At 44.8% G+C, this 72,089-nt stretch overlaps 1 protein-coding gene across 1 annotated transcript; it reads left to right on the top strand.

Moving 5' to 3' along the window:
• Positions 1–8,033: 8,033 nt before the first annotated feature.
• LOC144598641 (NXPE family member 3-like) lies at positions 8,034–33,504 on the top strand. Its single transcript, XM_078408851.1, has 6 exons — positions 8,034–8,152; positions 16,325–16,520; positions 24,299–25,074; positions 29,005–29,078; positions 29,899–30,108; positions 32,928–33,504. Exons 1-6 carry the CDS (start codon positions 8,034–8,036, stop codon positions 33,479–33,481), a joined length of 1,929 nt encoding a protein of 642 aa, XP_078264977.1. The 3' UTR covers positions 33,482–33,504.
• The last annotated feature ends 38,585 nt before the right edge of the window (positions 33,505–72,089 follow it).

Raw genomic sequence — 72,089 nt, forward strand, 5'->3', positions numbered from 1 at the left:
GTGTTCTCCGTTCTCGACGCCAAGACCTCGTTCTGGCAAATTCCCCTGGACCAGAAATCATCTCTGCTCACTACTTTCAGCACATCCGTCGGACGGTACAGATTCTTGCGGATGCCGTTCGGGATTAACGCGGCCAGTGAAGTGTTTCAACGCTCTATGGAGCAGCTCTTCGACAGATACCCCTGTGCGATTGTTGTCGATTACATTATTGTGGCAGGTAAGGACATGCAGGAGCACAATGTTAACTTAAGGAAGGTACTCAATCGTGCCAGGGAGGTACATTTAAAACTCAACCCCAACAAGTGCAGGTTCCGTGTCAACAAGGTGACCGATGTGGGACATGTTTTCACCAGTGAGGGCCTCAAGGCTGATCCTGAGAAGACAGCAGCCATCAGTGAGATGGCAGTACCGACTGGCGACACCAGCCTGCAGAGGTTCCTGGGCATGGTGAACTATCTTGGCAAGTTTATTCCTTACTTTAGCGAACTCTCCGCTCCACTGCGACAGTTTACTCACAAAGACATTGCATGGACATGACATGAGCAACAACAGCGAGCTTTTGACACTCTCAGACACCTGATGTCGTGTCCTCCCACCCTGGCATATTTCAACGTCAATCGACCAGTTACGCTGACCTGCAACGCATCCCAGCACGGCCTTGGCGCTGCATGCCTGCAGGATGGCCAGCCCATTGCTTATGCCTCAAGGACCATGACAGACGTGGAGACACGCTATGCACAAATCGAGAAAGAACTGCTGGCAGTTGTCTTCGCTTGCGAAAAGTTCAATTACTACATTTTCGGCAAGACTGCCATTGTGGAGACTGATCACCAACCACTGATTTCCATACTGAACAAAACACTCCATGCTGCCCTGTGGATGCTGCTGCCTCTCCAAAAATACCACATGACACTCATTTACAAACCCGGCCAGGACTTGCACCTGGCTGACCCCAGGACATGCACCTGGCTGACCCCAGGACATGCACCTGGCTGACCCCAGGGCATGCACCTGGCTGACACCAGGACATGCACCTGGCGCCCAAGAAGACCTAGAACCAGCATGCTGCTGAGAAGGATTGTTTTGACGTAATGATGGTCGATCATCTCCCCTCGCCTTTAAAAAAATATATATTTTTAAAATCAAAAATATTTATTCAAATATTAAAATAATATATACAATACAATAAAACCAAAACAGAACCCACCACCAGAATATTATACAAACAATATACCAATTGAAACTATTATACAATTATATTACAATCCCCATCCAGGATACATGTCCCGCGGTGCCCAACGGTCCCGGAAATCCTCCAGGGTGCCCGTGGACAGCGCATAGTCCCTCTCCAACACCACCCGGGCACGGATGTAACCCCGGAAAAGGGGTAGGCAGCTGGCTCGGGCAGAGCCGTCTCCCCTGGTCTTGTCTGGACGTGTTAGTGGCGCACACGGCGGAGGGCGACATTTCGCAGTCGCTCGCGTCCAACGTCTGATGTCCAGACAAACTCGTACCACCCTTCCCGTTACAAGGCAACTACTGCAGCCCCGTGTTTACGAGCCCCAATCTGTTCAAGCACAGCTGCAACACAAACGGCAGATCCAGAAGGCGTACTACGACAGGTCTAGCCGTCCTCTCCAGCCTCTGTCGGAGGGTCAGACGGTTCGTCTGCAGACCCAGAAGAGTCATGATCGGCTGGGCGTAGTTAGTGGGAGCTGCCAGGAGCCGCGGTCCTATCTTGTCCAATCGGATGGATGAACCTACCGGCGGAACAGAAAACACATTCTACCAGTGAATGAGCCGGAGCCATCTCAGCAGCATCCTCATGGCTACACTGAGGTCACAGATGGCATGTTATGGACCAATGGAGGCCAGGCGTCGGCCAACCGCAAGCTGGTCTTACACCAACAAAGGAGCCTCTGGTGCCGGTGGTGAAATCACCCATAAAATCACCTATAAAGTCACCCGTGATGTCACCGGTGCAGTCTCCTGTGCAAAAGGCTGTTGCGAGACCAGTGCCGTTTGAACCACCACCTACGGTGCTGCCAACTACAACGGGTACAGTGGAGGGCCTGTATCGTACTCGTGCAGGACGGGTCTGTAAGCCCAATCCCAAGTACCAAGACTGTGCCTAGATACTTACAATGGACTCTGATTAATTACAGTCCTTACCGTTCCCTTTCTTACTCAATTTGTATCCTCCTCTGCTTAGTGTTTGTTGTAGTTGCTAAGCTTCACTGGTGGACTACACTGGTACACTACTGCACTGGTGGACTTTAGGAGGAGAGGAGCACCCCTGAAACCTGTCTCCATCAATGGTGTGGATGTGCAGTTTACCAAGGAGTACAAATACCTTGCAATGTACCTGGACAGTAAAATGGTTTGGTCCAGGAACGCTGAGGCCCTGTACAAGAAGGGACAGAGTCGGCTGTGCTTTTTGAGGCTCTGCTCCTTCAACATCTGCAGTAAGATGCTGCAGATGTTTGACCAATCGGTGGTAGCCAGTGCCATCTTCTTTGCTGTCATGTGCTGGGGCAGCAGGGCGAAGGCCGTGGACACCAACAGGATTAACAAACTCATCGGGAAGGCTGGCTCTATCCTGGGGGTGGAGTTGGGGACCATGGGAGGTGGTCATGGAGGGAAAGATGCTCCTCAAACTGCAGAGCATCTTGGACAATACAGCTCACCCCCTCCATGACTCACTGGTCAACCTGAGGAGAACCTTCAGCAACAGATTGGTTCCATCAAGATGCCGCACAGAACACCACAGGAGATCCTTCTTCCCTGTGGCTATCAAACTGTACAACTCCTCCCCCTTCTGTAGTGGGGTAGACTGACTCACCCCCCCCCCCCCCTCCCCCCCCCCCCCCCCCCCAATCTTTGCACCTCCCCAATCCTTTCCACTCACCACTTTAATTTCATGTATCTTGTGTTTTTATGACTGTTGGCAAATCAATTTGAATTTCACTCCTGGGATAAATAAAGTTCCATCGTAACGTATCGTATCGAATCGTATTGTATTAACAGGTGTAAGAAGAGTAATAAATGCCATCCTTGCCTCGATGCTGGAAGCTGAATCAAACTGCTGGAAGAACTGAATGGGTCCAGAAACGTATGAGGCCGAGGGGTGGGATTGCTGACATTTTACATCGAGAACCCTGTATCACGACTGCATGTTTTGTTCAGAACAACAGTGAGAGGAAATCGGTGTCAGGAAATAGTGACAGAAAGGTGGTTGCAAGAACCAAACGACCTTTAGCTGAATGTTTTACAGGGTTTTGATGTTTCAGAGGGAATAGAGAGGAAGGGGAAAGAAACATGGGAGTTACTCTACTAACCGGGGAGAATGTCACAGCGCCACTCAGAGAGGACATGGGTTTTTTTTTTTAATCAAAAATATTTATTCAAATATTAAAATAATATATACAATACAATAAAACCAAAACAGAACCCACCACCAGAATACTATATAAACAAATATACCAATTGAAACTATTATACAATTATATTACAATCCCCATCCAGATACACAGAGAGGACATGTTGGAGGGTTCATCCACAGTGGTGATATGGGTAGAGTTTTGAAAAAAAAAAGCTGTAAGTATTCTCATGACTGTAATATATTGCCTCCAATAGCCAGTGAGAGCTACAGGAGTTGATATAGTATGTAAAAAAAAGACACAAAGTGCGGAGTAACTCAGCGGGTCAGGCAGCATCTTTGGAGAACATGAACAGGTGAAGTTTCAGGTGGGGACCCTTCTTCAGACCGGTATATTGAGTACAGTACAGTATATTTATAGATGCCTAAGCAACTAGTTTGACGTAGTGGGTGACTTTAACCGCCCCAAGGACTGACACACGAGGAACTGCAGATGATGGTTTACAAAAACAGATAACTGAGTGTTTGAGTAACTCAGCAGATCAAGCAGCATCTCTGGATCTCTGCCGAGTTAATCCAGCTCGGGAGGGTGCACTGGGTGCAGTTGTTATTTGGCAAGTCCACATCCGCCCCGACACGGGAGCTTCGACTGCGGGTGGAAGACCAGTGGAGCGAGAGTCAGGACCAGCATGCTCTGGAAATGAACAGGGATAAGGATGGCAAAGTAAGGGATTATAGAGGTCAAAAAGGGAAATGAAGCACATGCTGGGATGAAATCAGACAAGGCATTTGAGGAATATAAAGCAAGGGGGAAAGAAATCAAGAGGGTGATTAGAAGGGCCAGACGGAGCCACACAATAGTTTTGGTGAGTCAGATTAGTTTATTACTGCCATGCGTTCTGAGGTACAATCAGAAGCTTTTTTGTTGCACACTATCCAGTCAACGAAAAGGCTGTTTACAGTCAAGCTGTTCACAGTGTACAGATACAGCATAAAGGGAATAACGTTTAGTGCAACATCAAGTCTGATAATGTCTGATTAAAGATAGTTCAAAGGTCTCCAAAGATAGTTCAAAGGTCTCCAACGCCCTTGAATCTGAAGGCGTGCGTTTTCCAACTTCTGTATCTCTTGCCTTATGTGAGAGGGGAGAAGAGGGGATGTCTGGGGCGAGTTGTGTTCATTCCCAGAGATTCTGTCTGACCCGCTGAGTTACTCCGGATTTTTTGTGTCTATCTCATTCTCAAAAGGTTGAATTTGGCCCACGTTCGTTTTAAATGTTTGCTCTGACTATTTATTTTCAATGACATGCTCGCTGTCCCACATTATTCTGTTTCTGGGATGCAATGTTACGGAAATTACCCCCCTCGGTTGTCTTCAATCGCCCCGACACGGGAGCTTCGACTGCGGGTGGTTCGACTGCCCCGACCGCGGGAGGGAAGGAGGGGAGAAGATGAAACGTTATTGCTTTCTACCACAGTGCGCTGTAGTGGATATTCATGTTAACTTTTATGGATTTGTGTGTGTGTTGTTGCTTTTTGATAATGACTGTATGGCAAATCAAATTCCTTGTATGTTTTTACATACTTGGCTAATAAATTACATTACATTACAATTGCAATACAACGTTTAGTACATCAGACACTAGTCTGCACACAGCGGCAGCGCCAGGCTCTGCTCCAAACGCGCCATACCTTTCCAAAAGGTAGACACAAAATGCTGGAGTAACTCAGCATCTCTGGAGAGAAGGAATGGGTGACGTTTCGGGTCCAGACCATTTTTCAGACACTTTACCAAACTATACCTTCGATTTGTACCAGCACCTGCAGTTATTTTCTTATACCTTTCCAAAAACTTCGACTTGTCAAGTGCACATTTCTTTCTCGACTCCCTTTCTCTTTCAAATGTAAATCCCACCAAACCAAAGCGGGGAACGGTCAAACTCCGGACCGGCGGCTGTTTCATGCTGAGGTTAAGACTTCACCCACACCTCGCCCCCACGACCTGACACAGGGGCGGGTGGATAAGCAACGTCCAAAGCGGAGCTGTTGTGAAAGTGAGCAGATGCACCCCGCTCGGCGACGCACCGGTATCGTGGGCACTGACACTCCTCCCTAGTCCCACTCCATTAGTCCAAACTCGCCTGCTGCTGCAGCCAGTATATTGTAAGGTTAGTTTGTTTGGCCGATCTCCCCGCTCCTCCAGCCCATGCAAGCACCAGTCCAGGGGAGAAGAACCATGCTTTGATCGTTCAGGTATTGTCATTTCTGTGGGGGTTTTTTTTGGTGGTGTATGTTTGTTGTGTTGTCTGCCATTGGCGTGAATTCTCAGGGGGGAGGCGAGGCGAGGCTGCGAGGATGCCGATTGACATTGGGGTTATGTTTAACAAGAGCCCGCTGTGAAATCGTTTACACTTTTCACATTGCCCGCTGCAATTACACTTTCCACCTGCCTTGGGGCAAGTCGTTCCACTTTTGGAGCAAACCAGAACCAGGGTGTATCATCTGAGCGCAGTTTACTGACGATGATTATTCATAATTGTGGCGAAATCATGTCGAACGCGATTGACTGAAAAGGAGCAGTGGCTTTTTGTTTCAGCAATGATATACTTTATTCGTAGAGCACACGGTAATCCAATTGGGACTTTGTATAATCTTCGTTCATGGCAATCTTATAATATTTAGAAATTAAGAACAGGGTGGAACCGTTGGGCCCAAAGTCTCCTGCATTGGTCTAGCACCCTTCCCTTCCCCACTCCCCGTCTCCTCCCCCCCCCCCCCCCACTCACCCACTCCATCCCTCCTCATTCCCCCCCCCTCCTCCCCTCAACCCGGGCATCAGTCAGACCCCTCACAACAACCCCCCTCCCCTGCAAGAGGTTAATGTATATTAATAGATATACAATATAAGGCAAATGTGGGTCTCTTGAAGACAGAAGCGGGGGAATTTATTATGGGGAACAAGGAAATGGCAGACGAGTTGAACCGGTACTTTGGATCTGTCTTCACTAAGGAAGATACAAACAATCTCCCAGATGTTCTAGTGGCCAGAGATCCTAGGGTGACGGAGGAACTGAAGGAATCCACATTAGGCAGGAAATGGTGTTGGGTAGACCGATGGGACTGAAGGCTGATAAATCCCCAGGGCCTGATGGTCTGCATCCCAGGGTACTTAAGGAGGTGGCTCTAGAAATTGTGGATGCATTGGTGATCATTTTCCAATGTTCTATAGATTCAGGATCAGTTCCTGTGGATTGGAGGGTAGCTAATGTTATCCCACTTTTTAAGAAAGGAAGGAGAGAGAAAATGGGAAATTATAGACCAGTTAGTCTGACATCAGTGGTGGGGAAGATGCTGGAGTCAATTATAAAAGACGAAATTGCGGAGCATTTGGATAGCAGTAACAGGATCGTTCCGAGTCAGCATGGATTTACGAAGGGGAAATCATGCTTGACTAATCTTCTGGAATTTTGTGAGGATGTAACTAGGAAAATTGACAGGGGAGAGCCAGTGGATGTGGTGTACCTCGACTTTCAGAAAGCCTTCGACAAGGTCCCACATAGTGGGCAAAATTAGAGCTCATGGTATTGGAGGTAGAGTACTGACATGGATAGAAAATTGGTTGACAGACAGAAAGCAATGGGTCCCTTTCAGAATGGCAGGCAATGACTAGTGGGGTACCGCAAGGCTCGGTGCTGGGATCGCAGCTATTTACAATATACATTAATGACTTGGATGAAGGGATTAAAAGTGACATTAGCAGATTTGCAGATGATACAAAGCTGGGTGGTAGTGTGAACTGTGAGGAAGATGCTATGAGGTTGCAGGGTGACGGACAGGTTGTGTGAGTGGGCGGATGCATGGCAGATGCAGTTTAATGTGGATAAGTGTGAGGTTATCCACTTTGGTGGTAAGAATAGGAAGGCAGATTATTATCTGAATGGTGTCATAGTTAGGAAAAGGGGACGTACAACGAGATCTGGGTGTCCTAGTGCATCAGTCACTGAAAGGAAGCATGCAGATACAGCAGGCAGTGAAGAAAGCCAATGGAATGTTGGCCTTCATAACAAGAGGAGTTGTGTATAGGAGCAAAGAGGTCCTTCTGCAGTTGTACAGGGCCCTAGTGAGACTGAACCTGGAGTACTGTGTGCAGTTTTGGTCTCCAAATTTGAGGAAGGATATTCTTGCTGTTGAGGGCGTGCAGCGTAGGTTTACTAGGTTAATTCCTGGAATGGCAGGACTATCATATGTTGAAAGACTGGAGTGACTAGGCTTGTATACACTGGAATTTAGAAGGATGAAAGGGGATCTTATCGAAACATATAAGATTATTAAGGGGTTGGACACTTTAGACGCAGGAAACATGTTCCCAATGTTGGGGGAGTCCAGAACCAGGGGCCACAGTTTAAGAATAAGGAGTAGGCCATTTAGAACGGAGATGAGGAAAAACTTTTTCAGTCAGAGAGTTGTAAATCTGTGTAATTCTCTGCCTCAGAAGGCAGTGGAGGACAATTCTCTGAATGCATTCAAGAGAGAGCTAGATAGAGCTCTTAAGGATAGCGGAGTCAGAGGGTATGGGGAGAAGGCAGGAACGGGGTACTGATTGAGAATGATCAGCCATGATCACATTTAATGGCGGTGCTGGCTCGAAGGGCCGAATGTCCTACTCCTGCACCTATTGTCTATTGTCTATAACATTTTATATTCTTACATTATTATATTTTAAGTCTTCTTCTTCCTCCTCCTCCTACTCCTCCCCCTCCTCCTCCTCCTCCTCCTCCTCCTCCTCCTCCTCCTCCTCCTCCTCCTCCTCCTCCTCCTCCTCCTCCTCCTCCTCCTCCTCCTCCTCCTCCTCCTCCTCCTCCTCCTCCTCCTCCTCCTCCTCCTCCTCCTCCTCCTCCTCCTCCTCCTCCTCCTCCTCCTCCTCCTCCTCCTCCTCCTCCTCCTCCTCCTCCTCCTCCTCCTCCTCCTCCTGTGTGTGTGAAGGTAGGTGTGTGGAGGTAGGTGTAGGTGTGTGTGGAGGGTAGGTGTGTATGGAGGGTAGGTGTGTGTGGAGGGTAGGTGTGTGTGGAGGGTAGGTGTGTGTGGAAGGTAGGTGTGTGTGGAAGGTAGGTGTGTGTGGAGGGTAGGTGTGTGTGGAGGGTAGGTGTGTATGGAGTGTAGGTGTGTATGGAGGGTAGGTGTGTGGAGGGTAGGTGTGTATGGGGTAGGTGTATGTGGAGGGTAGGTGTGTGTGGAGGGTAGGTGTGTGTGGAGAGTAGGTGTGTGTGGAGGGTAGGTGTGTGTGGAGGGTAGGTGTGTGTGGAGGGTAGGTGTGTATGGGGTAGGTGTGTATGGAGTGTAGGTGTGTATGGAGGGTAGGTGTGTGTGGAGGGTAGGTGTGTATGGAGTGTAGGTGTGTATGGAGGGTAGGTGTGTGTGGAGGGTAGGTGTGTGTGGAGGGTAGGTGTGTGTGGAGGGTAGGTGTGTATGGGGTAGGTGTATGTGGAGGGTAGGTGTGTGTGGAGGGTAGGTGTGTGTGGAGGGTAGGTGTGTGTGGAGGGTAGGTGTGTGTGGAGGGTAGGTGTGTGTGGAGGGTAGGTGTGTATGGGGTGGGTGTGTATGGAGTGTAGGTGTGTATGGAGGGTAGGTGTGTGTGGAGGGTAGGTGTGTATGGAGTGTAGGTGTGTATGGAGGGTAGGTGTGTGTGGAGGGTAGGTGTGTGTGGAGGGTAGGTGTGTGTGGAGGGTAGGTGTGTGTGGAGGGTAGGTGTGTGTGGAAGGTAGGTGTGTGTATGGGGTAGGTGTGTGTGGAGGGTAGGTGTGTGTGGAGGGTAGGTGTGTGTGGAGGGTAGGTGTGTGTGGAGGGTAGGTGTGTGTGGAGGGTAGGTGTGTGTGGAGGGTAGGTGTGTATGGGGTAGGTGTGTATGGAGTGTAGGTGTGTATGGAGGGTAGGTGTGTGTGGAGGGTAGGTGTGTATGGAGTGTAGGTGTGTATGGAGGGTAGGTGTGTGTGGAGGGTAGGTGTGTGTGGAGGGTAGGTGTGTGTGGAGGGTAGGTGTGTATGGGGTAGGTGTATGTGGAGGGTAGGTGTGTGTGGAGGGTAGGTGTGTGTGGAGGGTAGGTGTGTGTGGAGGGTAGGTGTGTGTGGAGGGTAGGTGTGTGTGGAGGGTAGGTGTGTATGGGGTGGGTGTGTATGGAGTGTAGGTGTGTATGGAGGGTAGGTGTGTGTGGAGGGTAGGTGTGTATGGAGTGTAGGTGTGTATGGAGGGTAGGTGTGTGTGGAGGGTAGGTGTGTGTGGAGGGTAGGTGTGTGTGGAGGGTAGGTGTGTGTGGAGGGTAGGTGTGTGTGGAAGGTAGGTGTGTGTATGGGGTAGGTGTGTGTGGAGGGTAGGTGTGTGTGGAGGGTAGGTGTGTGTGGAGGGTAGGTGTGTGTGGAGGGTAGGTGTGTGTGGAAGGTAGTTGTGTGTATGGGGTAGGTGTGTGTGGAGGGTAGGTGTGTGTGGAGGGTAGGTGCTGAGGCTTTGGCGTGACAGGTTTTTTACAACAGTTTTCACTGCAGAGTATAGATGTGACATCTTGGAAATAATTGTAAGTTGTGAACTGACCCCCGTCAGTTCCATTAAATTAGAAAGTTGCGAAATCATTCTCCTTTATTTATCAAAGGTGGGAAATGGAAATGAAGAAACCATGGTTCAGTCAGATTAATATCTCTCCTGCAATAAATGCATGCGATTGTTATCCCAAGACACCTATATATTGGTGCAACCCGACATAGTGAAGCAAAGTCAACAGAGAATTGTAAAAAGTGACATTGTGGTTTATGTATTAGACTTCCTTTAAAAGTTGAATGTACTGAGCATGTAGTCTACAAATAGATTTCCAGAAAACATTTGGTAAGGTTAGGTTCAAAGTGTCAAATGTTTTTTTAATGTTGTTACAAAAAGTATTTTTATGTCAGTATCACAGGAGGAGCTTGTTGGTACAAATGGAGGATTAACTGCTCTCTGGCAGAAACTAATTCACATTAACTGGTCTTTTTAAATCATTGACTTTATTGCACTCATGTAAAGATAACATCAATAGCTGTTGCAAAATTAACTTCTAGGGCATTTCCAGTACAACATGTTACAAATTTGCCTTCTCGGGAGAGTTAGATTTAGCTCCTAGGGCTAAGGGAATCAAAGGATATGGGAAAAAAAGCGGGGTCCTGATTTTGGATGATCACGGTGGCGCAGCGGTAGAGTTGCTGCCTTACAGCGAATGCAGCGCCGGAGACTCAGGTTCGATCCTGATTACGGGCGCCGTCTGTACGGAGTTTGTACGTTCTCCCCGTGACCTGCGTGGGTTTTCTCCGAGATCTTCGGTTTCCTCCCACACTCCAAAGACATAAGGTATGTAGGTTAATTGACTGGGTAAATGTAAAAATTGTCCCTAGTGTGTGTAGATAGTGTTAATGTGCGGGGATCGCTGGGCGGTGCGGACTTGGTGGGCCGAAAAGGCTTGTTTCCGCGCTGTATCTGAAATATGAAATATTGAATGGCGGTGCTGATTTGGCTTGAAGGATGAAATGGCCTACTCCTGCACCCTATTCTCTATGTTTCTATGTTTCTACTAGAGGTCTGGGTTAAAATTGCAAGACATGATTAATAAGCATACATTTTGCTCAGAGTAGTTCCTAAATTTGAAATTCAGAAGTAGAAATTACTGAGAATAATAGCATTGTTAATGCACTCATCCACCCCCATTAATCTAATTTTGGCAGTAAACGGGTGTCCCCTGTTCTATTTCCCTGCTTTATCCTCATTGCGGTTAAAGGACAAAGCCAACGTTTATCAATCCAATCTCAAGGTGCAAGCAGTTTATTTACTTGCACGTGGGAGAAACACCCTTGAAATACTGGACACACCCTGTCATTAAGGCTTTCTGGATGTCAAGGTTTTTGACCATATCTCTGAGTGTGCTATTGCTTATCCAACTGGTCACCTGACTTCCAGGTACTTTCCCCTGCAACCACAGGAGATTGAACACCTGTCCCAATACCTCCCCCTCGGCTCCGTCCAAGGACTCCGACAGTCCTTTCAGGTGAGGTGGATGTTCACTTGCAACTCCTCCATCTACTGTATCCGCTATTCCAGGTGTGGACTCCTATATATCAGCGAGACCAAACATTTTGCTGAACACTTCCGCTCAGTCCACCTAAACCTACATGATCTCCCGGTTGCTAAACATTTTAACCCCCCTCCCCCCATTCCCACACTAACCTGTCTGTCCTGGGCCTCCTCCACTGTCAGAATGAGGCCCAGCGCAAATTGGAGGAACAATACTTCGTATTTCACTTGGGCAGCTTACAACCCAGTGGTATAAATTGTAACTTCTCTAACTTTAAGTAACCCTTGCTTTCCTTCTCTCTCCATATTTCCCCCTTCCTAGTTCTCTGACCAGTCTGACTGTCCTCAAGATTAAATTTTATCTGTGTGGGCTTTGTTGTCACCTTCCCCTAGCTAGCAATGATCTATTCTACATTTTCCTTGAGCTTTGTCCCCTTTGATGTCTCGTTTTAACACCTTTCCCTTCCATACCTCAGTGTCTCCCTCTCCCCTGCCTCTCAGTGTGAAGAAGGGTCTCGACCGGAAACGTCACCAATTCCTTCTCTCCAGAGATGCTGCCTGACATGCTGAGTTACTCCAGCATTTTACGCCTATCAGTGTAAACCAGCATCTGTAGTTCCTTCCAACACATGGACATCTTACAGGGCCTGATGGTTATTTAAGAGGGGAGAAAAAGAGCATGAAAGAAAGCTTGTGGGGAATATAAAAACTGACTGTAAAAGTTTCTTTAACAATGTAAAAAGGAAAAGATTCGTGAAGATGAATGTTGGTCCCTTACAGTCAGAGACAGGTGAATTTACAATGGAAAACAAGGAAATGGCAGAACAGTTAAATGAGTACTTTGGTTATGTCTTCACTAAGGAAGACACAAACAATTTCCCGGAAATACTAGGGGACCGAGGATCTAGTGGGAGGGAGGAACTGAAGGGAATCCACATTAGTCAGAAAATGGTCTTAGGTAAAATGTTGGGACTGAAGGCAGATAAATCCCCAGGGCCTGATGGTCTGCAACCCAGAGTACTCAAGGAGGTGGCTCTAGAAATTGTGGATGCATTGGTGATCATTCTCCAATGTTCTCTTGGCTCTGGATCAGTTCCTGTGGACTGGAGGGTAGCCAATGTAACTCCACTTTTTAAGAAAGGAGGGAGAGAGAAAACAGGGAATTATAGGCCAGTTAGCCTTGCATCGGTAGTGGGGAAGATGCTTGAGTCGATTATTAAAGATGTTATAGCAGCGCATTTGGAAAGCTGTGACGAGGTCGGTCAAAGTCTTCATGGATTTATGAAGGGGAAATCATGCTTGACTAATCTTTTGGAATTTTTTGAGGATGTAACAAGTAGAATGGATAAGAAAGAGCCGGTGGATGTAGTGTATCTGGACTTTCAAAAAGCCTTCGACAAGGTCCCACACAAGAGATTAGTGTGCAAAATTAGAGCACATGTTATTGGGTGCCGCAAGGTTCGGTGCTGTGAGCCCAGTTATTTGCAATATATATTAACGATTTAGACGAGGGAATTAAATGTAACATCTCTAAGTTTTCGGATGACACAAAGCTGGGTGGCAGTGTGAACTGCGAGGAGGATGCGATGAGACTGCAGGGTGACTTGGATAGGTTGGGTGAGTGGGCAGAAGCATGGCAGATGCAGTATAATGTGGATAAATGTGAGGTTATCCACTTTGGTGGCAAGAACAAGAAGGCAGATTATTATCTGAATGATTAGGAAAGAACTGCAGATGCTGGTTTAAATCGAAGGTAGACGCAAAATGCTGGAGTAACTCAGCGGGTCAGGTAGCATCTCTGGAGAGAAGGAATGGGTGACATTTCTGGGAAACGTCACCCATTCCTTCTCTCCAGAGTTACTGCCTGACCCACTGAGTTATTCCAGCATTTTGTGTCTACCATTATCTGAATGGTGATAAGATTAGGAGAAGGGGAGGTGCAACGAGACCTGGGTGTGCTTGTACATCAGTCACTGGAAGTAAGCATGCAGGTACAGCAGGCAGTGAAGAAAGCTAATGACATGATGGCCTTCATTGAGAGAGGATTTGAGTTTAGGAGCAAGGAGGACCTACTTCAGTTGTACAGAGCCCTGATGAGACTGCACCAGGAGTATTGTGTGCAATTTCGGTCTCCTAATTTGAGGAAGGACATTCTTGCTATTGAGGGAGTACAGCATAGGTTCAGCAGGTTAATTCCCGGGATGGGGGGACTGACATATGATGAAAGAATGGGTAGACTGGGCCCATGGGTCGCTGGAATGAGAGGGGATCTTATCGAAACATATACAATTCTTAGAGGATTGGACAGGGTAGATGCAGGAAAAATGTTCCCGATGTTGGGAGAGTCCAGAACCAGGGGCTCATGGTTTAAGAATAAGGGGTAGGCCATTTAAGACTGAGATGAGGAAAAAACGTTTTCACCCAGAGAGTTGTGAATCTGTGGAATTCTCTGCCACTGAATGCAGTGGAGGCCAATTCACTATATGTTTTCATGAGAAAGTTAGATTTAGCTCTTAGGGCTAAGGGAATCAAGGGATATGGGGAAATAGCCGGAACAGGGTACTGATTTTGGATGATCAGCCATGAACATATTGAATGGCTGTGCTGGCTTTCGGTACATTGGCCTTCATCAATCAGGGTATTCAGTATAGAAGTTAGCATGCTAAGTTACACTTGTACAGGACATTGGTGATGCCACATTTGGAGCATTGTGATCAGTTTTGGTCATCATTCTATAGGAATAATGTCGTTAAGCCGGAAAGAATTCAGTGCATATTTACAAGAATGTTGCAAGGGCTGAGCTATAGGGAAAGATTGAACAGGCTGGGACTTTATAACTTGGATTGTAGGAGATTGCGGGGTGATCTTATAGAGGTGTATAAAATCATAGGTAGGATGAATGCACAAGTATTTTATCCAGAGTAGCGGAATTAAGAACCAGAGGACGTAGGTTTAAGGTTCTAGGGGAAATATTTAACAGGAACTTGAGGGGGCTACTTTGTGACACTGAGGATGGAGGGTTATGGAACAAGTTGTCAGGGGAGGTAGTTAAGGCAGGTACTATAACAATAATTAAGGGACAGACACAAAAAAGTTGGAATAGCTCAGTGGGTCAAGCAGCATCTCTGGAGAAAAGGAATAGGTGAAGTTTCGGGTTGAAACCCTTCTTCAGATATCTGAATTAAAGACATTAAAGACATTTGGACAGGTGCATGGATAGGAAAGGTCTAGAAGGATATTGGCCAAACATGGGTAGGAGGGATTCGCGTAGATGGGGCATGTCATAAGTGATAGGAGTAGAATTAGGCCATTCGGCCCATTGAGTCTACTCCACCATTCAATCATGGCTGGTCCATCTTTCCCTCTTAACCCCATTCTCCTGCCTTCTCCCCATAAACCCTGACACCCGTACTAATCAAGAATCTATCTAGCCCTGCACCCTGGTCCACATGGAAAAGTTCAGCCGAAGAGCCTGTTTCCATGCTGTATAACTCTATGACTCTGCAACTAACTTACTTCTGTAATTTTGTTGCAATTAGAGAGTCAAGGAAGGCTTAGAAGGTGTCTAGATGGGTTGTGTGAATATTGGAACACAGGTGAAGTTGGGCATTGAATGGAAGGGGAGAGAGGGATGAGACAAGATGGGTGCATTGCATCAGGAAGGCTGTTTTGTCAAGCATGCCTGTCAACCAGGCTATTCCCTTTCCTACCTTCTGGGATAATTTGCATGACCTTGAAAGCTTGGATGTTCAGATTGAAGGATAACTTCTTCATTTATATCAGCTGCCTTCCACAACCGGAGTCTCTGCTGTTGGTCAGAGAGCAGTCCTGAACTACTACCTACCTCTTTGGTGACCCTCGGACTATCCTTGATTGGACATTGCTGGCTTTACCATGCACTAAACATTATTCCCATATCATAAGGTTATAAGGTCATAAGTGATAGGAGTAGAATTAGGCCATTCGGCCCATCAAGTCTACTCCGCCATTCATCATGGCTGATCATGTATCTGTACATTGTGAATGGCTCGATTGTAATCATGCATTGTCTTTCTGCTGTCTGGATAGCACGTAAGAAAGGCTTTTCACTGTACATACGGTACAGGTGATGATAAACTAAACTATGATGAAAAGTAGACTCCTGAATCAGTCACTTGTTTCACTCCCCTTGCCCAGTCTATCACAGTCTCCTCACTTCTTGGGTATGAAGAATGAGGGGTGAATGCATCTATATGGGATCGGATGATGGTGCAATACAGTATATGTGTGGCACTTGATATTAGATTGCGTTGTTAAATGGGAACTGAGGGAGAACATAATTTGCACAGGTGAGTTATTTGTGAGCATGGGAAGTGAGTAGGATTAGACTGGGCAGAGTATTAAAGAGAATGGGGCGTGAAGGGAGAGCAGGATTAGACTGGGCAGAGTATTTAAGAGAACGGGGCGTGAAGGGAGGAGGATTAGACTGGGCAGAGTATTAAAGAGAATGGGGCATGAAGGGAGAGGAGGATTAGACTGGGCAGAGTATTAAAGAGTGTGGGGCGAGAGGAGACAGTGGAATGAATAGGGATGGGTGGTGCATTCATAAAAATGGTGATTGAGAGCACAGCAGGAGAGCAGAATCAGACCATTTGATTTATGAAAGGGTGCAAGGAATAAATGGAAGTGGAACTCTAAAATAAAAAATAATTGCAGATGCTGGAAATCTAAAATACTAAGAACAGAAAATGCTGGCATTCATCTGGAGGCGGTTGGACTATTCATGTGTAACAAATGTTGTTTGAATGCTTGCTTTTAATGTTGCTGACAATTAAAATGAAAATCTGCAAAAAAATTACAATTAAAATGTTGACAGTCCTGGGTTTCAATATTTGGTTTTGTGCTTTTGCAGATTTATGAAGTTTAAGTTCCTGATGACATTGGGTGCTGTGAATCCAAATATGTTAGAGCAAGGTTCAAAAAAGTTCACCCTTCCCTTTTCCAGCTTCCATTTGGGATTCGTCCTCTTGACGCTAATGGTATTAACAGTGATGGCTTTAAATGTTCGTCAGTTGAAGGTGCGTAAGATAATGAAACACGATGTCTGTGCTGTATAACTATGAGATTTATGAAACAAGATGACATGGTGGGTACAACAATGTAATGTGTGTTATGGTGACGATGCTGAAAGCTGAGAGCAACATAATTGAGTCTTTTTAAACTAGTGGAATTTCCGTTTAATCACACAAATCGGTAACGGAATTTAAAAGGAAGTTGCAGCATATTACCCGCCTCTTCTCCGTAACCTCTTTAAACCTTTACTTCTCAATTCTGTGATTCTCATCTTCCTTAGCAACCTCCCGTGAGGCACCTTATTAAAGGCGTTATGAAAATCTAGGTATACAACATCTACTGACACTGCTTTGTCTGTCCTGCTATTTACTTCTTCAAAGAATTCCAGCACGTTTGTCAGACAAGACCTCACCTTCACAAAGCCATGCTAACTTCAGCCTATTTTATCTTCTACGTACTCCATAACCTCATCCTTTATAATGGACTCTAATATCTTACCAACTACCAAAGTCAGACTAAGCAGCCTATCATTCACACTATTCTGCCTTGCTCCCTTCTTGTGCAGCGGGGTAATATTGGCAATTTTCCGATCATCTGGAACCACTCCTGACTCCAGTGATTCTTGAAATATCACTATCAATGCCTCTAAAGTCACCTCCTACAGAACCCTAGGGTGCAGTTCATCTGGTCCTAGTGACCTATCCACCTTTAGCCCTTTCAGCTTCACAATCACCTTCTCCCGAGTAATAGCCACTCCACTAACTTCCACCCCCTGACTCTCTTGAATTTCAGCCGCGTTGCTGGTGTCTTCCACTGTGAAGACTGATGCAAAAAAGTTATTCAACTCCTCTGCCATTTCTCCTGCATCATTCTCCAGCGGTCCAATGTCCACTCTTGCCTCTTTCTTACTCTTTATATAAGCGAAGAAACTTTTGCTATCCTCTTCTATATTATTAGCTAGCTTACCGTCGTATTTCATCTTTTCTCCCTGTATTGCCTTTTTACTTACCTTCTGTTGTTCTTTAAAAGCCTCCCAATCCTCTAGCTTCCCACTAATCTTTGCAATGTTATATGCCTTCTCTTTCAGTTTTATAACGTCCTTGACTTCCTTTGTCAGCCACAGTCACCCTCATTCTCCCCCGAGAATCTTTCTTCCTCTTTGGAATGTAAAGATCCTGTATCTTCCAAATTATTCCCAGAAATTCCTGCCATTGCTATTCCACTGTCATCCCTGCTAGGATCCCTTTCCAGGCAACTTTGGCCAGCTCCTCCCTCATACCTCTGGGGTTCCCTTTGCTCAGCTGCAATCCCAACACATCCGATTTCACGTTCTCCCTATAATTTCACATTCATTTTGAGAGTAACAAAGTTAGTTCTAAAACTTAAGTTTTAAACATATAAATTCAATTATAAAGGTGTGAGATTCTCGGAATTTATGAGCTTTTGAGCTCACCAACTGTACTATTATTTTGTTTAATATTTGGAATTCAGTTCCTCATTCCTACTAAATCCTTTATTCGCTTATATATTCTGCAGCCTTTATAGGTTTACCTTCATGAAGAAAGGGGAAAAATAATTATTTAAATCTTCTGCCACATTATTCCTTGTTATAAATTCTTCAGTCTCTGTAACAAGTCCAATTTTGTCTTCATTATTCTTTTTCATTTTGCATATGTGTAGAAGCTCTTGCAGTCTGCTTTAGTATTTTGTGCCACTAAATGTTTTTATTCTACTTGGGGTTTTTAAAAAAATCGAATTTCTTGGTCCTCCTTTGAGTTCGAAAATGCTGGCAATCAAGCCGAATGCTATTTCATATCATATCATATCATATATATACAGCCGGAAACAGGCCTTTTCGGCCCTCCAAGTCCGTGCCGCCCAGCGATCCCCGTACATTAACACTATCCTACACCCACTAGGGACAATTTTTACATTTACCCAGCCAATTAACCTACATACCTGTACGTCTTTGGAGTGTGGGAGGAAACTGAAGATCTCGGAGAAAACTCACGCAGGTCACGGGGAGAACGTACAAACTCCTTACAGTACAGCACCCGTAGTCAGGATCGAACCTGAGTCTCCGGCGCTGCATTCGCTGTAAAGCAGCAACTCTACCGCTGCGCTACCGTGCCGCCCTGGGAACTTTCTGGGAACTTTCTGGGAACTTTCTTAGCCTCTTCCTTACACTTACTACGATTTTGAATTACCTGCACCCTACAAGACAAGTGGTCATGGCCTGTCTGATTAGTATAAGTCTCACCTGCCCCACAAATAGTTACAATGCCTCAGAAATCTAAATCATCCATCTGCTGTATTTCTGACCAACCATATTAGGTTTAAGTTTCTTACTGAGGTACAGTGAAAAGCTTTCTTTTGCATGTTATCCAAACGGATCATATATTCTGTATATAGATACAATGTTCACACTCAAGTACGACACCTAGAGCAAAGGGGAAGATACAGAGTGCAGTACATAGTTCTCAGCATTATATCAGCACATGGCACTGGAGTAATCCTGAGATTACCCCCTGTTGATGTCACGCTTTCTTAACCGTTTCCTTGTTGCCCAAACACTGCATGCTGGACCTCGTCCTTATTTCTACCCACCCTGTTGGGACTGACATGGACCGCAACCTCTGGCTGCCCCCCCCCCCCCCCCCCCCCTCTTTCACGATGCTCTGCAGCTATTCAGTGGTATCCTTGCCCGGATCCTCGACTTTCTAACCTACAGATCACAATCAGTGAGGGTAGATGACAACACCTCCTCTACAATAATAACTTTCAACACCCGCAAAGTGCCCTGCAAAGATGTGCCCCCTGTTGCCTAGTATACTGTCTATGCACTCACTACTGTGTGGTCAAATTCTAATCTAACTCTATTGCCACACTGAGGCCACACACAAACTGGAGGAACAGCAACACATAAATTGCTTGGGTAGTTTACTACCCAACAGTATAAACGATTCTCCAATTTTAGGTAATGTCTTACTAACCACCCCCCCACCCAACTCCATTTCTCCCCATCCCCTCTCTTCCCTCCGTTTATTCCCCTGTGCCCCACCTGAACTCTCACCTATTTCTCTCCTCCCCCCCCACTACTTTGCTCCCCCTGACTTCACAATGCACAACTCTTCTAACCTGTCTCACACGTATTGTTCTTATCTCTAACCTTTGTTCCAACCATCTGTTTATCAACCCCTCTCCCCCACCACCCCGCCCTGCCTGTACCGACCTATTACCTGCCACGCTTTGTCCTGTCTCTTCTCTTTTCTAGATTTCTTCCCCCCCACCCTATAAGCAGTCTGTAGAAGGGTCTCAATGCCTATCCATGTTCTCCATGCTCAGCCATGTTGCCTGACTGCTGAATTACTAACGCACTTTGTGGTCTTTTGCATATTAGCTAGCATTTGCATTTCTTTGTTTCTACATAAAAACAGCAGATATTTTCTCAAAGCCATTAATGGATTAGATGTGTTTTTCTGGTCATTTCTTGGCCATTCTTACTGAAACTAGTTTCTTATGCCATACTTAATTTCCTGAATTTAGATTCCCCTTACTGTCAAGATAATTTCCAAACTTCCTTGAACACTGCACTTACATTTCACCATCCACAAAGATTCGGAACAACCTCCTCAGATTGTCTCTCCTGCTGTTGAAGTACGAGGGGAAGCTGGCCAAGAATATAAAGGACAGTAAAAGCTTCTTTAGATATGTTAAGAGAAAAAGAGTAGCAAAGTCAAATGTGGGTCCCTTGAAGGCTGACACGGATGAAATTATAATAGGTAACAAGGAAATGGCAGAAGAGTTGAACAGGTACTTTGGATGTGTCTTCACTAAGGAAGACACAAACAATCTCCCAGATGTACTGGAGGACAGAGGATCCAGGGGGGTAGAGGAACTGAAAGAAATTTTCATTAGGCGAGAAATAGTATTGGGTAGACTAATGGGACTGAAGGATGATAAATCCCTGGGCCTGATGATCTGCATCCCAGGGTCCTCAGGGAGGTGGCTCTAGTAATAGTGGACGCATTAGTGATCATTTTCTAATGTTCAATAGATCCGGAATCAGTTCCTGTGGATTGGAGGATAGCTAATGTTATCCCACTTTTCAAGAAAGGAGCGAGAGAGAAAACGGGGAATTACAGACCAGTTAGCCTGACTTCGGTAGTGGGAAAGATGCTGGAGTCAATTATTAAAGAGGTAATAACGGTGCATTTGGACAGCAGTAAAAGGATAAGTCCAAGTCAGCATGGATTTATGAAAGGGAAATCATGCTTGACTAATCTTCTGGAATTTTTTGAAGATGTGACAAGTGAAATGGATGAAGGGGAGCCAGTGGAAGTAGTGTATCTAGACTTTCAGAAAGCCTTTGATAAGGTCCCGCACGGGAGATTGGTGACTAAAATTAAAGCACATGGTATTGGGGGTAGGGTGTTGACATGGATAGAAAATTGGTTGACAGACAGGAAGCAAAGAGTAGGAGTAAACGGGTCCTTTTCAGAATGGCAGGCAGTGGTGAGTGGAGTGCCACAAGGCTCGGTGTTGTTGTACTTCGTGGTCCGGTACCTGTTGTACCTTTAGTGACTCTGGACGGACCACAAGTACACGTGTATAAAAGGTTCCATTGCTGGAGCTCAACTCCAGGCTGTTTATTCCGTGGCCACCTGCATCCAGAGTGACCGCCTAATCACACCCATCACTTATATACACAGCCATACAAAGTAGTTCTTGGATACACAAAGTAGTCCCAGCAATATCACAACATCCCCCTTGTCTTATATATTACAACATTCCCCTTGTCTAATATAAAATAGTTTTCTTTACCATTCGAGGGCTAAAATATATTTAACAAACAAAACCAAAACACCATTGCTTTTTGCAAACAAAACCAATAACACAACTAAACACAATTAAACACAATTGCTTTTTTTCGCCATCATGGTGGTCACTCCTCTGCGGAATTTCACTCATCGCCAGGTGGTCACTCATCTCCGGGTGGTCACTCACTCCGTGTGGTCACTCACTCCGTGTGGTCACTCACTCCGTGTGGTCACTCCACAGATATATACATTTATACAAAAACATCAAATATAATACATTAAGCTTTCATTACACAGATCACTACACAGGTCATTAAACACAAAATATTCATTTTGTTCCATATCTTCCCCTCAAGAAGACGTGCTGTGTAGATCAAACGTAGTGTAGGCTCTAGATGCTCCACCACCATGATTTGCCTGCCACTGCTGGCCTCCCACTGCTGGGCTGGCACTGCTGGGCTGGCACTGCTGGGCTCCCACTGCTGGGCTCCCACTACTGGGTTGGCACTGCTGGGCTCCCACTGCTGGGCTCCCACTACTGGGTTGGCACTAATGGGCTCCCACTGCTGGGTTGGCACTGCTGGGCTGGCACTGCTGGGCTGGCACTGCTGGGCTGGCACTGCTGTAATCGCGGTGCGATCGCGCCTCCGCTGCAGTGCGCTCTGGCCCCGCCCACAGGTGCTCCCGGCAGCTGCCGCGCAATTCCAGCCCGCTACCGCTGCCTCGGGCCCAGGGCCGTCCCGACTCTATGGTCGACGCGCCTGGATGAATATTTAGTGCCTCGGCCTTACCGGCCGCCGCACCTCCGCGGGTGGTCGGTCCCTCCGGTCGCCGACCCCCTCCGGTCGCCGCACACCTCCGTGGGTGTCGGTCTCCTCCAGGGCTCTCCCGGTCGCCGCACACCTCCGTGGGTGTCAGCCTCCCCCGGTCGCCGCACACCTCCGTGGGTGTCGGTCTTACCGGTCGCCGCACACCTCCGTGGGTGTCGGTCTTCCCCGGTCACCGCACACCTCCGTGGGTGTCGGGTCTCCCGGTCTTTCCGGTCACCGCACACCTCCGTGGGTGTCGGGTCTCCCGGTCGCCGCACACCTCCGTGGGTGTCGGTCTCCTCCGGGGCTTTCCCGGTCGCCGCACACCTCCATGGGTGTCGGTCTTCCCCGGTCACCGCACACCTCCGTGGGTGTCGGGTCACCCGGTCTCCTCCGGTTGCCGCACACCTCCATGGGTGTCGGTCTTCACCGGTCACCGCACATCTCCGTGTGTGTCGGGTCTCCCGGTCTTCCCCGGTCACCGCACATCTCCGTGTGTGTCGGGTCTCCCGGTCTCTCCCCTGCGAAGCAGTCGCAGGCTTCTAATCTCGGGCCTACACAGGTGCTGGGGCGTGACGTGGGCCTACACGCACCGCCCCCAGCAGCTTGCAGCGTCACGTCGGCAACTCGGCGCCGACTACTGAGCAGGTAACTATACCAACTCACACTGACCCTGTCGGGATGCACTCCAAACGTCCCGTAGCTCGGTAGCTGGAAACTTTTCTTTTGTTTTGTTTCCCTTCAGGGTTTTTTCTTCTTTTTTTTTCTCTTTTTAACCTTTTCTGCTCGGGCATGCTTCATTCCCTCCCTAGGCAAAACACCAAGCCGCTGCCACCATGTTGTACTTCGTGGTCCGGTACCTGTTGTACCTTTAGTGACTCTGGACGGACCACAAGTACACGTGTATAAAAGGTTCCATTGCTGGAGCTCAACTCCAGGCTGTTTATTCCGTGGCCACCTGCATCCAGAGTGACTGCCTAATCACACCCATCACTTATATACACAGCCATACAAAGTAGTTCTTGGATACACAAAGTAGTCCCAGCAATATCACAACATCCCCCTTGTCTTATATATTACAACAGGTGTTGGGGCCGCAACTGTTTACCATATATATTAATGATTTGGAAGAGGGAATTAGAAGTGACACTAGCAAGTTTGCAGATGACACAAAGCTGGGTGGCAGTGTAAACTGTGAAGAGGATGTTAGGAGGTTGCAGGGTGACCTGGACAGGTTGAGTGAGTGGGCAGATGTGTGGCAGATGCAGTATAATATAGATAAATGTGAGGTTATCCACTTTGGCGGCAGAAACAAGGAGGCAGATTATTATCTCAATGGAGTTAGGTTAGGTAAGGGGGAGGTCCAGCGAGACCTGGGTGTCCTTGTACACCAGTCACTGAAAGTTGGCATGCAGGTACAGCAGGCAGTGAAGAAAACTAATGGAATGTTGGCCTTCATAACAAGAGGATTTCAGTATAGGAGTAAAGAGGTTCTTCTGCAGTTGTATAGGGCCCTGGTAAGACCACATCTGGAGTATTGTGTACAGTTTTGGTCTCCTAATTTGAGTGTAGTGTAGGTTCACGAGATTGATCCCTGGGATGGCGGGACTGACATATGAGGAAAGATTGAAAAGACTAGGCTTGTATTCACTGGAGTTTAGAAGGATGAGAGGGGATCTTATAGAAACATATAAAATTATAAAAGGACTGGACAAGCTAGATGCAGGAAAAATGTTCCCAATGTTGGACGAGTCCAGAACCAGGGGCCACAGTCTTAGAATAAAGGGGAGGCCATTTAAAACTAAGGTGAGAAAAAACTTTTTCACCCAGAGAGTTGTGAATTTGTGGAATTCTCTGCCACAGAGGGCAGTGGAAGCCAAATCACTGGATGGATTTAAGAGATAGTTAGATAGAGTTCTAGGGGCTAGTGGAATCAAGGGATATGGGGAGAAGGCAGGCATGGGGTATTGATTAGGGACAATCAGCCATGATTACAATGAATGGCGGTGCTGGCTCGAAGGGCCGAATGGCCTCCTCCTGCACCTATTTTCTATGTTCCTATGTTTGTTCCTAGGATTGTAATTGTTGAGATAGGAAGATGAACCTCATGTACAAATATGGTTTTCTTTTTTAATAACTCTTTACTTTTCATAGTCTGGTGGCTATGAAGCAGATGTAAAATGGAAGAGATATCCGGATCCAAAGTTTGAACACGGAGATCAATTGAAGGAGGAGAATCTGACGCTTTGGACTTTGAGGCTTCTGCAGTGTGGCTACCAGAATCACAGAATCACCACCGAGGAGAGGTCAGAGGGTACAGTCCTGATGAAAATGATCGAGTGGCCACATCCGCCCAAACCTGCTGTGCCTTTTCTGAAGAGCAGCAATCCTTCGCGGACTCGCTTTGTTATTTTAAATACCGCAAAGACTTTCTACGTCGGAGATCAGTTGCTGGTGATGCTGCATATGTTTGACTTTGCAGGAAATCCGAAGCAATATGGGGGGGACTATCTCCAGGCACGCATCCACACCCCCGAGTTAAAAGCTGGTGCAGTAGGAACAGTTGTAGATCAGCAAAATGGGTTTTATTACATCAATTTTACCTTATTCTGGCCGGGGAAAGTGCAAGTGTCCGTTTCCCTGGTTCATCCCAGTGAAGGGGTCCAAGCACTTGAGAGGATACGGGACGAATTCCCGGATAGAGTGTTTTTTAGAAGCACTTTCAAGTCAGCAAAAACCTCGGAGACCACAGTGTGCAATCTGTGCCTGCCTCAGACTAAACCACTCTGTAACTTCACTGATCTCAGGACTGGGGAGCCCTGGTTCTGTTATAAACCGAAGAAGCTTCCCTGCCATTCCCGCATCAACCATGCAATGGGAGGTTACAAGCAGAAGCTCTTAACTGGAGAAGAAGTTAATTATTTCCGCAGGTATGACCATCATTCTCATTGAGATACTGATATTTCTTTCCTCACATCCCGAAGCTCATTTCATGAACTCATCACACTCATGCTCATTGTGCCTTAAGGAACAATATGGTTCAATTCTGTAAGCAGACGCCTGATCCAAATTCCCATTGAGCCTAGGGGACACAGTAAACATGTTGTCATCTAGAATAATAAACAAACCACAGGAGGTCCTGGTGCAGGGACTTGATCCAAAAAGTTGGCCATTCCGCTGCCTCCACAGATGCTGCTGAGTTCTGCCACCAGTTATTTTTTGTCCTGTTGAGCTTAGATCCATTTCAAGAATGACAGATGGTTGATCGGGCGGCACAGTGGCGCAGCGGTAGAGTTGCTGCCTTACAGCGCTTGCGGCGCCCGAGACCCCGGTTCGATCGCTGTCTGTACGGAGTTTGTACGTTCTTCCCGTGACCGCGTGGGTTTTCTCCGAGATCTTCGGTTTCCTCCCGCATTCCAAAGACGTACAGGTTTGTAGGTTAATTGGTTTGGTATAAATGTAAAATTGTCCCTAGTGTGTGTAGGGTGGCATTAATGTGCGGGGATCGCTGGTCGGCATGGGCGGTTGGCCGAAGGGCTTGTTTCCACGCCATATCTCTAAACTAGACTTTGATCTGATGTTGGTGAAATGGAAATTGAACCTCTTTAACATGGGAGACTGCAACGCCGTTTATATAGGAGTTTGGTCAAGACCACGCTGGGATGATCACCCAGCCTAGAATTGCCCTTCCATGGGCTGGGCGCTGAGCCGATCACACTGGCCCTTCCCACTCCAGGTTCCAGCTGAACCTTACAAACGAGGACACCCACCCATCTCTGCCACTGACAGCCAGCAAAAGTGGGACAGCATTTCGACAGCATCTAATGCCATCAATGGTTTTTAAATATCACCAACTATGAAAGACACTTGAAAACAATTGGCGTAAATAAAACATGAACATTTACAAAAATAGTTAACTTAAAACAATGTTTTAATTGTTATTTCACATGAATTTTTTTTTTTTTTTAAAAGAAGGAACTTATCTTCCCCTGTGACATAAACCTTAGCCCGACAACCCCTGCTGAATCGAATGATCATTGACTCCGACACCAAATCTGACCTGCTGTGAAATCCAAGTGGTGATCCTTAATCCTTTCCTTGATTAGTACGGGTATCAGAGGTTATGGGGAGAAGACAGGAGAATGGGGTTAGGAAGGGGAGATAGATCAGCCATGATTGAATGGCAGAGTAGACTTGATGGGCCGAATGGCCTAGTTCTACCTATCACATGACTTTATGACCATAAGTAGGAAATCGCAGAAAGACTAGGCTCTGCCACTAGCCTCTGGGCAGCTGTGACCAAGTTATTAGTGACCGGATATGGCTTGCAGCATTATCATTGACTCCTTCCATCACTTTGGCAGAGTTAGGTAGAGTTGCTGTCTTACAGCGCCAGAGACCTGGGTTCGATCCTGACCACGGGTGCAGTCTGTATGAGTTTTACGTTCTTCCTGGGACCACACAAGTTTTCTCCGGGTATTCCGGTTTCACCCAACTTTCCAAAGATGTGCAGGTTGTAGGTTAATTGGCTTTTGTAAATTGTCCTTAATGTGTAGGATGGAACTGGTGTATGGGTGATCGCTGGTTGGTGCAGACTTAGTGGGCAAAATGGCCTGTTTCCAAGCTATATCTCTAAACTTTGTTCATGATTCACAATAAATTGATTGGGTGGTAATTACAGCCAAAACCAGGATTATCAAGACACAAAGTGCTGGAGTAACTCAGCTGATCAGGCAGTATCCCTGAAATATATGGATAGGTTACATTTCGGGTTGGGACCCTTCTTCACACTGAGTTACTCCAGCACTTTCTGTCTTCTTTCTTTTGTAAACCAGCACCTGTAGTTCCTTGTTTCTCCAGGATTATCAAGGTTCTCTCAGACTCAGATTTCTGCATGATAAACATAAAACCTCACCACCAGCATCCACTTCTATACTCATCCTTGAGTTGATTGTAGCAACTCAATCGCAACTGCCAGGTGTTATCCATCTCCACCTCTACGTGCAGTTCCTCCGCAAATATTCTAAACATTTGCTCAGTCCCCTTCTGATTCCGTGCTCGAAACGTCCAAACATTCATGATACCTCCTGTTGCTTCCATTTGTGTACCAGACTGCTCCCAGTAGCACAATTAGTATAAGAAGATAACTGCAGATGCTGGTACAAATTGAAGGTTTTTATTCACAAAATGCTGGAAGGTCTTGACCCGAAACGTCACCCATTCCTTCTCTCCCGAGATGCTGCTGCCTGTCCTGCTGAGTTACTCCAGCATTTTGTGTCGATCTTCGGTGTAAACCAGCATCTGCAGTTCCTTGTTACTCCAGTGTAACCTTTTATCTCACTGGGCAGCAGGAACGAGGCATTCCACAGCTTACTCCCAGACATTCCCGATGCCTTCCTCCTATAAAAAAACATATTCAAATGTTGTCCCAAAACTTTGTAATTTAGGCCTGTGCAGATGCTTTCTTTGCTTTCTTCAAAATTCAAATGAGGTGGGTCCCCACCTAAGAGAACAGTATTATTGATCAGCAGAAGGATGACAAATGAAGGAGAAGTTAATGACTTGGATGAAGGGATTAAAAGTAACATTAGCAAATTTGCAGATGATTCAAAGCTGGGTGGCAGTGTGAACTGTGAGGAAGATGCTATGAGGTTGCAGGGTGACTTGGACGGGTTGTGTGAGTGGGCGGATGCATGGCAGATGCAGTTTAATGTGGATAAGTGTGAGGTTATCCACTTTGGTGGTAAGAATTGGAAGGCAGATTATTATCTGAACGGTGTCAAGTTAGGAAAAGGGAATGTACAACGAGATCTGGGTGTCCTAGTGCATCAGTTACTGAAAGGAAGCATGCAGGTACAGCAGACAGTGAAGAAAGCCAATGGAATGTTGGCCTTCATAACAAGAGTAGTTGAGTATAGGTCCAAAGAGGTCGTTCTGCAGTTGTACAGGGCCCTAGTGAGACCGCACCTGGAGTACTGTGTGCAGTTTTGGTCTCCAAATTTGAGGAAGGATATTCTTGCTATTGAGGGCGTGCAGCGTAGGTTTACTAGGTTAATTCCCGGAATGGCAGGACTGTCGTATGTTGAAAGACTGGAGCGACTAGGTTTGTATACACTGGAATTTGGAAGGATGAGAGGGGATCTTATTGAAACATATAAGATTATTACGGGGTTGGACACGTTAGAGGCAGGAAACATGTTCCCAATGTTGGGGGAGTCCAGAACCAGGGGCCACAGTTTAAGAATAAGGGGTAGGCCATTTAGAACAGAGATGAGGAAAAACTTTTTCAGTCAGAGAGTTGTAAATCTGTGGAATTCTCTGCCTCAGAAGGCGTGGAGGCCAGTTCTCTGAATGCATTCAAGAGGGAGCTAGATAGCGCTCTTAAGGATAGCGGAGTCAGAGGGTATGGGGAGAAGGCAGGAACGGAGTACTGATTGAGAATGATCAGCCATGATCACATGGAATGGTGGTGCTGGCTCGAAGGGCCGAATGGCATACTCCTGCATCAATTGTCTATTGTCTAAGTTTGGTGAAGTGCTTGTGGAATTAAAACCCCTCCTTTTGGAGAGGGATATGGACCTGACTATCATTTGGGAGATCATGGCTGTGGCTCATATGCAGTTATGTGTGGCTCATATGCAAAGTTAATCTACTGCCGAAGTGAGACCAGTGAGAGTGTGGCAGTGAGAGAGAGTTGAGGGGAATAACTCATGGCACATGATAAATAGCAGGCAGGAGGTTAGGGCTGTTGCCCAAGTGATAAACGATCCTCTTTTATCTCTATGCTTCCTACAAAATTAAATGTTTACTTGTTCCATTTCATGGATGCAATGGCTTAAGAAATAATAATATATTTTCAGTGGGAAAAATGTCAAGATGCCAATATTACCCAATGGTCAAGGTTATGTAATTGTAGAGTCTTCACCTCACGCAGGTAAGAGAACAATGATTTACTGACTCATCGATTCGAGATTTGCATATATTCTTGGGGCTGTGTGAGTGAAATGTTGAGAACAGTTATTTTCTACTGCAGATAACCCAAACTGAATTTCATGTTTTGTGTGGATTTTTTAGGTTTAAGTAACAGATCAGAAACAAGTATTTTACTTACTTTAACATGAACTTATCTCTGTGTGCAACAAAAATAGGACTGTGTTGATATGTGTCATGGATTTACCTAGTTATATGCTGGAAACTTTCAACTTATTGAAGCCCATCTACTATTCTAGCGCTAATCCCAAATTTGAGTAGATTACTAGGACGTCAAGACTGATACACTCCAGCAGCATGGGGGAGTGCTGCACTGTAGCAGGTACTCACAGATACAGTTGCTCATGTCATTAAACCAAGGCTGGCTCTACCTGTTCTGTCAGCTCGGACATCCCATGGCACATACGCAAACCAATAACACCGTTCAATATTTGTAAAACTGGCTCCCCAATTTACCCATATTATACAGTGACTACTCTAAGCCCCAACAAGTGGCTGTAGATCGGGACACACTGAAAGGAACATGAAATTGCAATTGAAATCTATGTCATTTTCATTCATTGCACTGACGCATTCAATTTGATTTTTATTGGCTTGTGTCCCTCCTGTGTGGCATTTCATTTCATCTTTCCACAATATCAGTTTGTTTTTCGATCAGATATTCTCTTAGGATTTGTCATTGCCTCAGAAAATATGATTAGATAATGGAAAGAAGATTATAAATCAAAGACGTTGTATTTAAATTTCTTTCTCCTAATTTTTAGACATAGGTCTCAGTGGCTGTCTGCCTGGCACGCCGTTGCATTCACCATCCGGATTTTATTATAAGGATCAATGGGTATCAACAACCTGTAGCATCCAACACTTTGACTCTCCAGCAAGAGTTACCAACTGTCTTCGTAGAAAAAAGATTTATATGTTTGGAGATTCCACCATACGCCAGTGGTTTGAATATTTGACATATTTTGTACCAGGTTAGGTTTACCCATTACTCATTATGCATTGTAGTGTAATCTGTTTGTGGCTTTATATTCATTCCCATTCATAAGCAATTTTGTGTTCTTTTCATGCAAATTATACTTCCTTGTAAGTGAATATTTTTTTTGCTTCTTGAAGATGAATAGGTTTCAATTTCTACACAACACATCTAAATGATAAGAACATGTACGATTATAGAGTCATCGTCATACAGCATGGAAACAGCCCCTTAGGCCCAACTTGCCCATGCCGACCAAGGTGCCCTATCTGCACTGGTCCTACCTACACCCATTTGGGCTTTCTCTCTCAAAACCTTTCCCATCCATGTTCATGTCCCAATGTCTTTTAAATGTTGTTATAGTACACGTCTCAACTATCTTATCTGGCAGTTCCTTCCACATACCCAACTCAAATAGAAACATGCATGCGCTGAACTCTTGTCATCACACTTTTAAAAACATCCCACTCTCTGGTAATTCCTTTTCCTACAAACAGCCAACTCTAATCAACTTGAGCAAGTTCCTGTCTAATACTACTAAAGTTGGCCTTGCCCCAATTAAGAACGTGAACGTGTGGCCGTGACCTGTTTTTATCCCTAACTATTTTAAAGCTATTAGAACAATGGTCATCGGTCCCAAAGGACTCCATCATGGACACTTCAGTCACTTGGCCTTCCCAATTTCCCAATGCAGTTTAATGTGGATAAGTGTGAGGTTATCCACTTTGGTGGTAAGAATAGGAAGGCAGAGTATTATCTGAATGGTAGGAAAAGGGGACGTAAAACGAGATCTGGGTGTCCTTGTGCATCAGTCACTGAAAGGAAGCATGCAGGTACAGCAGGCAGTGAAGAAAGCCAATGGAATGTTGGCCTTCATAACAAGGGGAGTTGAGTATAGGAGCAAAGAGGTCCTTCTGCAGTTGTACAGGGCCCGAGTGAGACCGCACCTGGAGTACTGTGTGCAGTTTTGGTCTCCAAATTTGAGGAAGGATATTCTTGCTATTGAGAGCGTGCAGCGTAGGTTTACTAGGTTAATTCCCGGAATGGCGGCACTGTCATATGTTGAAAGACTGGAGCGACTAGGCTTGAAAACACTGGAATTTAGAAGGATGAGAGGGGATCTTATCGAAACGTATAAGATTATTTAGGGGTTTGACACGTTAGAGGCAGGAAACATGTTCCCAATGTTGGGGGAGTCCAGAACCAGGGGCCACAGTTTAAGAATAAGGGGTAGGCCATTTAGAACTGAGATGAGGAAAAACTTTTTCAGTCAGAGTTGTGAATCTGTGGAATTCTCTGCCTCAGAAGGCAGTGGAGGACAATTCTCTGAATGCATTCAAGAGAGAGCTAGATAGATCTCTTAAGGATAGCTGAGTCAGGGGGTATGGGGAGAAGGCAGGAATGGGGTACTGATTGAGAATGATCAGCCACGATCACATTGAATGGCGGTGCTGGCTCGAAGGGCCGAATGGCCTCCTCCTGCATCTATTGTCACAACCGCTGACACTACCTCATTAAAAATCATTGCCCTAACCACAAACACTTTCCAAGGTCATTATTCTGTTAAATATCATAAAACCAGGCTATCCAATAATAATTTCGGACTAGCAAACAGCAACCATTAAACATGATGACTTGTGCCAAAGGAGAAAGTAATCTTATAGGAAAAAAATATTAATATCTGTATCTCTTTTCCTTGACCAACAAATTTAGCCGCTGTTGTGTTTGATTTAATTCTACTTTTGATAACTATAATCTTGACTACAAGGTTTTATTCCTTGTCTGAAGAAGGGCCTCGCTCGACCTGAAACGTCACCCATTCCTTCTCTCCAGAGATGCTGCCTGTCCCATTGAGTTACTCCAGCCTTTTGACTCTATCTTTGGTTTAAACCAGCATCTGCAGTTCCTTCCTACACTTTTATTCCTTGATGCTATTTGCCCTATTGATATTTTCTTCTCTACTGTTAATCTTTACAAGTTTGCAATGTAGTCAGTGATTGAATATCTGGTGTGGAGCGGGTTAAGTATAAATCACTTGGAATATCAGGTAGAGCCACTGGCTGCATAGGGCTTTTTTTGCCAGCAGTCCAGTCCTGACCACACAGTGGCGCTGGTGGTCTCGAGTTTGTGTCAGTCTTCCGCAAACCTGCAAATGGGGAACACAACCGGGAAGGAGACATCCCACATTGTCTCCCTTCCTCTCCTTTCTTCCTCTTTTTCTCCTGCTTCTTCTCTCATCCTCTCCTTTCCCCTAGTATGCAGAAGCTTTGGAGTCAACAAAAAAGCCCCAATGAGGGGAAGATAATCACTCCTTTAGACCTCTGAAATTTTAGAGAGTGCCAAATGCTTATAATTTGAGCATTTGGGCCTAAGGGCCTGTTTCCATGCAGTATGACTCTGCAGGCTCCAGCTAGTTTTTGACAATGATGTCCACGCCCATACCTTTCATCTCTTTGCTTGGTTCCATTCTGGGCAATCCACCCACAACCAGAATACCTCCAGCAATGCAAACTCTCTCTCCGCACCACATTTACAAAATCGTGCAACCTTTTATAAATCTACCGTTGACTTTGTTCCTCCTCATCAACGTGAAGGATGTTCCCGACATTCTCGGAGGAGGTGAACTAAAAGTTCAACATCTCTGCTTCAGACCAACCTGTGCACCAGCACTTTCAGACACTTCCACTTCTGGACAGAGAATGAGCGATGTGGTTCTATCTCGGCACAATGAGCTTTTAAAGGATATGCTGATATGTAATTTTAGTTATTACCTACCAAATTATGACTCAAAATTGTTTTAAGCGTTTTCTTTTTTAGGCCTGAGAAAGTTTGATCTGGGCAATTCATTGAAAACTGGACCTCATCTTGCTCTGGATGTGGACAACACAATCAAGATAGATTATTTTGCACATGGGAAACCCATCCGCATCCAGCCCATATCAAGTCAGAACCTGCCATTCATCGCCAATAAATTGGATGACATTAATGGAGGGAAGGACACAGTTATAGCCTTCACCATCTGGTGCCATTTCAACACTTTCCCAGTGGAGTTTTACATCCGGAGGTTGCAGACCATTCGGCAGTCAGTTCTACGCTTGCTCGACAGAAGTCCCGAGACAGTGATTGTGATAAAGACTGCCAATGTCCAGTCCCTTCCAAAAGAAGTCAGCCTCTACAACAGTGACTGGTTCTCCTACCAACTTGATTTAGTGATGAGAAGGATGTTCCAGGGCGTCAAAGTGGCCTTTGTGGATGCATGGGAGATGACAATAGCCCATTACCTGCCACATGCCCTCCACCCCAAGCAAATCATTATCAAGAATGAGGTTGGTGTGTTTCTCTCGTACGTGTGTCCTTTGAAAAAGGAATAAATGCTTCATTAAGTCTGTCCCAACAATCATGAGAATCATGTAAAAAGGAATGGAAAGATTGTACATAAAATAAATTAATGGCACTGGCCGTTTTTTAATTAAACATAAAATATTGTGATCTCGCTACAGTCTGTTCTGATTTTAAAATTAGTCTATTATGATATGTGGATCATGATTTAAGTATAAATCACTTGGGAAGAAAATTACATATAAATTATGACTGGTGTGAGGAACATTGTTATTTTATATTGTACACATAACTTATTTTAATTTCTGTTCTGAAGGTGTACCCTTTTCCCGATTATAGATACGAATGAGTGTTATCCGCAGTTATGCCTTGTGTTACATGTCAGTGAACCTATAAAATCCAGTGGCAAAAATATCTGCACTGAATTTGACCCGTGCTTAATCATCGCAGTGCAATGCGTGCAGAATTCCACTGTATTCTTCCAAAATAATTCTCTACATGATTGTAGAGCTCACCCCCTCCATGACACACTGGTCAACCTGAGGAGTACCTTCACCAACAAACTGGTTCCACCAAGATGCAGCACAGAATGCCACAGGAGATTCTTCTTCTCTGTGGCTATCAAACTGTACAACTTTTCTCCCTTCAGTCATGAGGTAGACTGAGACCGACCCCCCTCCCCCCCCCCCTCCTCCTTCCACCCCAATCTTTGCACATCTGCAATCCTTCACACTCATTTTATGTTTCATGTATTTTGTGTTTTATGACTGTTGACAGATCAATTTCCCTCCTGGGATAAATAAAGTTCTATTGTATCGTATCGTTCAGTGTGCAGTGTGTAGATTGCCTTGTTATCAATCATCAGTTCTGCAATAGACACAAAAAGATGGACAGGCAGCATCTCTGGAGATTTCTCGACCCGAAACGTCACCCATTACTTCTCTCCAGAGTTGCTGCCTGTCCCACTGAGTTACTCCAGCTTCTTGTGTCTATCTCCGGTTTAAACCAGCATCTGCAGTATCTTCCTACACATCAGTTCTGCAATGCTGTGTACCTGCTGACATATTCTGGTGGTCTCTGGATCCTGGCTTCAGTCATTGATGTGTGCCCCCACCAACTTATTATTACTCAAATGGCAGTCAAGGATAGAAACTGGAGAGCAAGCATTTCCCCACTCACTCACCCACCTTGCATCCCTCATATAGAATAGAATAGAATAGTTCCTTTATTGTCATTGTAACATGAGCCATGTACAACGAAATTGTAAAATGTCAGCCAGTCAGTGCACCATTCAAACATTTCTAAAAGCTAACGATACATACAAGGTAAAATATTTTAAAAAAGATAAACAACTAAAATAAATATCATGAAAATAGCACGCATAAACACCCAACCCTACATCCTTCTGTCGATTTCACAGTCTCTTATTATGTATCGCCCCTGCGTTCCTTGGCGGCTACATTTAGTGCCTTTATAGCAGTGGGGTAAAAACTATTTTTAAGTCTGTTTGTCCTTGTCCTTGTAGATCTGTACCGTCTGCCTGACGGTAACAGTTCAAACAGGGAGTGTCCGGGGTGGGAAATGTCCTTTATAATACTCTGGGATTTTTTGATGCAGCGGGAACTGTGTAAGTCCTCCAAGGTAAGTAGAGGGCAGCCGACAATCCTCTGGGCGTTGTCAATGGCCCTCTGGAGCGCTTTCCTCTGAGCCGCTGTGCAGCTGGTGTACCATACGCATACACAGTATGTTAGGATGCTCTCAATGTAGCACCGATAAAAGGACAACAGCAGTCTCTGAGTGATGTTATTCTTCCTGAGCACCCTCAGGAAGTGCAGTCTCTGCTGGACCTTTTTCAGCAGCGCAGAGGTGTTCACGCTCCACGTCAGGTCCTCCTCAATATGGATTCCCAGGAAGCGGAAATCCGCCACCCTCTCCACACAGTCCCCTCTGATAGTTAATGGTACCATGTCCGTTTTATTCTTTCTGAAGTCTATTATTATTTCCTTTGTCTTTAAGGTGTTGAGGAGCAGGTTATTTTCTCCACACCACACTGTCAGCTGCTCCGCCTCATCCCGGTAGGCGTACTCGTCCCCCCCGGTGATGAGTCCCACCACCGTAGTGTCATCCGCAAATTTGACAATGGTGTTGCTGTGGTGGGCGGGGGTGCAGTCATGTGTATAGATGGTGTAGAGCAGGGGGCTCAGCACGCAGCCCTGTGGAGAGCCGGTACTGAGGCTGAGGGCCGTGGATGTGTGATGGCCCACTCTGACTCTCTGGCTGCGAGCTGACAGGAAGCTATTTATCCACATGCAGGTGGAGTGTGGAAGTCCCAAGTCCCCCAGTTTGTCCACCAGTTTATGGGGAAGGATTGTATTAAAGGCAGAGCTGTAGTCCACAAAGAGCATCCGCACGTAGCTCCCCGGCTGCTCCAGGTGGAACAGTGCAGCATGGAGGGCTGTGGCTATAGCGTCCTCTGTGGATCTATTCGCTCTGTACGCAAACTGGTGGGGGTCAAAGCTTCGGGGCAGGAGTGATGTGATATGACCCCGGACCAGTTTTTCAAAACACTTCATCACCACTGGTGTGAGTGCGACTGGCCGGTAGTCGTTGAGGCTGGAAATGTGGGGTTTTTTGGGCAAGGGGACTATGATTGCGGACTTCAGACAGGATGGAACAGTGGACTGGGCCAGAGACTGGTTGAAAATCCTCGTACAGACTCCAGCCAGCTGGTCAGCGCAGTCCTTCAGCACGCGTCCAGAGACGCCGTCGGGTCCAGTAGCCTTCCTTGGATTGATGGCCCGCAGCGTGCGCCTCACCTCATGCTCCTCTATCTTGAGGGTTAGGCTGCTGTGGACCATGTGGTGTGATATGGCTGTCTCGGGTGGCTCCACTTCAAAGCGAGCAAAGAAGAGGTTCAGCTCCTCTGCCAACGAGGCGTCACCTTCAGCAGCTCCAAGGTTGGTCTTATAGTTGGTTAGATACTGGATCCCCTGCCACACCTGCCTGCTGTTGTTACTGTCCAGGTGGTCCTCTATCTTCCTCCTGTAGTCTAATTTGGCCTCTCTGATGCCTCTCTTCAGGTTAGCTCGGGCCATGCTGTATAAAGCCCTATCGCCAGACCTAAAAGCAGTGTTCCTCTCTTTTAACAGCCGCTGGACCTCCCGGGTCATCCAGGGCTTCTGGTTGGGGTAGACCCGGATGCGTTTGTCCACTGTGACAGTGTCCATGCAGTTTTTAATGTAACATAGTACACTGTCTGTGAACACCTCCAGGTCCCGGTGTTCAAACACATCCCAGTTGGTCCTGTCGAAGCAGTCCTGCAGCTGCTGAGATGCACCATCAGGCCAAGTTGTGATGGTCTTTGTGATGGTAGGAGCGGTTTTCCTGAGGGGGGCATATGCAGGAATTAAAAACAGGGACATATGGTCCGACTGACCCAGGTGTGGTAGTTGTCTAGCCCTGTAGCCCAGCTTGATGTTGGAGTAGACCTTGTCCAGTGTGTTAGCTCCTCTTGTAGCACATTTAACATGCTGATAGAATTTGGGGAGCATTTTCTTCAAGTCCGCGTGGTTAAAGTCCCCTGCTATGATGTGAACACCGTCAGGATATATGCTCTGTTGACTGCTAGTGCTACCATACAAATATCCGATAGCCGAGTTAGCATTAGCATCCGGTGGTATGTACACAGCAGTTATCATGACAACAGTAAACTCTCTAGGGAGATAAATGGGCCTGCATTTAACAGTCACATACTCCAGGTCCGGGGAGCAGTGACTGTCTACAATCACTGTGTTTGTACACCAGGTGTTGTTCACGTACACACAGAGCCCTCCACCTCTGCTCTTACCAGAGTCTCTTGTCCTGTCATGACGCTGTGCTGTGTAGCCTGCTAGCTCGATAGCAGAGTCCGGAATGAAAGAATGAAGCCAGGTCTCCGTGATCAACAGGATACAGCTGTCCTTCACGGCGTTGTTAGCTGCAGTCTGCAGCCTAAGTTCATCCATCTTGTTAGCGAGGGATCTGGCGTTCGTTAGAAACAGGCTGGGAAGCGGTGGTTTCAGTGGCTGCCTCCGTAGCCTGACCAGAGCGCCGGCCCTGCCGCCTCGCTTTTGCCTTCTCTCTCTGCGCCGCCTTCGCCTCCTCCCCGCGGGGATGGTGATCCACGGAGAGTCGGGGCTCCTCGCTATGTCCGCCGGGATCTTGTATGAGCGGACAAACTCGGCGGTAACCCCCCATTCGCGACCGGCTCCAATCCTAAGAAGATCCTGCCGGCCGTAGACGTTGTTCGCCCGACAGTAAGTACACAGGGCACAAAACAACACGCACACATACACATACACATACACATACACAAAAAACACGAGCACTGACCGGGAGGACATCGAGCCGCTGCAACTGTGTGCGCCGCCGCATATCATATCATATCATATCATATCATATCATATATATACAGCCGGAAACAGGCCTTTTCGGCCCACCAAGTCCGCGCCGCCCAGCGATCCCCGTACATTAACACTATCCTACACCCACTAGGGACAATTTTTACATTTACCCAGCCAATTAACCTACATACCTGTACGTCTTTGGAGTGTGGGAGGAAACCGAAGATTCTCGGAGAAAACCCACGCAGGTCACGGGAAGAACGTACAAACTCCGTACAGTGCAGCACCCGTAGTCAGGATCGAACCTGAGTCTCCGGCGCTGCATTCGCTGTAAAGCAGCAACTCTACCGCTGTGCTACCGTGCCGCTCATCATTTAACTCATGGAGAAACTGCAAGTGCTCTGGCCGGGATACACGAATCACCATTGGACACAGATGAGGTACAAGGAAGACTGGAGGGTGGTTAATGTTGCGCCACTATTTAAGAAGGGCTGCAAGGAAAAGTCTGGGAGCTATGGGGCAGCCAGGCGATTCTCGACGTGCTGGTTCCAGAAGCAGATGTGCAATCCACATATGACAATCGCTCCACTCTTTTAAACCTCTACACCAACAGCAGCATTTCTTACTCTAACTATGCACTGTTATTCTCAATCAGTTCGGCAATCAGCATTCTTGCATCAGCTTCACTAACTAAAACTAAATACGCTGGAATGGCATGAATTAGCGCAGATACCACACACGGGTTAGAGTACGGATAACACACACAAAAAGCCGGAGTAACTCAGTGGGTCAGACAGCATCTCTGGAGAAAAGGAATAGGTGATGTTTCAGGTCGAGACCCTTCTTCAGACTGACGAAAGGTCTCGACCCAAAACGTCACCTATTCCTTTTCTCAGTTACTCCAGCTTTTTGTGTCTATTTCGGTTTAAACCAGCATTTGCAGTATCTTCAATCGCAGGTTAGACTACCTTTCCAAATCAAAATGAAAGGAGTCCTGGTACAATTCTACCCAAAGGTCTCGCTTTTTGCCTTCCCTGGGAACCATTGCAGATCTGCTATTCCAGAACATGGAAAGGGTATTCAGACAAAAGCTAAAGAAGAGGAAGAATTAAATTAACACAATAGCAATGGTGGTGAGAGCGGAAGTGGGAAGAAAAGGCGGAAGAAAAGAAAAGAAGAAGTGGGAAGAAAAGTGGTTGGACTAAGGGGAATGAAAGTAGGAGCAAGGATAAAGGAGATGAGCAGAGCTGGGTGATTATGGTAAACGAGGTAAAGGAATTGCCAACAGTACTTATTATCATAAGTACTGTTGGCAATTCCTTTATACAATGATTGGAAGAAATTGTATGAAATGATGAGTTCGGGCGGTAGATTTAAAAACCGAGCGCGGGGCTTTGTTCTCACAGAGGCCCAGGTGCGGTTGGTGCAGCGTTGGTTTAAAAACGTTCCATCACACTTCAAAATAAGTGGTCTGGTGGAAGCAGCTGATTGGTGGAAGCGGACTAGAGGAAGCAGCTGATTGATGGAAGCGGACTAGAGGAAGCAGCTGATTGGGCGTAACCCCAAGTTTGTATTTCTGCTTTCTGTTCGTACTTTGTAGTTAAGGGTTCAGTGGGTTAAGGGTTCAGTGAGTTAAGGGTTCAGTGAGTTAAGGGTTCAGTGGGTTAAGGGTTCAGTGAGTTAAGGGTTCAGTGGGTTAAGGGTTCAGTGGGTTAAGGGTTCAGTGAGTTAAGGGTTCAGTGAGTTAAGGGTTCAGTGAGTTAAGGGTTCAGTGAGTTAAGAGTTCAGTGAGTTAAGGGTACAGTGCTTTTTAGTAAAGGTACAGTTTAACGGATTAAGAGGGAGTTGATTTAATTTGGGGGTAAGACATGTCAGGTGAGATCGGCCCCGTGGAATGCTCATCCTGCAACATGTGGGAGATCAGGGATATTGTTGGTGTCCCTGATGACTACATGTGCAGGAAGTGTGTCCAGCTGCAGCTCCTGGCAAACCGCATTGAACGGTTGGAGCTGCAGATGGACTCATTCTGGAGCAGCCACGATGCTGAGAAGGTCGTGAATAGCACGTACAGTGAGTTGGCCACACCGCAGGTAAAGGTTAAGCGGACAGAAAGGGAACGGGTGGCCACTAGCCAGCGTAGCAGTAGGCAGGTAGTGCAGGAGTCCCCTGCGGTCATCTCCCTCCTAAACAGATATGCCATTTTGGATACTGTTGGGGGAGATGGCTCATCAGGGGAAGGTAGCAGCAGCCAAGTTCATGGCACCGTGGGTGGCTCTGCGGCAAAAGAGGGGAGGAAAAAGAGTGGAAGGGCTATAGTGATAGGGGATTCAATTGTAAGGGGAATAGACAGGCGTTTCTGCAGCCGCAAACGAGACTCCAGGATGGTCTGTTGCCTCCCTGGTGCAAGGGTCAGGGATGTCTGAGCGGCTGCAGAACATTCTGGAGGGGGAGGGTGAACAGCCAGTTGTCGTGGTGCACATTGGCACCAACGATATAGGTAAAAAACGGGATGAGGTCCTACAAGGTGAATTTAGGGAGCTAGATAAACTTAAAAGTAGGACCTCAAAGGTAATAATCTCTGGATTACTACCAGTGCCACGTGCTAGTTAGAGTAGAAATAGGAGGATATTTCAGATGAATACGTGGCTTCAATTGGCAGAGGTGAATCAAATTGGCAGAGGTGCTGAGGAAGAGGATGTCTTGGAATGTATACGGGATAGTTTTCTAAGCCAACATGTAGAGGAACCAACAAGAGAGCAGACTATTCTAGACTGGGTATTGAGTAATGAGGAAGGGTTAGTTAACAGTCTTGATGTGCGTGGCCCCTTGGGCAAGAGTGACCATAATATGGTTGAGTTCTTCATTAGGATGGAGAGTGACTTAGTTAATTCAGAAACAACGGTTCTGAACTTAAAGAAAGGTAACTTTGAGGGCATGAGACATGAATTGGCCAAGATAGACTGGCAATTGATTCTTAAAGGGTTGACGGTGGATATGCAATGGAAGGCGTTTAAAGACCGCATGGATGAACTACAACAATTGTTCCTCCCAGTTTGGCAAAAGAATAAATCAGGGAAGGTAGTGCATCCGTGGCTAACAAGGGAGATTAGGGATAGTATCAAAACAAAAGATGAAGCGTACAAATTAGCAAGAAAAAGCAGCCTACCAGAGGACTGGGAGAAATTCAGAGTCCAGCAGAGGAGGACAAAGGGCTTAATTAGGAAAGGGAAAATAGATTATGAAAGAAAACTGGCAGGGAACATAAAAACTGACTGCAAGAGCTTTTATAGATATGTGAAGAGAAAAAGATTAGTTAAAACAAATGTAGGTCCCTTGCAGTCAGAAACAGGTGAATTGATCATGGGGAACAAGGACATGGCAGACCAATTGAATAACTACTTTGGTTCTGTCTTCACTAAGGAAGACATAAATAATCTGCCGGAAATAGCAGGGGACAGGGGGTCAAATGAGATGGAGGAACTGAGTGAAACCCAGGTTAGTCGGGAAGTGGTGTTAGGTAAATTGAATGGATTAAAGGCCGATAAATCCCCAGGGCCAGATAGGCTGCATCCCAGAGTGCTTAAGGAGGTAGCCCCAGAAATAGTGGATGCATTAGTGATAATTTTTCAAAACTCTTTGGATTCTGGAGTAGTTCCTGAGGATTGGAGGGTAGCTAATGTAAGCCCACTTTTCAAAAAGGGAGGGAGAGAGAAAACGGGGAATTACAGACCAGTTAGTCTAACATCGGTAGTGGGGAAAATGCTAGTCAGTTATTAAAGATGGGATAGCAGCACATTTGGAAAGTGGTGAAATCATTGGACAAAGTCAGCATGGATTTATGAAAGGTAAATCATGTCTGACGAATCTTATAGAATTTTTCGAGGATGTAACTAGTAGAGTGGATAAGGGAGAACCAGTGGATGTGTTATATCTGGACTTCCAGAAGGCTTTCGACAAGGTCCCACATAAGAGATTAGTATGCAAACTTAAAGCACACGGTATTGTGGGTTCAGTATTGATGTGGATAGAGAACTGGCTGGCAGACAGGAAGCAAAGAGTAGGAATAAACGGGTCCTTTTCAGAATGGCAGGCAGTGACTAGTGGGGTACCGCAAGGCTCAGTGCTGGGACCCCAGCTATTTACAATATATATTAATGATTTGGACGAGGGAATTGAATGCAACATCTCCAAGTTTGCGGATGACACGAAGCTGGGGGGCAGTATTAGCTGTGAGGAGGATGCTAGGAGGCTGCAACGTGACTTGGATAGGTTAGGTGAGTGGGCAAAGGCATGGCAGATGCAGTATAATGTGGATAAATGTGAGGTTATCCACTTTGGTGGCAAGAACAGGAAAGCAGACTATTATCTGAATGGTGGCCGATTAGGAGAAGGGGGGATGCAACGAGACCTGGGTGTCGTGGTACACCAGTCATTGAAAGTAGGCATGCACTTCCGGTGGCGTTATGGACTGAGCAAGTCGCACGCCAACTAGCTCCGTGAACATTTCGATCTAGGAAGAGAGGAACAGGTCGGGCCCGTTGCAACTTACCGGCAATTTTCAACGAAGGGTGGGTGACGTCATCAGATCGCGACTTTTAAAAGTAAATGTCGACAAGTCGCACCCCCCCGTTAAAAACCGTTAAAAAAGGAACGGGTAAAACAAGACCCGTGGAAGAAGAGGAATCAAGACAGATGGAAGCCTCTGCTGCAGCTCAAACCTCAGCGTCGGCTCAGGAAGAAATTGCCAAACGAACAACCCGGAATCCACAGCCTAAAAAAATTGGATTGGAAGAATTTCGCAGCGTTGTGGGTGAGGAGCTTTCAGATATGAAGTCTCAAGTGGCAAATATGACAGTTAAATTACAAGAGATGAAAGCTGAATTAGTATCCCTTAAAGGAATGAAGGGGGAAATACTATCTACTATTAATGATCAGTTGGATAAATCAAAGGCTGAAATGTGTGTAATTATGAATGAACACATGGAGGAAGTAACCTCCAAGTTACAAAAGTTGGACTCTGATTTTTCCGGTAAGCTGAACCACATCACGGCGTCAATAGAACAACATGATGAGGCTATAGGTGAGTTGGAAACTTTAGCCGAGACGAGTGCTGAAACTACAAAAGTAGTATTGTCGGAGACTCAGCGTTTTTCTGATTTATTGATGAGATTAACCGAAAAATGTATTGACCTAGAGGGTCATTCAAAACGACAAAATTTAAGAATCCTTGGAGTTAAAGAAGGCAAAGAAAAAGATAAAAACCTTCGTGATTTTACTGCTGAGTTATTACAAGAAGTTTTGAAAATGGATTCAAAGCCCTTGCTGGATCGAGCCCATAGAGCACTGAGAGCATGGCCAGGTGCTAATGCGCCTCCAAGGCATTTGATTCTGAGGGTGCATAATGCTCACGTTTTAGAAGATATGCTGTCAAGAATTGCTAGTAACAGAGCTTTATCATTCAAAGGCGATGAGATTCGCATCTTCAGAGATTACCCCTCTGAGGTGGTTAAGCAAAGAGCACTGTTTAATGAGACAAGATCTATTCTCAGGAAGATCCCAGCGCTCAGATTTGGTATGTTGTATCCAGCAAAACTTCGAGTGACCTACAATCAAAATGAATCCTTTTTTACTGATCATAATAAAGCACTGGAATTTGCTCGGGAGATCGAAAGGTCGCTGAAGGATTGATTATGATTTCACGGCTATCTTAATTGGCAGACACCTAATTGGACTTTAAAAATATTAAAATTCAAAGATTTAAGTTTAGTGTATATACTATACGAATATTAACCGTAACTAATAATTATTAATTAAAAAACATATATATTTTTATTAATCATTACTAATAAGAAGTATAAGTAATATTTGATTTATGTAAACTTTACTTTGAATACTTAATTAATACACCTTAGATAGAAAAATCGATTTATTATAGACTAATTAGTTTTGGGCCTGCCCCGTTTATCTTTCTTTTTAAAAAAAAAAAAACAAACAATAACTTTGTTAAAAAACGGAGCTAGTATTAATTTTTTTTAACATCTCACGGAAGTCCTTAGATTTTTTGCCACCTTAGGGTGGCTAACACTAACTGCACTAATTGTAGTTGTAGTTTTAGTTGTCTCTTCTTCTTTCCTGCACTCTTTTAACCTTTTATATATTGATTTTTTTTTTAGATTTAACTGTTATTATTATGTCATTTTTCAGAAATTATATACTTTTGGGAGATATTTCCGGGAAGCACTCTACGTTGTACAAAAGATCATCCACCCTTCATTCAAGAAAAATGTTGTAGTCCGGGTGCCAGACCATTTGCTTTATTATAGACTATTTATCGGTTAAGATGCAAGAGTCTATTAGGAAAACAGGGGGTAAAGGTATTACATTTTGTAGTTGGAATGTCAAGGGTGTTAATGAACCAATTAAAAGAGGTAAAGTACTTTCACATTTAAAATCTATTGATGCAGACATAATGTTCCTTCAGGAAACTCATCTAAAAAATGTAGCACATAATAGACTGAAAGGCAAATGGATTGATAAAGTATTTCACTCATCGTTTCCCTTTAAATCAATAGACAATAGACAATAGACAATAGGTGCAGGAGTAGGCCATTCAGCCCTTCGAGCCAGCACCGCCATTCAATGCGATCATGGCTGATCACTCTCAATCAGTACCCCGTTCCTGCCTTCTCCCCATACCCCCTCACTCCGCTATCCTTAAGAGCTCTATCCAGCTCTCTCTTGAAAGCATCCAACGAACTGGCCTCCACTGCCTTCTGAGGCAGAGAATTCCACACCTTCACCACCCTCTGACTGAAAAAGTTCTTCCTCATCTCCGTTCTAAATGGCCTACCCCTTATTCTCAAACTGTGGCCCCTTGTTCTGGACTCCCCCAACATTGGGAACATGTTATCTGCCTCTAATGTGTCCAATCCCCTAATTATCATATGTTTCAATAAGATCCCCCCTCATCCTTCTAAATTCCAGTGTATACAAGCCCAATCGTTCCAGCCTTTCAACATACGAAAGTCCCGCCATTCCGGGAATTAACCTAGTGAACCTACGCTGCACGCCCTCCATAGCAAGAATATCCTTCCTCAAATTTGGAGACCAAAACTGCACACAGTACTCCAGGTGCGGTCTCACCAGGGCCCGGTACAACTGTAGAAGGACCTCTTTGCTCCTATACTCAACTCCTCTTGTTACGAAGGCCAACATTCCATTGGCTTTCTTCACTGCCTGCTGAACCTGCATGCTTCCTTTCATTGACTGATGCACTAGGACACCCAGATCTCGTTGAACTCCCCCTCCTCCTAACTTGACACCATTCAGATAATAATCTGCCTTTCTATTCTTACTTCCAAAGTGAATAACCTCACACTTATCTACATTAAACTGCATCTGCCATGTATCCGCCCACTCACACAACCTGTCCAAGTCACCCTGCAGCCTTATTGCATCTTCCTCACAATTCACACTACCCCCCAACTTAGTATCATCTGCAAATTTGCTAATGGTACTTTTAATCCCTACGTCTAAGTCATTAATGTATATCGTAAATAGCTGGGGTCCCAGCACCGAACCTTGCGGTACCCCACTGGTCACTGCCTGCCATTCCGAAAGGGACCCATTTATCCCCACTCTTTGCTTTCTGTCTGTCAACCAATTTTCTATCCATGTCAGTACCCTACCCCCAATACCATGTGCCCTAATTTTGCCCACTAATCTCCTATGTGGGACCTTGTCGAAGGCTTTCTGAAAGTCGAGGTACACCACATCCACTGACTCTCCCTTGTCAATTTTCCTAGTTACATCCTCAAAAAATTCCAGTAGATTTGTCAAGCATGATTTCCCCTTCGTAAATCCATGCTGACTCGGAATGATCCCGTTACTGCTATCCAAATGCTCAGCAATTTCGTCTTTTATAATTGACTCCAGCATCTTCCCCACCACTGATGTCAGACTAACTGGTCTATAATTACCCGTTTTCTCTCTCCCTCCTTTCTTAAAAAGTGGGATAACATTTGCTATTCTCCAATCCACAGGAACTGATCCTGAATCTATAGAACATTGCAAAATGATCTCCAATGCTTCCACTATTTCTAGAGCCACCTCCCTAAGTGCTCTGGGATGCAGACCATCAGGCCCTGGGGATTTATCAGCCTTCAGTCCCATCAGTCTACCCAAAACCATTTCCTGCCTAATGTGGATTTCCTTCAGTTCCTCCATCACCCTAGGTTCTCCGGCCCCTAGAACATTTGGGAGATTGTGTGTATCTTCCTCAGTGAAGACAGATCCAAAGTAACGGTTTAACTCGTCTGCCATTTCTTTGTTCCCCATAATAAATTCCCCTGCTTCTGTCTTCAAGGGACCCACATTTGCCTTGACTATTTTTTTCCTCTTCACGTATCTAAAAAAACTTTTGCTATCCTCCTTTATATTATTGGCTAGTTTACCCTCGTACCTCATCTTTTCTCCCCGTATTGCCTTTTTAGTTAACTTTTGTTGCTCTTTAAAAGAGTCCCAATCCTCTGTCTTCCCACTCTTCTTTGCTATGTTATACTTCCTCTCCTTAATTTTTATGCTGTCCCTGACTTCCCTTGTCAGCCACAGGTGTCTCTTACTCCCCTTAGAGTCTTTCCACCTCTTTGGAATAAATTGATCCTGCAACCTCTGCATTATTCCCAGGAATACCTGCCATTGCTGTTCTACCGTCTTCCCTGCTAGGGCCTCCTTCCAATCAATTTTGGCCAGCTCCTGCCTCATGCCTCTGTAATCCCCTTTGCTATACTGTAATACCGACACTTCCGATTTTCCCTTCTGCCTTTCCATTTGCAGAGTAAAACTTATCATGTTGTGATCACTGCCTCCTAATGGCTCTTTTACCTCTAGTCCCCTTATCAGATCAGGATCATTACACAACACTAAATCCAGAATTGCCTTCTCCCTGGTAGGCTCCAGTACAAGCTGTTCTAAGAATCCATCTCGAAGGCACTCTACAAACTCTCTTTCCTGGGGTCCATTTCCAACCTGATTTTCCCAGTCTACCTGCATGTTGAAATCTCCCATAACCACCGGAGCATTACATTTTTGACACGCCAATTTTATCTCCTGATTCAACTTGCACCCTATGTCGAGGCTACTGTTTGGGGGCCTATAGATAACTCCCATTAGGGTCTTTTTACCCTTACAATTTCTCATTTCTATCCATACTGATTCAACATCAAGAGGTGTTGCTATTTTAATTCGTAAGGGTATACCATTTATACATACTTCCTCTATAGTCGACACTGAAGGTAGATATGTTATATTAGTGGGAGAACTATATTCTACAAAATTGATATTGGTGAATATGCACCAAATTTTGATAATCCGTTATTTTTAAAAAAAATATTTAATACCATTCCAGAATTTGGACAATATAACTTGATAATTGGAGGAGATTTAAATTGTACATTAGATCCTTATTTGGATAGATCTTCAACTCAAAGGAAAACAAAATCCAAGTTGTGTGAATTATTAAACTCTTATATAAATAGTGCAAATATAAAAGATGTTTGGAGGATTGATAATCCTTCAGGCCGAGAGTATTCATTTTATTCACCTGTGCATAAAACTTATTCAAGAATTGATTATTTCTTGGTGGACTCCAAACTTATTCCTTATACGTATAATTCAAAATATCATAATATTATTATATCCGATCATGCCCCTTTAACATTTAGGGTAAAACTCCAAGGAGTAACGGGGAAACAGACTAATTGGAGATTTAATCCGCAAATCTTAAATGAAAAAGCATGTTATGACTATCTTAAATCGCAATTTGAGACTTTTTTTTACGCAAATGACCTTCCTGAAACACCTGCGTCCCTGCTTTGGGAAACATTTAAAGCGTTTGTGAGAGGATGTATTATTGCTTTTCAAGCGTCTCAAAACAAGAAGAAGCGAGCTGAACAAAATGACCTAGAAAGTCAGATAAAACAGTTAGACATAACAAATGCCATCGCTCCCTCTATTGAAATACATAATAAAATTGCAGCTCTCAAATATAAGTTAAATTATATCCTCTCAGCTCATATTTTAAGGCTTTTTCAATATACTAAACAAAAAACATTTTGAATTTGGAGATAAACCACAGAAATTGCTAGCACGTCAACTCCGTAAATTAGAAGATGATTCTAACATTCATAAAATTAGATCAGAAAATGGAGATTTGCTTAAACTACCTAAGGATATTAATCAGAGATTTTTGCAATTTTATCAGTCATTATATTCATCAAAAATAACAGATACTTCTGCGCAGATGCAAATTTTTTTGCAGGAATGTAACCTTCCTGGTTTGAATGTGAGTGATAGAAATTTACTGGGCGCAGAAATAACTATGAAAGACGTTGAAGATACCATTAAATCCATGAAAAATGGGAAGACTCCTGGCCCTGATGGCTTAAATAATGAATTTTATAAAAAATTCAGTGGTTTGATCTCACCATGTTTGCAAACTGTATATAGTCACGCCTTTAAACAACAGAGATTACCACAAACTCTGACTGAATCAACAATAATCCTCATTCCTAAAAAAGATAAGGATTCTGAAGACCCTGGTTCGTATAGGGCGATAGCTCTTTTAAATACTGATCAGAAGATATTAGCGAAAATCTTAGCTCAGAGATTAAGTCTAGTTATAGATAAATTGATACACCCCGATCAATCAGGCTTTATAGCCAAACGATATTCATTTTTCAACTTGAGACGCTTGTTTAATATAATTTATTCAAAAAGACTACTAAATGAAGATTTAGCAATCATCTCGCTAGATGCTGAAAAAGCATTTGATCAAGTAGAATGGCCCTATCTTTTCTCAGTGATGGAAAAATTTCAACTAGGTGAAAATTTTTGTTCATGGGTGAAACTTTTATATACATCCCCAACAGCTAGAATATTAACTAATCAAATGCTGTCATCTAAATTTCATTTAGCTAGGGGTTGTAGACAAGGATGTCCACTATCACCACTTCTATTTGCCCTTATTATAGAACCACTTGCTGAGAGTATTAGATCAAATTCAGATATTCATGGCTATAACACTAAACATACAACCAATAAAATTTCTTTATATGCGGATGATGTATTAATATATATTACAAAGCCAGAAATTAGCATTCCGAATTTATTAAATCTCATAACTCAATTTGGTTCATTTTCAGGTTATAGAATTAACTGGTATAAAAGGGAAATTATGCCAATAATGGAGCATAATCCGGCCATACTTCAACAATTTCCTTTTAAAATTGCCTATGAAAAGTTTAAATATCTTGGAATTTACGTGACTAGGAAATATACTTCTTTATTTAAATTAAATTTTCCTCCTTTACTCGCTAAATTACACAGAAATATCCAATTTTGGAAAACACTCCCTATATCATTAGTTGGTCGTAGTAATGCTATAAAGATGATCTTTCTTCCACAGCTACTATACTTATTTCAAGCAATTCCGATCTATCTTCCAAAAAAGTTTTTTTTTTAAATTGATTCAATTGTTACTAATTTTATTTGGGACTACAAGACTCATAGAATAAATAAAAGACATCTATGTAAGTCTAAAATTAATGGAGGAATTGCTTTACCTAACTTTTTATTTTATTATTGGGCGGTTAATATTAAAAATATAACCTGCTGGTTGGATGATTCTGATCAACAACCGGATTGGTTAAAGATGGAGAAAGAGGATTGTTTACCATTCGATATTGGTGCGATCCTCTTAGCTCCAATAAATTTAAATAAAAAAACATATGGAGGTAATCCCATTATACATAGTGTTATCTGTACCTGGAAACAATTAAAGCTTACGTTAAAATTGAGTAAATTATCTGTTTTCCTTCCTATTGCGAATAATCCTTCTTTTAAACCGTCTGTCTTAGATAGAGGCTTTGCTCAATGGAAAAGTTATGGAATCAAAAAGGTGGGAGATCTTTATCATAAGGGAACTTTTCTTTCTTTTCAGGATTTTCAGCAGAAGTATGGATTACATGTTAATAATTATTTTAGATATTTACAACTTAGAGATTATGTAAAATCACACATGCAAGAATATAAGTTTAGAGGTCCAGAAACACTTGATGTATGCCTGGATCGACATTATAACTCAAATAAATTAATATCCTTTATATACAATACTCTCCTTGACACTGACATTTCGTCATCAGAATCTTATAGACGAGCATGGGAGGACGAATTGAATCAATTTATAATGCAAGATATATGGGATGAAAGTTTACAACATATACATCAATGTATATACAATTTAATACAATTTAATACAATTTAAAATAATACATAGATTACATTATTCGAAGACGAAATTAAATAGGATTTTTCCTAGTATCTCTCCTATTTGTGATAAATGTCAATTTCAAGAAGCTAATTTAACTCATATTTTCGTAACTTGTATAAAAATGCAAAACTTCTGGTTGGAGATTTTTAAAATAGTTTCTAAAGTTATTAATAAAAAATTAGATATGGACCCAAAATTAATTATATTAGGATTATCAGAACATACTACAAATTTTACAGTAAGTCAGGTACATTTTCTTGATTACAGTCTAATAACCGCAAAAAAATTAATAAATAAATTTTGGAAAAAAACAATAACCCCCACAATTAAAATGTGGACTACGGAAATGACAGAGACCCTGCATTTGGAAAAAATAAGGTTTGCCTTAATCGACAAACCTGAGTTATTTTTAAAAATATGGTCTCCATTTATTGAATTTTTAGAAAAGTAAATGGGTTTGGCACAGGACTAAAATAATTTTTTTTAATTAAAAGTTGAAACTTGAGTTAGGGGTTGGATGTACAACTGTGGTTATTGTCTCCCGGATCTACTCCCGTTAATTTTTATTGTTAGATCCTTTTTTTTAACCCTCTTATTCTCTCTCCCCAAGTTTATAGTTTTTTATTTTTATTTTTACTTTCTCTCTTCAAAAATTTAAAAATTGAAGCTATGTAAGAACTTTGTAACAAATGTGTTTTTTTTCTTATTTCTATTTGTACATATGCTTTTCAAAAAAAATATATATTTTTAAAAAATAAAATAAAATAAAAAAATAAATAAATAAAAAGAAAGTAGGCATGCAGGTGCAGCAGGCAGTGAAGAAAGCGAATGGTATGTTGGCATTCATAGCGAGGGGATTTGAGTATAGGAGCAGGGAGGTTCTGCTGCAGTTGTACAGGGCATTGGTGAGACCACACCTGGAGTATTGCGTACAGTTTTGGTCTCCTAATCTGAGGAAAGACATTCTTGCCATAGAGGGAGTACAGAGAATGTTCACCAGATTGATTCCTGGGATGGCAGGACTTTCATATGAAGAAAGACTGGATAGACTCGGCTTGTACTCGCTGGAATTTAGAAGATTGAGGGGGGATCTTATAGAAACTTACAACATTCTTAAGGGGTTGGACAGGCTAGATGCAGGAAGATTGTTCCCGATGTTGGGGAAGTCCAGAACAAGGGGTCACAGTTTAAGGATAAGGGGGAAGTCTTTTAGGACCGAGATGAGAATTTTTTTTTCACACAGAGAGTGGTGAATCTGTGGAATTCTCTGCCACAGAAGGTAGTTGAGGCCAGTTCATTGGCTATATTTAAGAGGGAGTTAGATGTGGCCCTTGTGGCTAAAGGGATCAGGGGGCATGGAGAGAAGGCAGGTACGGGATACTGAGTTGGATGATCAGCCATGATCATATTGAATGGCGGTGCAGGCTCGAAGGGCCGAATGGCCTACTCCTGCACCTATTTTTTATGTTTCCATGAGCACATAAGCTGGGATAGATTAGTACATTGATCATCAGCTTGGTTAAAGGGAAAAATATGAGAGCAGAAATTGGGATAAATTGTGGATTGTGAGAAAGGCTGTCAAAATATATAGTGTGATGTCAATCAGCTAGAGAAATGGGTGGAGAAATGGCAGAGTTTAGGGCCTGTTTCCACGCTGTGTGACTCCATCTTCAATAGATGTGGTTTCCTGCCTGCTGTTCAGGATGGATCCTCACTCTTCAGCTCTTTAGATCTTGTTCCTTCTCCCCCAGATGGAACAAGAGGAGAGTTGCCCTGGTCCTCACCTTTCACATCTCTCTGCATTCTTTCCAGATTAATGGCAGCTTTCCTATGGCAGGGTGACCGAACCTGAGCACGGTATTCTAACCATCCACCCACCAGCATCTGCATCCAACACATCACTCTCTGAGATTTTCGCCAAGTTCAAAGTGGTGCAATCACCAGGCAATATTCCATACCTCACCCCTCCAAACTTTCTGCAAAGCCCACTCTCTTCGCAACCATACTCATCCCTTCCCACCCTACCCGCTCCCTCCCCAGGTACTTTCTCCTGCAACCGCATGGGATTAGAGTCACTAGTCAATTGTTTAATTATCATATGCACGTTGTCAAAGTCCATTGAAGAGTGTTCAATTGTCATATGTATCAAAAATTGAATAATTAAATTCGTACTTGCAGCAACATAACAGATTTGTAAACACACTTTTTCATAGATAACACAATAAACAAAAAAAGTTCAAACAAAATTCCTTAGTCCCTAGTACAGCCAATATAGTTTGCAGTTCGTAGTTTACTTGGTGTTTGTAGTGTTCAAGAACTTAATGGTTGTCAAGAAGAAGCTGTTCCAGAACTTGAGGTCATGATTTTCAGACTCCTGTTCCTAATGGCAGGAGTGAAATGAGAGCGTGGCCAGGGTGGTGTGGGTCCTTGATATTGTTGGCCGCCTCATTGAGGCAGCGTCTTCTATAGATCTCTTCAATGGTGGGGAGGTCACTACCTGTGATGGGCCGGACAGTGTCCACCACGTTTTGCAATCTCCTTCGTTCCTGGGCATTCAATTTGCCGAACCAGGTGATGCAACCGATTACTATGCACTCTACCATACACCTGTAAAGGTTTAAGAGAGTATTTGCCCTAGGATGTACTGTTTCCTCCCACACTCCAAGGACGTACAGGTTTGTAGGCCACTCCACCATTCAACCATGGCTGATCTATCTCTCCCTCCTCACCCTATTCTCCTCCCTTCTCCCCATAACGTCTGATCCCTCAAAGGGTGAGGTTTGCTTTAGGTGCCTTGGAAGGAATTGAGTGTTGGGCATAAGATGTTGTTCACAGAGAAGGGGGTGGGTCATTAGTAGAGGCAATAATTGGCCACTGGGGAGAAACCTTTGAGGTTTATGTTGATTTGTGAGTGATGCTGAGCTGTTGTCCATGAGTGGTTCGCCACTAAGGTTGCTGGGAGTTTTATGTCGCCTTTGATGTGCCTGCACTGCCCAAATGTCTGCATGGATGGAAATCTAAGAATTAGTAAACAGGTGCATTGCATGTCATTGAATGTCACTGGCCTGTCTAGATATCTCTGTACATTAGTGCATAGGGTGAGCACTAAAGTTTGTTACAATTACGCAAGACTGCACGTGGAGTACTGTGTTCGGTTTTGGTCACCCTGCTGTAGAATAAATTCTAATACATTAGAAAGAATGCAGAGAAGATTTATGAGATTTATGAGGGCCTGAACTACCGGGTTGAGGTTGGACAAGCGAGGACGATCGTCGGGGCAATCGTCAGCTGCGGGAGTCTCGATTGCCCCGACGGACTCCCCCGACAGCGGGAGAATAAAGAGTGAAGATTAGTCTTTATTGCCTTCCATCACAGTGAGGAATATGGGAAATCCGCTGTGGTGGATGTTTAAGTTAACTTTTATGTATTGTTGCTTTTTTTAGATTCCATCCGGGGACCCCAGCAGTTCTTCCAGGTAGGACAGAGGTTCACGTGCACCTCACCTAGCCTCATCTCCTGCATCCAATGTCCCCTGATGTGTGTTCCTGCACATCGGTGAGACCAAGCATAGACTAGGTGACCATTCCGTCTGCCAAGGCCTACTGGATCCCCCGGTTGCTAACCACTTTATGTCCCCATCCCATTCCCACACTGACCTTTCTGTCCTGGGCCTCCTCCATTGCCACAGTGAGACCACACGCAAACTGGAGGAACAGCACCTCATATTCTGCTTGGGTAACTTTACAACCCAAAGATATAAACATTGAATTCTCCAAGTTTAGGTAACTTCTGCCAACACCACCCTTCCCCCACCCCTTTCTCCCCCTAACACTCCACCCCCTTAGTTTTTCCTCACACTGCTTCCCCCTGAACCTTGGCTGCTCTTACACCATTTCCTCCTTCCTCTCATCCCCTTCTCTCCCCTTCCCTCTAACCTCCTCCACTAAAGGCCCATTAACTAGCTTCACACCTCACGACTATGTATTCCTCTTGGGCTCACACCCATCTCTTTTTCTAGCCCCTGTCCAACAATTAGCCGGCAGAGGACCTCCTCCCTTGAGGTTATCTGTTGCTAGCCACGAGTTGCTTTGCTTCTTTTCACCTCCACCTTTTACCCCACTCTCCCTACTATAATCAGTCCGAAGAAGGACCCAAACCAAAACATCACCTATCCGTTGCTCCAGAGATGCTGCCTGTCCTGCTGAGTTACTTTGTGCCGACCTTTGGTATAAACCAGTGCCTTTTTATTACACTCCTACTTCCTCTATTCCTCTATTCCTTTTCATGCTTTTAAAAATAAATACTTCCGAAATGTATTTTGTGCATCTTGCTCTTGGTTCTTGAATGTTCAACTTCCATAATTTTCTAATGTACGGCTTCAACATAATGTCTGCTACAGTTATCAAATATATTTTGTTACCCTGATTATTATGACAAGGCATTGGATTCAATGGATCCTAACTGAATTAGTTCTTCTTGCTGCCTGGCTGTATCTTCCCTGCAAGCATTACATTTATCATCTCAGACAGAATAGTATCCAATTACACACAACAACCTACTCACAGAGGGATAAGGCAGGAACTAAAGCGAGTCGGAAATAAAGCAAAATAACAATAATTCCTCTTCATCAATTATGAGGGGTCCAGATAAGCTTCTCTTTCTTATTTCTTGTTTATAAATGTTAGTGGGTGCCAACGATTAGTGAAAATAGAATTTTATCAACTGTATTTCTGATTTCACTTCTGTTAATAATTCGCAGGAGTGACAGATGGTTTCTGATCCTGAACTCTGAATGGAACAAAAAAATTTAAATCACATTTTAAGGGACACTTGAAAATCATATTTTAAATTCTGAAGGTATCACAAAATGCTGGAGTAACTCAGCAGGTCAGGCAGCATCTCTGGAGAGAAGGAATGGGTGACGTTTCGGGTCGAGACCCTTCTTCAGACTTTTAAATTCTGAATGTTGATAGATTGGAGTTTACTCTTTAGCCAAATAATTGAATCACTATGAAACTGATCATTGTAATGAGCAGATACTGCAAAGTACAGGCTTAGTTTAGTTTGGAGATACAGCGCAGAAACAGGCCCTTCGGCCCACCGAGTCCACACTGACCAACGATCCTCACACATTAACACACACTGGGGACGATTTACACTTGTATCAAGCCAATTAACCTACAAACCAGTAAGTCTGGAATGTGAGAGGAAACCAAAGATCTCGGAGAAAACCCATGCAGGTCATGGGGAGAACGTACAAACTATGTGCAGACAGCATCCGTAGTTGGGATCGAACCCGGGTCTCCGGCGCTAGAGTAGGGCAGCAACTTTACCACTGCGCCAATGTGCCACCCTATCATGGCTATTGTCCACTGCTGGTTATGATCTACATCTCTCAGCCTATGTTGACATATGGAGGACCATATAGAAAGTGGGATTTTGCTTTGGTTCTTGCATAGTTATGCAGTAGTTATGCAGTAGTTATGTGGTAGTTATGCAGTAGGTATGTGGTAGTTATGCAGTAGCTAGGCTGTAGGAAAGATTGGGTAGGCTGAGTTTATTCTCACTCGAATTTAGAAGGTTGAACAGTGACCTCATAGAGGTTTATAAAATTATGACGAGGGTGGCTAATGTTGTGCCTTTATTTAAGAAGGGCTGCAAAGAGAAACATGGGGACTATCAACCAGTATGCCTAACATCCGTGTAGGAAAATTACTGGAGAGGATTCTGATGGACAAAATACATGTGCATTTGTAAAGACAGGTATTGATTAGGGATAGTCAGCATGGCTTAGTGCATGGGAGATCGTGTCTCACAAAGTGATTTGAGTTTTTTGAAGAAATAACCAAGAAGGTCGATAGGGGCAGTGTGATCTGAGGGGTAAGTGAAATCCATATGGACTTCAGCAAGTATTTTGATAAGGTTCAGCATGGTAAGCTGCTCTAGAAGGTTAGATCGTCTGGGATCCAGGGAGAGATAGCAGAATGGATAGAGAATTGGCTTTCATGGAAGGAAGCAAATGGAGCTTAATTCAAATAAGTTCAAGGTGTTGCGTTTTGGGAACGTCCTTCAGGGTAGGTCATTAACAATGAACAGTAGGGCCCTGGGAAGTGTTGTAGAACAGAGACCTGGGAGTACAAGTATATAGTTCCCTGAAAGTGCCATCACAGTGAGACAGAGTGGTGAAGAAAGCTTTTGGCAGACTGACCTTCAGTTCAGTTCAGTTTAGTTTATTGTCACATGTACCGAGGTACAGTGAAAAGCTTTTGTTGCGTGCTAACCAGTCAGCGGAATGACAATACATGATTACAATCGAGCCATTCACGGTATACAGATACATGAAGAAGGGAAATAATGTGAAGAGCATTTAGGTCAAGATAAAGCCAGTAAAGTCCAATCAAAGATAGTCCGAGGGTCTCCAATAAGGTAGATAGTAGTTCAGCACTGCCACTGCTCTCTGGTTGTGGTAGGATGGTTCAGTTCCCTAATAACACCTGGGAAGAAACTGCCCCTGAATCTGAAGGTGTGTGTTTTCACACTTCTATACCTTTTGCCCGATGGAAGAGGGGAGAAGAGTGGCCAGGGTGCGACTCGTCCTTGATTATGCTGCTGGCCTTGCCGAGGCAGCATGAGGTTTAAATGGTCAATGGATGGGAGGTTGGATTGTGTGATGGTCTGGGCTGCATCCACAATTCGCTGCAATTTCTTGCTGTCATGGATGGAGTTGTCCCCAAACCATGCTGTGATCCATCCTGATAAAATGCTTTTGAGGCGCATCTGTAGAAGTTGGTGAGAGCTGTTTGGGATATGACAAACTTCCTAAGCCTTCTAAGGAAGTAGAGAGATTGTTGTGCATTCTTGGTCGTTGCTTCAATATTGGTGATCCAGGAGAAGTTGTAGGTGCAGTAGTAGAAGTTGTAGCTGCTAGGAATTTGAAGTTTTCAACCATCTCTACTTCGGCACCGTCAATGTACACTGGGGTGTGTGCACTGCTTCACTTCCTGAAGTCCATCACTATCTCTTTCGTCATGCTTACGTTGAGAGAAATGTTGTTGTCTCAACATCAGACCATGAGATTCGCAATCTCCTTCCTATATTTTGTCTCATCATTATTTGATATCCGGCCCACAATGGTGGTGTCGTCTGCGAATTTGTAAACTGAATTAGATTTGTACATGGCCGTACAGTCGTGGATGAACAAGGAATAAAGAAGGGGGCTGAGAACGCATCCTTGGGGAGCACCAGTGTTGAGGATTATCATAGAGGATGATATGTCCCCTATCCTCACTGATTGGGGTCTGTTGGCCAGGAAGTCAAGGATCTAGTTGCAGTTTGGTGATGAGCTTGGATGGTATAATGGTGTTAAAGGCAGAGGTATAGTCTATGAATGGGAGTCGGATGTGTGTTTCTCTTATCCACGTGTTCCAGAATGTTGGTGAGATGACATGCAGCGGTATCTTGGGGTCCAGGATCGTAGCTCCCTGAAAGTGGCAACACAAGTAGGTAGAGTGGTTAGGAAGGCATATGGTATGGTTGCTGTTTGGAGACATGTTTCCAAGAAGTAACTCCCGTGCATGTACACGCGCAAGAGTGGACTTTATTAAGTCGTTCCACCTCTTGTTGCATACATTATATGCGTATGACATATCATAACATCCCCCCTTTTTCCAAAAGAAAAAAACTGTCAGATGCACAATGTATGCTCGCTTACAAAAAAACACTTTTTAAAAAAAAGTCAAAGTGCCTTTCCTTTACCTTATCTAATTTTCTTAAACTTGGTTAACACACTTGTAACCTCATACAGACCATCAAATCACAATGACAACGTTATGAAAAAAAAACAAAATTCCACGAACAACACTGTGCTGTTACTAAACTTCTCCAGTTGGAGGTGAAGTCGTCTGTGTAACATTACAAAACGACCAACCTTTTGTAATTGTTGAACTTCTCATTTAAATTTCCTCAATTTACTGTGCAACGTGAATACACTTGTCTATTGCCATGACATTTATGAACTCCATTACCATGAACTTGTCATTTATAAAAACATGCATCATCCAATATAACCATTGATAATGACAAAATCAATGTGTCACAAAGTCTCTGAGGTACTTTGGCGGTCTCACTGTGTGACCTGAACGACTTTTCATTGTTTTGTTCATGTCACTGCCATTGTTTTGGTCATTGTTTTTGGCAGCTTGCTTTGTAGCTGTTTTCTCTTCAGTCGGCGCTGGCTGTTGTTCAAACGCCTGTGTCGCGTTAGTTGTGGTCGGTGTTGTGGTCAGTGATGGTCTGGTCGTGCGACTACCTCGTCTGGTGGATTTTCGCGGGTCCTGCGGAGGTGTACACGATTGCGACGGTAGCTGCCAGAAGGGGTCTGAACCACGTTGAACGTTCATCAAGCCGGCGAGAAACGATGGCTTTCTCCCAACTCTTTTTTCCTTGTACGAGGGGTTGCATTCACACTGTATCCCCTTCGTGAAGTGGGGAAAGGTCTTTAGCCGACTTGTTGTAATTGTCAGCTTGCTGCTGAACCCGCTGCTTCATGCGTTCGTGATCGTGCACTACTCTGGGTTCGAGTAGGCTTGCTGTCGTAGGCAGAAGTATTCGCATGCGGCGATTCATGAGGCACTGAGAGGGACTTGTGCTCAGCCCTTGCGAAGGCGTATTACGATGATCCAACATCGCTAGGTAGGGGTCGGATTGTGATTTGTTGCTCTTCATCATGATTCGCTTCGCTGTTTTGACGGCTGATTATAGACAATAGACAATAGACAATAGGTGCAGGAGGAGGCCATTCGGCCCTTCGAGCCAACACCGCCATTCAATGTGATCGACTGATCATTCTCAACCAGTACCCTGTTCCTGCCTTCTCCCCATACCCCCTCACTCCGCTATCCTTAAGAGCTCTATCTAACTCTCTCTTGAATGCATTCAGAGAATTGGCCTTCACTGCCTTCTGAGGCAGAGAATTCCACAGATTTACAACTCTCTGACTGAAAAGGTTTTTCCTCATCTCTGTTCTAAATGGCCTACCCCTTATTCTTAAACTGTGGCCCCTGGTTCTGGACTCCCCCAACAGGTTTCCTGCCTCTAACGTGTTCAACCTCTTAATAATCATATTTTTCGATAAGATCTCCTCTCATCCTAAATTCCAGTGTATACAAGCCTAGTCGCTCCAGTCTTTCACCATATGACAGTCCCGCCATTCCGGGAATTAACGTAGTAAACCTATGCTGCACGCCCTCAATAGCAAGAATATCCTTCCTCAAATTCTGCTTTCCTGATCGCTTTACTATTACCGGGACTGCTGCACAGATGCTCAAAATCCCATTCTCTCGCGAACTGGCAAAATGCGACCGATGTGAACTTCAGTCCGTTATCGCTCACAACTTGTGTCAGGCTTCCGTTTCTCGCAAAATGAGCTTCCAACTTGCAAATTACGGTTGGACAGCTCCTGTCTCTCAGCCGGTCTACTTCGAAGAAGTTGCTATGGTAGTGGACGGTGATGGGATAATCTTTTCTGTCCCCTGAGAAGAGTCAAGTCAAGTCAATTTTATTTTGTATAGCACATTTAAAAACAACCCACGTTGACCAAAGTGCTGTACATCAGTTCAGGTACTAATAAAAAAACATACAATGGCACACAAACATAACAGCACATACATAAACAGTTCACAGCGCCCCCTCAGAGGGCCTGATCTGTGCCGACTTTCTCCCATGGCCCAGTCGGCAGCTCATGACTCATAAGCGACTCTTTTTGCTGGCTGGCTTCATAGGTACGGCACACATCACATGTAGTGATGTACTGCTTGATGTCACTGCTCATGCCAGGCCAGAATAGGCATTCGCATGCTCGTCGTTGGCAGCCTTCAATGCCCAGATGTGAAGAGTGTATCTTTTCTTTCATGTCTCTGTGTAAGCTTAAAGGTATGATCACGCGCTCGCCCTTGAAGATTAAACCATCTTGTACTGCGAGCTCATCCCTATAGCTGTAATAAGGCGTGAGCTGCTCTGGTAGCGTATAGCGTTCGCTAGGCCACCCACTGATGATGACGCGTTTCAGCATCTGTAGTGCGTCTTCTTTCGCTGTTTCATCGCGAATTTGCTCGAGACGCTCATCGCGAATTGGCAAGTGCGATACCATGTTGACCTCCTCTCTGCTCGGCGTGCCGCTAACTGCACGCGGCAGTGTATCTACATGAGCTTCCCCTGACAGTAGCTGATGTGGAGATCATAGCTCTGCAGGCGGAGTAGCATTCCTTGGAGACGCTTCAATGCTTTCACTAGCGACTTCGTCGCTATCATTTCAAGCGGCTTGTGATCGCTGATCACGCTGGTGAAGCGACTAAAGGTGTATTGATGAAAACGCTCCATTGCGAATACCACAGCGAGCATCTCCTTCTCGTTCGAAGCATATCGCGATTCAGTGTTGGTTATTGCTCTGCTCGCATAAGCGATGGGACGTCCCTTTTGGAGCAAGGCTGCCCCCAGTCCTTTGTTGCTCGCGTCACACTGAATCGTCAGTTCCTCCTTGGGATTGTAGTGCACTATGATCGGTGCTTCAGACACCATCTGTCTGATCTTGGACATCGCATTGTCCTGCTCAGCAGACCACCTCCACGCTCTGTCTGGTCAAGTAGTTGACTCAGGTTGCCTCTGCACACCCTGAACATCTGAGGGTGCTGGCATGTTGACGACATCGGCGACCTGTTTGGGGTGGGGTTGCAGTCCTGTGCTAGTGATCACGTGTCCTAAGAAGGGTATCTCGGTTGCTCTGAAGACGGACTTGTCTCTGTTGAGTTTGACATGTTTTGCTGTATGCATCGCTGAAGCAACTGCTCGAGCTTTGAGTCGTGGTTGATGATCGCATCTTCCATCACGTCTCCTTTGCCATAGACGAGGATGTCGTCTGCGACGCAGATCACTCCAGGTAGCCCTTCGAGCACTTGATGTAATCTTCGCTGGAAGATTTCAGACGATACGCTTATACCGAATGGCAGTCGGCGCCACCGATAACGACCGAAAGGTGTGTTGAACGTCGTTAGATTGCTAAACTTGTCGTCCAGTTGCACCTGCCAGAAAGCTCTCATGTCTAGCTTATTGAAGATCTTCGCTTGATCGAGGTCTGGCACAATGTCCTCAATAACTGGAAGCGGGTAGTGTTCTCGCTTTAACGCTTTGTTTAGCAGTCGTGGATCGATGCACACACGGCGATCGCCATTCTTTTTCTCCACGACCACAAGCTGGCTGACCCAACCCGTCGACTTGTGAACTGGTGCGATCACGTGACGATCTACCATGCGCCCTAGCTCCGTAGTCGCCTTCTGCTTTATCGCGTGAGGTAAGCGTCATGGCGGTAAGACTGGGTTGTGCTTCCTCGTCAATCTGCGGGTGGGCTTCGCCGGGCAGCTCTCCTAGTTCACCGTTGAACACCTCTGCATAGCGTTCTTCAGCCTTACACACTTTCTCCACTTTCTCCTTTACGACAGACGATGTGTGTACACGGTGAAAACTGTCATCATTCACAGTGATCAAATTCATTGGCTGACGAGCTTTGCTCCCTAGCTGAGGTGTGAAGTCATCACTGACCACGATGAACTCAACAACGGTTTGTCCTGGGGTTGAGCTACTTCCAAGTATGTATTGGATCATCGACTGGGCAGGGTGGCCTCCAAGCTCCCCTTTCCAATGCAGATGGGTCAGTCGTCAGTAGAGGCTTTACCTTTGTACCCCTATGCTCACACCTCCGCGAGTTCCAACCTACCATGATGTACAGCTCTTCTTCCATCACCTCCACCTCTGGGCCATTTTCTCTGGCAAGGAATCCTTGCCTCCCAGTGGCAACAACCGATTCTACCATTCCTCATCCTCTTGGACTCCCCCCTGTTGGCCATCTACCCTCCCTGCACCCTTTTTCATTTCCAAACTTTGGCGCAAGATCAACAGTCTTGATTTCTCCACGGCAATTATCCACTTCCATTTCACCCTGTCTGATCACACAGCCCTCCACTCACGCAGCAATATCCCAGCACTGTTATCAAACCCGCTGACAAGGGAGGTGCTGTTGTGGTCTGGCAGGCTGACCTCTACCATGCTGAGGCCAGGCACAGGCTCTCGGTCACTTCATCATACCTACCCCTCAACCACGTCCATCATCTCCCATACCATTACCAATCTCATCACCTCTGGTGATTTCCCCTCCACAGCCCCCAACCTTATAGTTTCCCAGCCCCGCACTGCCTGCTTCTACTTCCTTCCCATAATTCACAAACACGACTGCCCTGGAAGACCCATTTAGTTTTAGTTTAGAGAATCAGCACGGAAACAGGCCTTTCGGCCCAACCAGCGATCCCTACACATTAACACCATTCCACACACACAATTTCTACATTTACCAAGCCATTTAACCTACATACCTGTACGTCTTTGGAGTGTGGGAGGAAACCGAAGATCTCGGCGAAAACCCACGCAGGTCACGGGGACAACGTACAAACTCCGTACAGACAGCACCCGTAGTCGGGATCGAACCCGGGTCTCTGGTGCTGCATTCGCTGTAAGGCAGCAACTCTAGCGCTGCGCCATCACCACCACTTAACTTTCACCCCAGCAGCCTCTGTTTCTGCCTGCTCCTGCCACACAGAACTCATCTCTGCACACCTTGTCTCCATCCTAACCCCTTCCCAACTACATCCGAGACACCTCACATGCTCTTCAACTCTTCAATAACTTTCAATTTCTAGGCCCACATCACCTCATCTTGAACACTTTTCAAGGTTTCAAGGCCCTCTAGTGGAACATGGTGGAGCTTGCACTCACCCTCAGCAACTTCTCTTTTCACTCCTCTCACTTTCTTCTAACGATGTAGCCATGGGCATGCACGCTGAACTGTTCTTGTACTAAGTGTATGCTGACAACATCCCCCGACTTTTCTCTGCTGCATCGGGGGTGCCTCCTGTACCCGCGCAGAAGGTGTTGATTTCATTGGCTTTACCACTAACTCCCACCCTGCCCTCAAATTGATGTGGACCATCTCTGCACCTTTGGCATCTACTACAAACCCATCGACACCCACAGTTATCTAGACTACACCCCCACCCACTCTGCCTCTTACAAAGACGCTATCCCTACTCTCAATTTCTCTGCCTCTGCTTCCAGATGAGACTTTCCATTCTAGGCCATCCGAGATGCCCTCTCGCTTTGGTAGACGCGTCTCCTCTGTGTCCCATTGTTTTCCCCTTTTCTCCCTCCCCCCTAGATGGTACAAGGACAGAGTTCCCCTGGTCCTTAACTTTCACCCCAGCAGCCTCTGCATCCAACACATCATTCCCCAACATTGCCGCACCTTCAAGGTGATCCCAACACGAGTCGCAGGCACTACTCCCTGGTTCACTCATCCCCTCCCACCCAAACCACTCTCACCCCAGGTACAGTAAACCTTCAGTGCAATGGACCATGTGGGGGCAAGAATGATGAGCTTTATTGCCGATGGTCTGTTATAACCAAGTAAGGTATTATCATTCAATGCAGTTGAAACAAAGAACTGCAGGTGATGGTTAATACACAAAAGGATATTTAGTGCTGGAGTAACTCAGTGGGACAGGCAACATTGTTGGAGAACATGGATAGGGGATGTCAGGACTCTTCCTCAGACTGATTCAGTCTGCTGAGTTACTCTAGCACTTTGTGTCCTTTCACATTAAGACAATGGTGCGCTGGTCTGGACTTCACTGGGTCATTCCGCTGTTGTTCCAGCTCACGTTGTAGCCCTGCAGACAGTGTTTTCTTCAGCCCGCTGCCAACGACAAGACATACTCGGCCACCACGGGGCTCCCTCCCCTCTCACCTGCTGTCACTTCCAAGGTGGAGTACGTCGGCGACTCCGGGAGAGAAGGAGGAGGGGGGGGATTGGGGAGGAAGTGGGAGGGGGGGGGGGGGGGGGAGGGGAAGAGGTTGAGTGGACAGAGTGACAGGAGAAGGAGGTGTCGGCAGTTTAGCGGACAAACTGGGGCAGAGTCTGGTGGGGACACCCTACAAACAAGGAAAGGCATAAGTGTGAACACTGCTGAATATAAGTAATGAATGCAAAGACACTGAAAATGTATTTGCAGTTTTTGTTTGCATATATTTTCTACTGTACGTAAAGTTTATTTTTAACAAAAGCGAGGCTTCCATACAATAAAGGGAACGTGAGAATGTGCAAACAGTGAGCCAGGTGCCATTTCATTGGGATTTCCAAGAATCAAATCGCAGATGATCAGAGTTTTATTGTAATGGACGTACAGCAATTGCTGAGCTCCAATAGAACCTCCTTCATCGCCATTACCTGGCCGTTGGAAATGTGGCATCTGTTTTATTCATGCTAATGAACATTAAAGTGGTTTGATCATGGTTTATAGGTAATAATAGACCTTTATCAGTGAATGCCTCACCCATAGATAAATGAGTTCGCTTTTGGAGGGGATTTACTTTGGTGCAGCCGGCAATTTCCCATCATTGTTTGCAAAGTATAACATTGTCAACAGACATGTTATTCTCAGCCTTACCAAACACAAATCGGGCCAATATTGTTTGATGGTCGAGAAAACATATTCATCGTCCCAAGAGATTATTATCACCCTGGCAAATAAACGTATCCCACTGTACGCTAAGAATGACAACTCGTGGAACTCAAGGCCATGAACCTTGCTTTATTCCATAGTACATTAGTCTCATTAATCGCACTGGCGGGACTGCCAGATGTGAGAATAATGGCAGCGTTTCCAAAGTTTAAAATGCACTCAATCTCCCACTGCGATGGATCCAGTTTAATTCCAGTGGGAGAGGAAAAGCAATTTGCAATGCTGAGTGGCTGCTTCTTATCACCCACCAGATACTTTAGAGTGATGTAATTCAGAGCTATTAAACAGGCACGACTATCTTATCATTCTCAATATTTAGGACGGCACAGTGGTAGAGTTGCTGCCTTACCAGAGACCTGACCGCGGGTGCTGTCTGTGCGGAGTTTGTACGTTCTCCCTGAGAGGGCGTGGGTTTTCTCCCAGATCTTCCGTTTTCTCCCACACTACAAAGACGTGCAGGTTTGTAAGTTAATTGGCCTGGTGTAAATGTAAATTGTCCCCAGTGTGTGTAGGATAATGTTAATGTGTGCGGGGGTCGCTGGTCTCGGTGAGCCGAAGGGCCTGTTTCCGTGCTGTATCGCTAAAACTAAATAAATTAAGTTATCCTCTCTCCTCTTGCAGGAGCTGATGTTTTGTGAGGTATGTCTTCAACTATGTTATTTGCCTGCGTAAGTTGTCACATGTGAACCATTTCTCATTCACAAAATGGGCTATTTCGCTACCGGGGGTTTCATAGCTAATCCTTGTTCTCATCTGATGTCAAAGATATGCATTTCCTGCCAAAGCTTACTGAATAAAGATCAATATCTGCAAAACTAGCTGAAGCTTCCTCACATTCAAGGAAGCTGAAGGTGTTGAGGACCAATTGCAGATGTGCCTTATGCTGAGAACTGGTGGGGATATTGGTGGAGATGCTTTTACATCGGTTCTTGCAGTGTTGTGAATGGCACAGCCTCATTCACAGAAATTCCAGGGTAGCAGCCTCGCCTACAGTCTGTCTGTCCTTTTCGTCCTATTTTTGGTGTGTTTAAAAAGTATGTGTTAATGTTCTCTGGGTTGTTTTATGTGGGAGATGGGCGCGGGGGGGGGGGGGGTGGGAGAAACTTTTTTTCAATCTCTTACCTTGCTGGAGATGCGATTGTTTTCCAGATCGTATCTCCGGTCGCTCTGCGGCCTAACATCGTAGAGCTGGAGGCCTTGCTCGGGACTGACTTTGAGCCCCACCGCTGGGCGTCGACTTACCATCGGAGCCTGCGATCCCTTGCCTGGGATCGACACTCCAACCGCAGCCTGCAGACCTTAACATCAAGGAGCTCGCAGTCTCTGGTTGAGACCGAGGTCGGGAAGCTCCGAAGCCGCACCGAAGTTCGACAAGCCCCGACCCGGGGTAGATCGCCCGGTGTTTGGACAGCTGAGATCCCCCCCCCCCCCCCCCCCCGGATGCAGGAGCTTGATCGCCCCAATGAGGATGGCCCGCCCCTGGCTATGGGAGTAAGATCATCCCGTCAAGGGAAGGTTAGAAGCCCCCAACCACTGGAGGACAAAGAAGGGAAGAGATAGAACTTTTTTCACCTTCCATCACAGTGAGGAATGTGGAGGAGTCACTGTGGTGGATGTCCATGTTAAAATGTATTTTGTGTGTTCTGTTATCATATCATATCATATATATACAGCCGGAAACAGGCCTTTTCGGCCCTCCAAGTCCGTGCCGCCCAGTGATCCCCGCACATTAACACTATCCTACACCCACTAGGGACAATTTTCACATTTACCCAGCCAATTAACCTACATACCTGTACGTCTTTGTACCTGTTGCTTTATATTGGTATGACTGTGTGGCAAATGAAATTCCTCATATGTTGCAAAACATACTTGGCTAATAAAGTATGATTATGATTATGATTATGACATCCAAAACTGTCTAAGGACACAGCATTTATATAGCAACCTTCAACACGGTAAAACTTCCAAAGGTGCTTCACATGAAAGGCACTAAACAAAACCAATACATAAAGGAATTATGGCTGAATCTATTCGTTCTGACCCAACAGATCGGGAGTGTCTAGGACTAGAGGTCAGAGCCTCAGAATTAAAGGACGTTCCTTTAGGAAGGAGATGAGGAGGAATTTCTGTAGTCAGAGGGTGATGAATCTGTGGAATTCTTTGCACAGAAGGCTGTGGAGGCCATCAGTGGATATTTTTAATGCAGAGACAGATTGATTCTTGATTAGTACAGGTGTCAGGGGTTATGGGGAGAAGGCAGGAGAATGGGGTTAGGAGGGAGAGATAGATCAGCCATGATTGAATGGCGGAGTAGACTTGATGGGCCGAATGGCCTAATTCTGCTCCTATCACTTATGACATTAAAATATCCAGCCTCGAACTCTACATTAATCTTACAATCCCACTGAACTGTTGAGGCACTTGTGCTGGAAGCTTCCACTCATAATCCTCCTTGGGGTAGCTATGTGTCACAGTCTGTCCTGTTCACTCACCTGCCAGCCACGCCCACCACGTTAAGCCAACTCCCCTCACCTGTTCACTCACCTGCTCCAGGTCACCAATCAAGCCAGCATATAAACCCTTCCTGCACACACACTCTTTGCCAGATTGTTCTTAGCCCTCATGCAAGACTCTCCAGCTTTCTCGCTTGAACTGATTTCCCGTTGCCGACCCTGCCTGCTCCCGACCTTCATGCCTCGTCGTAGCCCTGGTGAACGCCTCAGTCTTCTGTCCCCGACCAGTAGCAGGTAGAAATAAAGCTCATTCTAAAACTACTTCCTTGGTGTGCTGCATTTGGGTCTACCTGCGGTCCGTTACACTATGGGTCGCAGTGAGGCCATTAGCTGGGGGAAGAGTTAAGCTGTTGCCAGATGTTTTTACAAGGGTTTCCAAATGTTTCTGATATGGGAGAACATCCAAAATCAGCAAAATAATTGAAAATGGTTTAATGCATTTTCATTACATTTATTATGTTTTTGTCACAGTTAATTTTTCAAATAATCTTCACACTGCTGTAAACTAATTAAAACACAAATAAAGTGCATGGAGAGAAAGAAAGAAAAACCTAACCTGGAAGAGACTATTATTTGTAGACCGGCTATGATCAATGTACTGTAAGTCTGAAGGGCCCGATGCACAGTTTCATAAGGTCATAGTCATAAGTGATAGGAACTCATAAGTGATAGGAGCCATTTGGCCCATTCAATCATGGCTGATCTATCTCTCCCTCATAACCCCATTCTCCTGCCTTCTCCCCAAAACCTCTAACATCTGTACTAATGAAGAATCTACCTACAGTATCTGTGCCTTAAAAATATCCACTGACTTGGCCTCCACAGCCTTTGTTGGAAAATAATTCCACAGACTCATCACCCTCTGACTAAAGAAATTCCTCCTCGTCTCCTTCTTAAAGGAACGTCCTTTAATTCTGAGGCTGTGACCTTTAGTCCTAGACTCTCCCACTGTTGGCAACATCCTCTCCACATCCACTCTATCCAAGCCTCGCATGCACTCTATCCAGTTTATCGTGAACCTGAGCTTAGCATCATGTCGAGTTGCTATGGTCTCAATGTTGAGATGAGAGACAGAATCAGAGGTCAGGAGTGCCAACATCTGAACTCCAACTAATTTCCGATTTCCATTTGTAGTCCTCAGACATGGAATTCAAAGTTCCACTGAACCTTAAAAGGTGTAAAGTCATTGATAATCTTGGTCATGAAGGCAGAGAAAGGGGATGAAATATATCTTGAGTGTAACGAACAAAGCCTTACGGAGGTAACTACAGAGCTTAAGCCCTGGCACAAAAGGTATCTTTATTAATCATGGAGGAAACATATTGTTGATAAAAATGAGGCCAGAATTAGAGGAAGGCAGAGATTTTGGATGTATGAGTAATTGGGGTATATTGAGAATATGTGGAAGGGTGAGGTCATGGAGAATTAAACTCAATGCTGGGAGCCCATCTAGTTCAGCATGTACACAGGCAATGAGGAAGAGAGCCATTCGCAAAGTTATTTTGCAAGTATGTAAAGCCTATAATAGACACAAAAAGCTGGAGTAACTCAGCGGGACAGTCGGCATCTCTGGAGAGAAGGAATGGGTGACGTTTCGAGTCGAGACACTTCTTCAGACTATGGTGTGAGCCCAGGTGGCACAATGGTGCTGCTGGGAGAGCTGCTGGCTCACAGCTTAACAACCAGGATTCAATTCTTACTTCCGATGCAGTCTGTGCAGAGTTTGCTCGTTATCGCTCATCCTCCCTTTATGGGATTCCCTCAGGTGCTCAACCTTCCTCCCATATCCCATGATGCATGGGCTGGTCAGTTAACTGCCATTTAAATTGCCCCCTTCAGCAGAATTTGAGGGAGAAAATCAGAACATGGGGAGAATAAAATGTAGAAACGAGGAACTGCGGATGCTGGTTCACGGACTGAGGAAGGGTCCTGACCCGAAACAGGGCCCACCATGTTTCTCCAGAGACGCTGCCTGACCTGTTGAGTTACTCCAGCACTTTGTGTCTATCACAGGGAAAATAAAATGGGTTTGGGTAGGATTAATGTTAAAATGGGTGTCTGATAAAACGGCTATTAAACACTACAATCTCAAATTAGCTCTGAACTATATAGGTTATTATTATTATTATTATTATTATTATTATTATTATTATACTATCATTGTCTGTTTTGTTGTGCATACGTATGTGTGCAAGTGTATATATATATGTATGTGTATGTGTATATATATGTGTATATATGTGTATATATGTATATATACATATATGTACATATATATATATACATATATATACATATATATACATGTGTGTGTGATCTGCATATATATGTATTTGTGAGTATATTCACACACTGAACTTTTTTTTCTCGTTTATTGTATTGTTTACAGTGTACTATGTTTACATATTCTGTTGTGCTGCTACAAGTAAGAATTTCATTGTTCTACCTGGGACATAAACAAAACGATACAATAGAGCTTTATTGATTCCAGGAGAGAAATTGATCTGCCAACTGTCATTAAAAAAAATACAAAACACACGAAACATGAAATTAAAATGACGAGTGGAAAGGCTTGGGGGATGTGTAAAGATTGAGGAAGTGGGGGGGTGGGGGGGGGGGGGGGGGAAGGGAGTCGGTCTCAGGCTCGGTCTACCCCACGATAGAAGGCAGAGGAGTTGTAAAGTTTGATAACCACAGGGAAGAAGGATCTCCTGTGGTGTTCTGTGCGGCATCTTGGTGGAACCAGTCTGTTGCCGAAGGTGCTCCTCAGGTTGACCAGTGTGTCATGGAGGGGGTGAGCTGTATTGTCCAAGATGCTCCGCAGTTTGAGGAGCATCCTCCCCTCCAAGACCACCTCCCATGAATCCAACTCCACCCCCAGGACGGAGCCAGCCTTTCTGATGAGTTTGTTGATCCTATTGGCATCTGTGGCCTTCGCCCTGCTGCCCCAGCACACGACAGCGAAGCAGATGGCACTGGCTACAATAAAGCACTCCTGACTCTCTTGGTTAGCGGGACTCGCTGGGTCAAGGCCTGGTTCTGTTGCCATATCACCCTATGATATAGTTCACAGAGACTTCAATGACTGCTGTGCAGTTACAAGAGTCAACAAACAAGGTGAAAAGCAAAAAGGTGCTGTAGCAAAGTAATATCCAATCGAATCTGGAAAGAGCAATTCTGAAGGAACAACTGAGATGGCACGAGTCTGACCGAGAGGTCCGCATCTGCAATGCTTTTGTTGTTTAAAGAATTAAATGGCCTGAATCAAGGGCAGATTGAGTTTGATGTTTTGGAAGTTCCGTATTGCTCAGTGAAGGCAATTGAAAAACTCTGAGGGTTGTATCAGAGATGTCATAGGGGGCATGGCCTTAATAACGTCAGCAAGAGGCAATGCAGACTTGAAAACTGTCACAGCATAATTGAAAGCCTTGGAGAAGGGAAACTCAGAGAAAATGGCAACAGAAAAGGAGAAAGGTTCAGTGTCTATATGAAGTCAGAGTGGAACTCTTGGACACAAGATAATTTAATCGTAGAGCCACAAAACTGATGAGCCTTAAGAAGGAGCCGACGTAGAGACTGTATAGATGTATTTATGGCATGAAGTAATGCACCAAATACAACGTTCATGTGGAGAGATTTATGCCTAGAATATGTGATATGATATATATATAATGAAATTGAATGAAATTTGCAGATAAAGATGTGTGACGAGAAATGATCAATTGAAGTTATCTGTACCTGCAGCAGATAAGTCAGAAATGTCAGAAGCTGCACAAGGTGAAGGGTTTTCTACACATTAGCCTGAGGAAATTTTGCAATTGGTTACATGCATAACCGCATATATATTCTGTAAATAATTAGGGTAATTTTATTACTTACGAATGTAAGTAGTTAACTGTGTAAATTTTAGGTATATGCGTATTTGATGGCTTCCATATGTTTATTACTCTTTCTTGAAGTGGAGGTAATGTACATAAGTTAAGTATGGCTTTAAGAAATGTGCATATCAAGTGACATGACTTTCTGATACGTTGTTGTACCACGCATGGCCTTTGATTGAGGTCTTACAGCCTTTAATGAATGATGTCCATTGCATCTGCCTCAATAAGGAACAATTTAAGGAGCATTCACAAATTATACAAAGGGTGAAATAATGCAGGACGGTAATAGGAAAAAACTGGAAAGAAAGAGAGGATTGGAGTCGTTGACTAATGGTATTTTTTAGCAAGTACATAAAGTGAAGACGTCAGTTTTTCTGACATTTAAATGGAGAAAACTTTTGCTCGTCTGCTGATGTGTCTGACAACATAGAGGCAGTGGAAGGATGAAGAGATGAGGTGGTGAGGTAGCACTTTGTCAGCCACATACAGGATGAAGCTATAGCTCTATTTTTAAATCTGTCATGGGTTAGCAAGTGAAGAGAAATAGTTGGGTCCATCGAGACCACCGGAGATGACGGGGAAGCATCACAGAAGAAGGGCAGGGTTTTAGTTTTAGAGATACAACACAGAAACAGGCCCTTCGGCCCACCGAGCTCGCGCCGACCAGCAATCCGCTGTGTGCAGTTTTGGTCTCCAAATTTGAGGACGGATATTCTTGCTATTGAGGGCGTGCATTGTAGGTTTACTAGGTTAATTCCCGGAATGGCAGGACTGTCATATGTTGAAAGACTGGAGCGACTAGGCTTGTATACACTGGAATTTAGAAGGATGAGAGGGGATCTTATCGAAACGTATAAGATTATTAAGGGGTTGGACACATTAGAGGCAGGAAACATGTTCCCAATGTTAGGG

The sequence above is a fragment of the Rhinoraja longicauda genome, chromosome 12, assembly GCF_053455715.1.
Source record: "Rhinoraja longicauda isolate Sanriku21f chromosome 12, sRhiLon1.1, whole genome shotgun sequence".
NCBI classification, from domain to species: Eukaryota; Metazoa; Chordata; class Chondrichthyes; order Rajiformes; family Arhynchobatidae; genus Rhinoraja; species Rhinoraja longicauda.

Coding starts and splice junctions, on each gene's coding strand:
- LOC144598641 (XM_078408851.1), top strand. CDS start 8,034: ATGTCCTACTCCTGCACCTATTGTCTATTGTCTATAACATTTTATATT. Junction 16,521..24,298: donor TAAATGTTCGTCAGTTGAAG/GTGCGTAAGATA, acceptor TACTTTTCATAG/TCTGGTGGCTATGAAGCAGA. Junction 30,109..32,927: donor TTTGACATATTTTGTACCAG/GTTAGGTTTACC, acceptor TTTCTTTTTTAG/GCCTGAGAAAGTTTGATCTG.